Raw genomic sequence first — 72,089 nt, forward strand, 5'->3', positions numbered from 1 at the left:
ACTACGAGTAAGTATACTTCAATGAAAAGAGTCAAGTGTTAGGCGACGTATTTATGAATAAACATGGTAATTAGTCAGTCGCGTCGCTAACCCTTCGGTCACCCCTCTTGCGCCTAGATTTAAATGGCCCGAGTCTTCGCAAAACGCCTTGTGCGGCATAAACTAACGAGGAGGCTGCCTACTTAAACGAATTGAATGTAGGTACTGCGAAATGCTTGAGGTATTTAAAATCGTTTTATGACAACATTTTTCACCGATACACGGGCTAAGATTCTATAAAAGCCGGGCGATTATGCGGCCGCGCCACCTATGGAAGCTTGCTTGGGGTCTAATTATCTAAGCGCGCTTTGGAACTCAGATGTACGAAGCTCTATTACAACTCAATATTAATAATAGCCTGAGGTACGGGTAAGGTAAGGTGGTAATAGGCTGTTACTGAACTATTTAGTGAGATACACCTTCGGCCTCATCTGTACTTTTCATCAGGTGAGATAGGGGTTATTCACGGGTTAATTTTACGCAAAAAAAAAGGTAAATTCTGATTTCAAGCTCTAATTTTAGTACAAATGAAAACGGGTTCAATAGGTTCTAACTGGCGGGACCTTGAAGACGGCGTACAGTACAGAACAGTCAACAAGAATAAGAAACATTTATTTCATAACTAACATAATCAATTAGGAAGTAACAAATATTCCAATAACTATCTAAGTACGTTTGTTATGTGAAAGGAGTCCACTCAGCATTTGTCAGGTCACGGAAGGTGACTCGACGCTGATGTTATGTGGATCCTACTTGGCATGCGATACAGAACTGCCCTAAGCGCCGCGCAACGCAGCCCTACTAAAAATAAAAATAAAAAGTAAAAAAAGAAAACTCAGAGATAGAAATGCTGTTGTAACACCCGCTACTGCCGAACGTCCTCAAATAGCATCATACCTCAAAGTCTTATCACCTGCTATCAATCTCAGTGACGCATGGAAATTCCTAGTGCGAGCTTAGGACTATAGGATAGGACGTCATCAGCCCATAAAACACGTAGGGCTACTAGGAAATTCCAAAATCGAAGTTCGTATCGTCCCGCCGACGATTACATGACTTATTTACTTAATACGAGAGTGAGGGGCGGTACGATACGAACTTCGATTTTCGAATTTCCTAGTAGCCCTGCATGCAGTATCAGATTTTTATTTCCTTCGTATTGTTGTTGGACCTATCCACTGGGGAAAAATGATAATTGTAAACGTTTTATATTACTGTAAAAAGTAAGTTCCATGAAGGTCATTTTAACGCTCGTAGCTCATTGCATCAATAGTTAATCTAAGACAAGGTTGCGGACTGTCTGTCTGTTTCAGCTTACTCGAATAACGTAGAAAGAATAATCGTGAGAAAAAACCGGCCAAGTGCGAGTCAGACTCACGCACTGAGTGTTGCGTACAAGTGTAAAAAGCCAGCAAAAGTAATTTCAAATAATTTATAAAAACTATTTTTGCGGTCCCGCGATTTCCCTATTTTTACGTCTACTCTGGTTGTGATGGCTTCATCATCATCATCATATCTGCTACAGGACGTCCACTGTTGGACACATCAGACACATGCCTCCCCCATAGACTTCCATTTGCCTCGGATGGAAGCGGTTTGCATCCACCGTGAACCCGCGACTTTAACCAGGTCATCCGTCCATCTCGTTGGTGGACGTCCTACGATGCGCTTGCCGATCCGCAAATTACAAATTTACTCTACAAATAAAAAATGTTCTTAAACTGTTAACTGTTAAACGATACCTCACACTGTGGGTTTAAACAAGAATAGTAGATTACTGTCGTGGCCTGGAAGTAGGCAATTGCTGGCTGAGTATGAGTATTAAACGGACGAGCTTGCGAGTCCGTTTAGCTAATACGAAGCCAGCAATGGCTATTCCAGCCGAGACTAATATAAAGCTTTTCTCAAGAATGGCGAATAATTTAATTTTATTCCAATATTTTTCGTATGCTTTCCCGCCTTTTTTCATTAAAAATAAACTACAGGTGTATTTTTCCACCGAAAACACCACAAGCTATTTCAGACCCAATAGAAAAAGTCCGGAGTTCCAAGAAAATATCTGATACCGGCCATTAGACTTGGCTGTATACGACTTGTGCCATCATTTCCATGGCCTTTTTAACTTTTAAAAAAATGTGACTGATTGCAGGCGCGCTAATTCATTATTGTCAAGCTAGCGCGCCTGCAATCTTTTTAACTTTTTAATTTTTCGCTGACCATAAACTATGCACTTCACCTTCTGATATGTAAAGAATAATGTCAACTTTTACGGACATTTTTGAGAAAAAAAACTTCACGTGTAGGTGGATCGAGGGATAGGGAATAGGTACCTACCCTAGCTTTTATTTTAATTTTATCTATCACATTTTCCGCATGGTTAATTTATATATCTAAGCAAAATTACAGCTTTCTGGTACCTACTAACACTCTAAGCTAAGCCACGGACGGACGGACGGACATCATCGGACATGGCAAAACTATAAGGGTTCTTTCTTCCTTTTGAAGTACGGGAACCCTAAAAATATCCCAGATGTTATTACGGACAATGTTAATTAAATGTTAACGTCGAGTCCGCGGCATTTTTTACGTTCATGTATGTAGGTTGGAGTGCCGTGCGCACATCTTGCGTCTCGGATCTAACATGTCCGCCTTTCGACCTACGTTTTATACTGTAAGGAAAACATTGCGTCACCCTACGCACCAAAATGACTGTTTTGTACGAAGCTCTATGTTTTGCTCTGAACTTTCGCGAGTCAAAATCATATTCAGATGTAATGCGTAGTGATTTTCCATCAGGAAAACTCGGATCTGAATCGGAATATGACGGCACCCGAAGTAACAATCAATTATTGTATTAAATGAGTGACATTTTCATATCCGCTAATATGGAACTTTATTATTTAGTGCCAAATGTCTAAATGAAACATTGTAGGTGCGGCTGTATGATGGGTAGGTATTGAAACTACATAATTGAGAGAACACGATAAATACGAACTTTTACGATAAAATATGATGGAACACCATAACTTTGTATAGGTACCTACACCTACCAGATCAAAAGCAAAAACCAACTAGATTACCAAATAAGATCTAATGATTCAGATCAAATCGCCAACTGACAAACTGATATTGAAATATCTCGTTATTTGAAGGAGCTATATTATTAGCAATTTGGAAATGGGTAAGATGGTTTTATGTATTACGAGGTTTGCTATCTTAATGAAGCATTAATAAAAGAAAATTATTTATTTTTTAGACAACCATGATGGTGATGACGAAACTGACGATACTAACATAAGCGATAGTTTAGATATCTATAAGTACAGAAAGCGATCAGATAGGAATGAACTGTTCATGCTACCGCGGTTTAGCGGTACTACTACGCGTATTGAGATAGATGAAAAGCAGAATCAACCGAAAACGTATGCAATACTGCAAGAGAGTCGGTCAGAGTTTACAAGCAGCAAACTGAGAAACGCCTTACTTATATACACAAACTCAGCCTGGCATCTCCTTGTCCTTTCAGTTCTGTTCGTTGCTTACATCTTAGAGACATGGCTCTACACCTTCACCTTGCCTGATACTAGACTATTTTGGATTATAATCTCCATTATTTGCTTACACTTAATATTTATGTTTGACGTCGCCATCATTTTAGGATTGAAATTCTTTAAAAAATGGAGAAGAACGCTGAACTTGATGGAACCGGGATCGATTCATGTAGCGTTAAATGTCACTCTAGCTATGCCGTATGGGTTATTTTATCTATTTGATCTGCGAGTTTACAACTTCGATCTGTGCATCATTGCACCAATAATAGCTGCGTTACGAGTCTACAGAATTCTAGAATACTTTTACAGCAAATCTTCGCAAGCTGGGCGCAATCAATGGACAACATTTTTATTTCAATACCTAATTCTATTTTTGCTGTCAGTCCATACATTAACTTGCGTGTGGTATCAGTTTGCGAACAGAGAATTTAATTTACAAAAAATATCGTCTTCTTGGTCCGCGGAAACGGTGTATTTGTGTACTGAATCTGTTGATGATTGGTACCTTGTCTGTGCATACTGGTCTATTATGTTTTTGACTACCAATGCATTGGGCGACCTGTACCCGATTACGACGACTGAAAGAATTACTGCGATTGTAGCTATAGTACTAGGATTCTTGTTAACAACTATTGTTTTTGTGGGATCTCTCACATCACAGTTCATAACAATTACAACAAGACGTTCTAAATATGTAAGGCAACTAAAAAAGATAAAAAATCATTTGAAATTGATAAATATGAATGACGACACTACTGGACGCATTATAAGGTACAAAAGGTGCTCAAATACTTTATTTTAAACAACTCTACGTATTATTGACAATCCTTGAATATTTTCAGATATTATGAAGACCTGTGGTACCAGAAATCAGGGGTCTTTAAGCCGAAGCTAATGGAATTGTTGCCCCTGCCATTGCGTATGGAAATTTGTTACGATTTGAACGCAGTGCCACTATACAGTTCATTGATATTCAGGAAACTACCAGAACCATTTCTCAGAAGGTTGTCCTTGTCTATGTCACATCAATTTTATCTACCCGGAGACTTTGTTTATACTCATAACCAAACTAAGACAATAATGGTAATTACATTTATTTGCTACTTATCTATGCTGCATTGCTACCATAGCCGTAGTTATATTCTATAAATAGGTATAGTTGATTTGCATTAGAAATAGGTTCAGTCGAATGCAAAAATATATATACAGCCATAGCGTCAAAATATGTATACTTACATCGACCTTATGTTGAGCGGCATAAAGGTATATAGATACTTTTGACCGTACAATCACCAACACACTTTTTAGTTACCATTCGTGAACCTGGGCATATCTATCTATTTAAGTATATACAATTATCTACATATATAAATAACATGTTCAAAACAGTGAAAATACTTTACCTAATAACTGTTTTATGCTGACGATAAAGAAGCGACGAAACCGCCATCGCCTGGTGGTTGTTAGTTTGTCCTATTAGTTGTGACCAATTAATACTCATTGCTGAATACTTGATGTATCTGTTTATGAATTTATGAATCCGTTTATGTTTAATTACATCGGTTTATAACTAATTATTTCAATTGATAAAGATTTGCATCACGAGCGGAGTTTTAGAGATATTATCCGACGAAGACGACGAGAGTCCAATGATATCATTCGCTAAAGGAACGTGCTTTGGGGAAATATCTCTAGTGTACAATATACCAGGTAAATGGGAAATCCAATAATATTTATATATAAATTTTGCCATTACCGATACGAGCGATACTTTATGATAAAACTTACAAACATAGAGCACATATTCAAGGCGTCAGTACCTATATAGATAGCCCAGAGGCTAAGAACATTGATGTATCAGATGTAGCAGCTTGACATGGGAGAAAATATAATTAACTTAATAGGTTGCAACAAAATAAAAGATCGTCAAGACATTTAATTGGCCGTTAACAGCCGTATTACTGTATGTAACATTGGGATATGGTTCACAAATACTTAGTCAGTGCAGGTAGTGTGATGGTAAAAGTTCGATGATCTTATGGAAGACTTGAAGAGGTTAAAAATCCAAAATAAGCAAGTAAACCATAAGTAATTCATACATCTTATTTTAACAGCCAGATGCACAGTCAAAGCTGCTACGTACGTAGAATGTCAGGTCCTTCATAAAAAGGACTTTATTCAACTTATGATTACTTACCCGGATTTAGTTGATAAAATAAGGGCAGAAATTGAAGAAAGAATAATTCGGAGTAAACGTAGGAAACACACTCAGAGTAGAGAGATTCCTCTAACACTCAACATCTATGCTTCTAAGAATTTAAAGAAAAGCAGCATTAAATGTTTGAAAGACAAATTAAGATCTATTCAAGGAACACCAGGTAACTTTTTATATTGTTTACAAATGCCTAGGAAATGGTACCAAATGTTATTCGTCCCTCAAATTATCCTGACACTTTCAATGCATGTGTAGGTGTTACATACAACTATGAAAATGTACCTATTTATTCCTTTGTTTGTATGTACCTGAATGCCGTAACGGAGTAATCGTAAATGATTATTAGGAAATCACTTAAGATTAGCCAGTAGGTACTTACTGAGAATAAATACCGATCACCTAGGTACGGTCAAGGACTTTAATTCATGAGCCACCATAGAAACTTTTCAAAAGAAAAGTCATTACGATTTTCCTTAATAAGTAATGCGGTCATGTTAGCTCATGTCATAAATTAAAGTCCTTGACAGTACCTACTAGCGAAATAGTTGAATACTACGTAGGTCTAGTCATTGAAAAATATTAAAAATACTAGCTGTTACATTGAAACAGTACCTACTTAACGATTCATCATTAATATTTACAGGAAAAATGAGTACAGTCAATTTGTCAGAAGGATGTAATTTAGACCTGCACTGTCTTGATCTATACATTTTATCCGAACACATCAGAAAGAAAACAACATCGTTCACTTGTATAAACTCAAAAATACCCTGGATACTAGAGGCTGACTGCAATCTTGTCAGATTTTGGGAACTCTACATATTATGCATTGTATTTTATATTTGCTTAGTGTATCCCTACTACATTGGTTTCTTAAGAAGGTTTCCCGGAGGTGTTTTGTACTACATTGAAGTAGTTATAAACATATCACTCTTGTTCAATATCCTCATGAATTTCGTGACAGCGGTACGAACTAAAAAGAAATATATTAACACATTTTATGCTATAATATCATACAAGATGAATACATTAGGCTTCTATTTGGATTTGATTGCTAATATACCTTTAGAGCACCTTGTTTCGATACATACATACGCCATTTATCGAGACAATCACAGAAACCATTTGTTTTATATGAGCAAGGGTATAAAGCTATGCCTGGTGTGGAGACTTTCCAATTTCTTCGAAAATTTGGAGAAAAAATTGCTGTTGAATACTATAGTGGTTAAAGTAAGTAAAATATACCGGGTGTGGCCTGTAATGCGAGCAAATAATTTAAACATAGATCATACAACATAAAAAGAGTGAGTTTATTTTTATTACACTTTAAAGGTTATTCGAAGAAGCAACGTAAAGCAAAATGCTTGATGTTTGTAGCGTAACAGGTGACGTCAGTTGGGTTTAGGATGGCGTATATTGATAACTGTATTTAATTTGTATGAAAAAGGGAAAATCTAGACTACATTATTTTTAAAAGCCGCTGAACTAATGTTATTCAGTTTGACCGAGTATGATCTATGTTTTAATTGTTTGCTCGTATTACAGGTCACACCCGGTATACCTAGTGCCATCAACGAAGACGCGTGATTTTGTTAAAATTAGATATTAATATAATAACATTTGATTGTAATAAGAACCACGGCACGCGTCATCTTGAATAACTCTACCTAATACCTAATGTGTGTAATTTTGAACATGAAACTACCGTGAAACTCTCTCATTTTAAATGATAACATAACGGATAACTCACGTCTGAAATCGAGTTTAGCTCGACATGTTTCGGGCTAATCCGTAACCCTTCTTCTGGGAGCAACGCGACTTGGTAGCTGCATTAGTAGGTAATATTCTATTATTTATGTACCTGCATTCATTGCAGGTTGCAAAATATTGCGTCTACATTTGCTTGCTGTGTTACTGGTGCGGAGTTATTTTGTATATGGAGTCATGTTTCGTGAACCGGTGTTCAGAAGGGTCTTGGTATACGAAAGTTTTGAGTTGGGAGTATCAAACACCAGGACTCGCCGTGAACAGGTATGAACCTTATTATATTTTATATGAAAGATTTATACGGCACGTAATGTTTGCACCAGCAGATGTTCCTGCGCTTCGATTTCTGGTCGTTTGGAGTGGTATTCTGTTGTTTTAAGGAAGCGAAGATGAAATTATGAATTTCACACCGCGTTTGTATTAAAAGTATCTAATGCTGTAGTTTTTTAGTGATAAATAAAGTAAAAAATTATTTTCTTATTTTTTTCAGTCGAGGATTCCAGTTAATCACCTCCATATACTTTTCCACTGTTCTGATACTATCGGTCGGCTACGGTGACCTAAGCCCAGGAGATCATTTCGACATGGGTTTTGTGGCTTTCCTCAGTCTGTATGGCTTATTACTGATTGGCTATTGTGTAGCTGAATTCTCAGCGGTCGTCACTCATTGGTCGAGGTAAATAAAAACACAATATGTATTTTGTAACTTTGGAATTAAAGTTAAAAACAGTGCTATGTCAGAAACAGTTGATCCGGTTTTGATGATATGTGTATAAGATTCACTGTATGAATGATACCATTCTACAATAACCTATAAAGAAGAATCTATACTATCCACCCATAAATAAAATAGTAATGTGTCTTACAGATTTTAAGCCTTTACTCACCGCGTTTTTTAAAAGCGTCACGTTGAACGCGTTTTTCATTTCATATAGCAGACGCACAACTCGCGTGAGTATCGGGTTTGTATCGACACACACAACACACGAGTCCACGGCGCGTTTAAAACACGGTGTACAAAGGCCCTTACAGACTTGCAACAAATCTTAATGACACGCAGCCTAAACCTGAACTAGAGACTTGAAATTTAATGACATACAATACAGCTATTCCTTAAGGTTATGAGGTGCATCTTGAAGAGATATTTCAAAATCCCCACTAATTAGAGAGCTAGCAATTTTTTTTATTATCCCACGAGAGCGAAGCCGCGGGTTAAAAATATTTATAAAAATCTGATGTACGTACAGGACCAAGACTGCGTTTTTGGAAGTGATTCTGACAATAGACAAATTTATGATGGAAAACAACATGCACTCAGCTATCAAATCAAGAATAATGGCATTTTACGAATTACAATGGCAATACAACTCGGTAACGTAGCACTTGGTATATTGTAGCACTTGTAACTTTTATTAAATAGGGGCCAGTTTGTCACCTAATATGTATAATTTATCTTTTTTAACCCCCGACGCAAAAAGAGGGGTGTTATAAGTTTGACCGCTGTGTGTCTGTCTGTGCCACCGTAGCTCTTAAACGGGTGGACCGATTTGAATCCGGTTTTTTTATTTGCAAGCAGGTTTTCTAGCAATGGTTCTTAGACATTATTTCATTAAAATCGGTTCAGCCGTTTTTGAGATATTGAACTTTGAAGTGACAAAGTCGGGGGTTTCCAACTTTTTGTTGGTTAGGTTATGTTAAGCCCGGTTTGGACTTGCAAGAAAATTTGTGTAAGACGCTTTTCATTCCGAAGCCGTAAAGCCAACGAGTTTGTTGTGGACAATCGAGCGCCGCAATGTAATGCATTAGAACACACAATATTTACTTAGTCTGATTTTAGGGGGTGGAACTAACTGGTGAGAATTGGTTAGAGAAGACGGTGGTACCTTCAGAGTTACGGAAGAAAGTTTTGCACCAAGCACGTTTCAAAGCGCTCACTTCGATCAGATTCTTTCAAGTGAAAAACAAGGCTTTCATCCACACACTAACAGAAAGTAAGAATACAAACATACCTTATACATTTCTATGCAATTACTCTTTTAATATTTTAACCGGCTTTGAACGAAAAATTTGCGATTACACAATAAGTTCAAATACAGAAAAAGAAGACCTTAAAGATTTTTTTTTTAGCGGCAAGAGACGTTATACTACCTCCAGGTGAAATAGTGTACTACGGTGGTACGGTTTCAAGAGAACTTTACATTGTAGAAAGTGGTTATTGCTTGGTCACCTCGAAGGAGCTAAGAGAAACTAATAAAGAACGTGTTATCGGTCCCGGGAATCACTTAGGCCTTCTAGTTTTACTGTACGGAGTGCCTGCTGTGAGCACAGTGGTAACCCTGACACATTGCAAGGTACTGATTGTTAATTGGTAAATTAAAATGCTATTAGGTACTTTAACGCTACCTATTTCTAATTTTAGATAATAACAGACGAATTCGATTCGAACATGCTAGTTTTATTAAGAAATGAGTTCTACACTGTAGAGTTATTGGTATACCTAGTACTATCCACGAAGACGCGTGATTTTGTCAAAATTAGACATTTGCCATTGTAATAAGAATTGAATAAGAACCACGGCACGCGTCATCGTGAATGACTCTACCTATACTCAAAATTTCCATAGCTCCTTGTAGCATTTGTTTTAGTTACGAGCTAGCAGGTTACGTACCTATACTCCGTTTGTAGCCATAGTAAGAAAATGTTGTTGTCTTAAATATAACATAAGGTGCTATATTTGTCTAATTTTAGCTGGAATAAAAAGCACTAAGCGACCTTTTAAAAAATTTAAAGCTATAGCATAGTCATCAAGTTTTAGTTAAACTGAAGCTATAACTGAATATGATTATTTTCAAGTATTTGTTGCGATTCATTTGCTTCCTGAAGTGTGCATTGGACCTAACATTTAAAGAACCTTTTTTACAGTTAATCACTATTGGTCATTCTGCGTACACTTCGGCTCTAAGTCTTTTTCCTGACATGAGAGAGCATGACGATCTTTTAACGTCCGAAGAACTTGATTTAATAGAAGCACAAGCGAAGTCCCAAAATACGAAAGACTACTTGCAGCATTACAATGCCACCGACGATGAAAAGAAAATTAAAATAACTAGTATTTTTCAGAATTTCTTTGATGGTAATTGAAGATCTATATAGCGTCTATTTCATTCATTTCGTGTTACATGCTTAAACTTTATGATGCGCTATTTATATTCAAGGTTCTTTTATAAATGTTTACAACAATTACAACAATAAGAAGCAGTCTTACTTCAAGTCATACAAACAATTTATTATTTTCGAATATATTGCCCCATATATTCTCATTCCTATCACTATTAAACCGGACGGCACTTTTCTAAAGATATGGGCAATTTTGCGTGTTTTGGCTGCCTTCTTATTATGTTTACTGATACCGGTAAGTTTTTAAGGGTATGCTATTTCAGTTTAATATGATATCAAAACAGTAAATGAAATGTACCTATACCTACGTATACCAAGTAGTCAAGCCTTTTATTTTTTCCAGATTAACGTCTCTATGGCTCCTATGTGCAAAATATTTAATATACCTCTACTAATAATGGAGAGTATCTGCTACGTTGACCTATATTTGATGCTACACGTCGCTTTTTACGGGCCTAAAAATCAATTGATCAGCCATCCTTACTTAACTGCTAAGAACTATCTTCAGGTTTATCTTAATTTTATTAACTATAAGTTAGTACGGTTCTTCAGTGCAGGGCGACCTTACCACCTAACATTATTTCAGGGTGCATTTATTATAGATTTCCTGACGTGTTGCCCATGGTACGCATTGTGGCAGCTTTTCGTACCAAAACATAACGAAGGGCACTCTTCAGAAGATCACCGCATCAACGCCCATATGTTTCACTGCATTATAAGAATGGTCAATGTTTTACAGATTTATAAACTGTATTCCGCTTTCTGGACTGAATCAATAGGGGCATTGAAACGAGTAAGAATAAATATCCCGTGCATCGGCATGACAGCTTGTTTACTTACTGAATTCTGTTAATAATATAGTGAACTGTAACTTTTATACCTATACCTATTTATTTTTTCAGGCATATCTAATGAGTGTGGTACAGTTTACTCTGTTAATGTTATTCTTCTTAAATCTGTATACGTCTATATTAATAACTCTGTCCTGTCGTTATGTAGTGGCTTCTAGCTCTCATGACCTTAAAGCAAAAATTGCAAGTATTTCTCTAAAAGGGCCTTATATGGAATCTATGTATCTTCCAGGCGGAAATATGATATGCCAACAAGGTAACAATTATCTGCAGATATTTTGTATTGTACTTAAAATATTTGAACATAGCAGTTAACAAAACAAAGAGATGTACAAAGGCGAACTTATCCCTTAAATGGATCTCTTCCAGTTTACCTTTGAACAATTAAAAGGATATCAGAAACAAGAGTATACACTAAAGTGGAAAGATAAAAGGACCGAAAATATTTTGTTTATTTCCGTTGGTATAAAATTTTCGTTTAAGTTAATATTGCTGATCATTTATTGTTTTAGGATCTTGGATAGACATGGCAAAGATTGTTCAAGATAGGCAGGCAATAACTCCAACGAAAGCAGTTCTGCTCGGTTACTACTGGTCAGCATCGACTTTTAGCGGAGCTGGTTTTGGAGATATAACGGCACACGATACTACTCACATGATGTTATCTATTTGCATCACCATACATGGCGTTTTATTCTTTGGGTATGAAATAACGGTTACAAAAAAGAAGCCAATAATTGCATTGCATTGCATTGTAAGCCGTGGTGGCCTAGTGGTTTGACCTATCGCCTCTCAAGCAGAGGGTCGTGGGTTCAAACCCCGGCTCGCACCTCTTGAGTTTTTCGAAATTCATGTGCGGAATTACATTTGAAATTTACCACGAGCTAGACGGTGAAGGAAAACATCGTGAGGAAACCTGCACAAACCTGCGAAGCAATTCAATGGTGCGTGTGAAGTTCCCAATCCGCACTGGGCCCGCGTGGGAACTACGGCCCAAGCCCTCTCATTGTGAGAGGAGGCCTGTGCCCAGCAGTGGGACGTATATAGGCTGGGATGATGATGAACCATTGCATACCTATTTAAATTGTAGCTACATTATCTAATACCTTTAAACAAGCAATTCATGTATATCGCCTTGTATAATCAGAATCTCGGAAAGGGCTCCAACGATTTCGATGAAATTTAGTATGTAGGAGTTTTCGGGGATGACAAATCGATCTAGCTTGGTCTTATCTCTGGGAAAACGCTTATTGTCACTTATTGTTAGTCCGAGCGAAGCTCTGTCGCCCAGGTAGTGTAACTTACGGGTGTTTCATTTCAAAGTAGGTGCTTATTCATCACAGATATGTATATGCTCGAATAGCATCTCTCAAAGCTATGGCTGACCAGATGCTAACAAAGTTTCAAGAGAATCTTAAACATTTGGAGTTGTTCCTAAATAGAGAGAAAGTGCCTGGGATGCTGAGGCAAAACGTCATAGACTACTGGAAATATCAATGGAAGCGGACTGGTGGCTGGTCGGTTAGTAAAAATTAAACCTTATCTAAAATCAGGCACATCAGGCTATGTTTCTCTTTTCCTTATAAGTAAAAACATAAAAAGATCTTTATGACACCACCTAATCTCCATGTTATGGAGGTGAATCGAATTCCAAATGTGGAAACTAGAACTATAACTAGTCATAAGTAATAACTAAATACATCTTTCGTTTAAAAAACAGCACCAATCCATATTGGGAAAACTGCATGCAAACTTGAATGAAGACGCAGTATTATACATGTACGAACGGACATTGAAAGAGATCCCTTTATTTGAAGATGTTGAATACTCCTTTTTTAGGGCTTTTGCGAAAAAACTAAATGAGCTGTACTTCCAGAAGGGATATATGGTTATAAGAGCTAATGAAGTAGTCAGTAATATGTATATAATTTACAGGGGAAAGGTAACTATGCCAATTTTTTAATTAGGTATTACACAAATCGAAAATCTTACATTCAAAAGCAATGAAAACTGAACAAATCACTGAATCGAAAAATCGTCCTAACAAACCCCTAATGGATTAAAAGACCTAGATACCCCACACTATAGGGTTGGATGAGAAAAATAAAATCACCGCCACTTTACGTCTATGGGAGGGACCCTAAAAAAAACTTTTTTTTATTGTACCATTTTGTCGGCATAGTTTACATATATTTATATCCGTGCAAAATTACAGCTTTCTAGCATTGATAGTCACTGAGCAAAGCCGCGGACGGACAGACAGACAGACAGACAGACAGACATGGCGAAACTATAAGGATTCCGTTTTTGCTATTTTGGCTCCGGAACCCTAAAAACGATACAACATGGAGATAGTAAGAGATGGTGAATGCAAGCACGTTAGAGCTATCACGACAGTTGGTGCCAGCAGTAATTAGATACCTCTGTCGATACCTTTTACCACTGATTTTTAGATCGCCTCCCGGGATCAACAAAGATCTGTAAGTTCGCAAAGTCAAAACTTTAGTAAAAATCGATATTAGTAAGCAGGAGGTCTATCTAGAACCGAAAAACATGACTAGGGGCCTACGAGGAAAAAAGTTTGTTGTTTTGGGGATAATGGCTTCGGACGGGCCAGATTTCTTAGTCTACGTGTTCAATGGACTCTTTAATGGTTCTCGAGTTTATGGTATTCAGTGGTTGATGGAATCTTTGTATAACTAGGCCAATGAAGTTAGATAGGTAGTGAACTGAAAGTGGTCAGCATTTTAAATCTAAATATTATTTTAACCTCTAAATATACTTTTTTATTCTATCTTCGAAATAAATATAGAAGGACTATTTTCGTTTTAGGTGGACATTCTATCAGAATTCAATGAAGTAGAGACTTGCATGGGACCAGGGGGCATATTTGGAAACATACGCGGAGCCGCGATGTATCTCACCATGTCAAACATAGTCGCATCAAGGAATATTGATTTACTATGCATTGACGGCCCACAGTTTTACGCATTGCTGAAGGTACGCCACTTGCGATTTTTGTGTTTTTATGTATGGGATTGACCAATAATAGAACCGTAGTTGGGAACTGCCTAAGATCAATTTTGTTGTACGTTTATGATTAAAATGACATGTTAAATTTTCTGGACTACTATATTATAGAGCTACCCGTCGGTGTTGAGGAAAGTAAAGTTTTCAGTCGATAGCGCACCTAAGGACTACGTCTTACCAACAATGCTGTCCGAAAGACGAAGCGAGGTGAGTTCCCCTGTTTTAATTACAAACTATTAATAAATTATGTGAAAGCACTTATTAGTCGTGAAAAGTTCGTTCATTTTTTACCTACCTAATACACTTTTTTATTTAACAGTTTTGTCCTACGGCTTATAAGGAGGAGCAAGAAGATGAAGAAGGAGAAATAAATGTCGGTGAGGTAAGTAGTTGATTCAAGACATTCGTGCTAATGATAAGGAAAACTAAGGCATGCCATTCCGTACGAATAAAGATAACATTGTTGAGTTTTTTGCCGCATAAGAGAAAGCCTTTGCCGCTGTTGAGAAGACTCAACACAGATTTTGCGAACCGGTCGGGTGGTCGATTTTTTGACATTCATAAGTGCTTGTTATACGTAGCCTAAATTGAATAAGGATATTTTGACTTTGACTTTAAACATGGTCAAGGTGATTGAGTGATGGATGATTGAGGTGATAAATTGATAATTTTATGATTTAGATTCAGGTTTTGTTCCGCGTACCTTGACCCTCCGACCCTTGCGTCCGATGTATTTTTCTGACTGACAGTTATATGTACCAGCATACCCGCAATTCTTCAGTCGTCTCGTGAATATGGCGCATGCAACGGTGCCGAAATATCGAGCTTCTCTAAAATCAAGGTACGCGGAAAAAACCCAAATTTAAGTCATAAAATTTATAATGATAATTTATAAGCAGAGGAACAAAAACAATGGGTTTAAAAAAAGAAGGCACTATAGAGACAATTTGTGAATAAGTACGTATTCAACTGTATTCAAGGTTCAATTTTGTTGACATATTTATATTAGATTCGAGATTTTTACAAAGTACTGACGAGATACAAGCCTACAGCCATAAATTGCATATTTTGATTGCATCGCTTGAAAAGTAGTGATTACTAGAATTGCTTTTATCACAGGTTATCAATACCTAATACGAAATGCGTTAAAACTATTATCTTGTTTTTAGAGCCCTGAGAAGAGCATAGCAGAGTCCCACGGTTCGCGTTCCATTACCTCTACAGGGAATGCAGAATACGTAGCCGCTACACTTTTACTGTTCAAACCACACAGGTCTGATATTCAGAATCCTAGCTTTTCGTCTTAAATATTTTTCCCAGATTATTAATTTCCCAATTATGCAGGTAATATTTCATGGGTATCTTGTAGAACCCTGTAGGTTAGGTTAGTTTAATAACAATCCTGAAGTACCTACTTACAGTTTCAAAAGAGTGTTCGTCTTTATAATTTCACTTGTGAAATTAATCATTTGGGAAAAAAAAATTGGCAAAATGAAAGAACCCTGCTTTTCAGCTCTCGAAATGCTATCATTCAATTTCTTTATAAATATGACGGATTTCCGAGCAGTGCGGGCCTTCTCAAATGAAAGGACACAAAGGTTGATCTCGTAACAATATTATTGAAAATTGGATTTAAAGTGATTTTTTGAAAAATCTATATACCTGTCTCTTTCTCAAACGCTTTTCTCTAAGCAGCAAGTACGGCGGTACTGGCGTGTGACGTCACATGCCAGTATGTCTTTCCCTGTCTTATCTTGAATTTCAAACCTTTATAACTTTGTTATTTGTAAAGGTAGCTTAAAAATTGTTTTTCTATTCGATAACAGGTATTGTGTACTTTTAATTTATAAACCATATACAAAATAGTCAAAAACCGTATTGTATTTTTGGTTTATTATAACAAAATGAAACAAAGAGGTTGATGGAAATTCGAGCACGGCTTAAGTTAAAGTAAGTCCCACAGATATAGATCTAAAATCTAGAATATATCTGTGGTAAGTCCGCTAGCGCGTACAGACTGTTTTATAACCTCGTATACCACCGATGACTGGTTCCGAACGCTGACTTACATGTCGCAAGCCCACCCTCTTTGGTTTAGAGACTAATTTTAATATTTATTTAAATAAATCGATCGAAAAAACCAAATCGATATTTAAAATGCACATAAATCTAAACTCATTACAAAATTAACGATTACGTAAATTAAAGAATTCTCGCAAAACACTCGTGAAACATATATCTCTATGACCATGACGTATGGCTAGTCTAATGGTGATTTTCCACCGGCGAGGCGAGACGAGGCGAGACGAAAATTGAAATATGTATGCATTCTCGCGCGCCCGCCGCGAGCCGCCGCGGGCGCCGCCATACAATAGTACATTGTGTCTTAAGGGCGGTAAATAAGGAATTACGAACGAGAGTCTATTAGAAGCCCGAAGTCGAAGACTGAGGACTTTAATGAGTCGATGTTCGTAATTATAGTACCGCCCGTGCGACATACAATGTTTTTCATCACATTTGCAAGTAACATTTTATATTTGTAAAAGAAAAAATATAATTCTTCCAAATATGGGCGATATCTTAGGCTGTGCTCTTGGCAGCGTCGCCCTCTACCTCCCTCGGCATGCGCCGCAACGTGCGTGTGCATGTGGTCCATGTAGTGCTGCATGCAGCAGCGCGCGCAGCGCCATCAGTACGGGCCCTGACTCATTTACCGACCTTGGGCTTCATGGCATGAAAATGTGTACGCGCAATGACTCATTTACCGACCACGGGTTTAATGACAAGCACATTAAGGTCGAGGGTTTTATTTGGGAGGTTGCAACCAAGGTAGCCTGCATGTTACGACACTATTTACGAGCAAGTGTGATGAAAATTTCAATTCTCGTCACGCTTCGTCTCGTCTCGCCTCGCCGGTGGAAATCCACCTTAATGTCGACACTGTTACAGGGATTTAGTCTCTACGGAAGCCTAAGATTAAAAGTGGTTTATAATTAAAACTGAGTTTATAATAATTTATTATTACAGGTGGTTCCGCAGCAGTGTCATACCTGACTGCAAATGGATTCAATTCATGGGTAAGCGTATTAAACTTAATTATTATTTCGTACAAAAATTTAAATAGCCTATGACAAAATGTGGCGTAAAAAATAATATTGTTTTCAGAATACGTCATCAGCTTTCTCTGTTACGCAGACTTCATGATACTAGTATACCAATTGGCTTTCCTATCGGTACCATATTTCACATACATGTGCATTGTATCAGACCTGATTTTTCTATATAAATTATTTTTGGATATTCATACTGGTCATATGAATCGTTACGGAGATTACATATTAAATCCGAAGAAAGTAAGGAAGCTGTAAGTACCACATAAAATATTTTATCTTGAGTAATAGTATGAAATATGATTGAAAGTTTATCTACGTCATCGAGTATCACCTGGAGACAATTATAGACGCTTAACCTAACCACTCCAAAAGCTACGTAAAAAAACCGGCCAAGTGCGATTCGGACTCGCGCACGAAGGGTTCCGTACCATTATCTATACAACATTAGACATTATCAAAAAAACGGCAAAAAAAATCAAGTTTGCTGTATGGAAGCCCCCCTTAAATAGGTACATATTTTATTTTAATTTAACTATTTATTTTTAAAGTAATTATAATATTTCAAGTGTCTACCTGTTGCCGTTATTAATATCAAGCAAAAAAAACGGCAAAAGAATCACGTTTGTTGTATGGGAGCCCCCCTTAAATATTTATTTTATTCTGTTTTTAGTATTTGTTGTTATAGCGGCCACAGTAATACATAATCTGTGAAAATTTCAAGTGGCACCCTTTGGGTACGGAACCCTAAAAAACTAATTCTACTTTAGTCGCAGTCGCATAGTACCAACCCTAACGAGAATGGGACCAGCAGTTGACCACTGGTTTAACATGGCGTTTGTCCTATTCTTCCGGTATTCCATAAAGTAAATAATGAGGTTGAAAGACCATCTCCAACGATGTCTGCCGAGCACTTCTGGCCAGGTGAGAAATGGCAGACTATTTTTTACAAGGTTTTATTTAGTTTCGCCTGTCCTATTGTCTGTCTGTCTGTGGTCAAATCTTACAAGTTAGGTAAATTTGACCAACTTCCAGTAGTCAGATTGACTTTAAATTGCGTGACAGTCTGGTAGTGACATCGTGGTAATCAGGCCAGGATCGTCTCCGCAGGACGGAACTTTTCAGTGACTTGAAGTTTGGTATGCAAATTTAGTTTGGGTGACAATGCAAGTAAAGTCGACAAAAAGTACAGACAGCAAAAAAAGCTTGTATTAAAAATGATTTTTTTTTTACCAAAAACTCGTTTTTATTTACGCTATTGCCCAGTGGTACCCTAGTCTATCACGTACGAGTAATTTTGACCAAAAAAATCCCCGGATGGCTTTACTAATCAAACCGGCCACTGGAATTAAGGCAGACTTTGTTTTTTACGTCATTTTGGGGTGGATAAAGAGGCCCTTAAAAGATTACATAACAGTTAACTATAGGCATAAATGTCCCCATGTTGTACTCTATGACAATAGGTAAACTTGCAAATCGTGCTACCGGTAAGTTTTATATAAATAAGAACAACACTTGTTTTTTGATTTTTAGTTTCTTCTCAAGAACGCTGCTGAGAAGAAGGGATTTTTTAGCCAACCTACCTATATCTTACTTAGCCTTTGCATTGAATCATTTAAAACCAAATTTAAGTACGATATTGTTTTGTTATTTGAGATCCCCTCAGCTTGCAAGGATTTCCTACTTGTTTACAAACAGAACCCATCGGAAAATCAACATGGGGTCAGCAAATTTGTTCTTTAAGCTATTGTAAGTATATTAAGAAACAGTTTTAATACTGTTATTTATCATCCACGGCCTCAAATAATCATTTATCTTATATTTTAGAACAATTGGTATTTGGGCATCTATACTGTCACATGTAAATGCGTGTTTGTTTTTCAAACTTTCATGCCTCACTCCAGAGCAATGCGTTTCATCAAACTGGATGTCTAAACCGGAGATTAACTTACGCGCTAAGTATTTGCAGGTAATTTTGGCAGTTATTCATTTTACGATATCCCTGTAGCAGTATCAAAACCTCATTATATATTACTCAATGAGTTATCATTGCAATTATCATCTAATTTAGTGGTTAATGTGATTTTTAATGGTACTTAGACTCTTCTGGAAACCGCAAAAAAGACAAGTTATATAGGTAATGCCACGAGAGTTGAAGTGAATGATTACACACACAGCTACAAAAAGAACTGATTTCACAAAAGGAGAATGAATGAAATGAATGAGTAAATGTCAAAATCTGTCATTACACATGTTCTTGCGTGCGTGACCTCAACTTAGGTGGCACTACCTGTACTTACTAGAAATAAGTTTTAAGGTTTCCCTTTACCTCCCTAAGGGTGAAGATGAATTGACTCATTTTGATTTGCCGTGTGACACAAATTGGACTTTTGTATAAAACCGAATGCAGCAGAAATTACGCGACCGAAAATACGCGGCTCGCGACTTAAAAAAATACACTCGTCTGGCTTCACCCTAAAGCACAAGTTGCATCCACACCGATTTTATTTTACAAGATAATATGTAGTGTGAACCACGGCAAGTAAAAACTAATCATTACTATTTAATACATGTTACAGAAAGATTTTTTCTCCATCTACATAGCAGCTTTATGGTACATGATTAATTTGCTCACCATTACCGGAACAGGAGATGTATCTTCGCAAAATGACTTCGAAGTGATCGAGACGATAATCATCATAGTCATTATAAAATTTTGTACAGGTGTGTTTTAAAAGTAGCTCTCTGAATTGCAAACTATCCATAGAAGAAATATAAGAATATTAGCACAAAATGTTCATATGGCCGTAATTTACATTGGGTCGATTCCAGTGTACCTAGGTGGTTGGTAGTTTACACCGCAGGCAGTGCACCACCAGCAAGAGCTTTATCTACTCTGCTGCCTACTCAATGCACGCCATAAGCTGCAAATGAGGGCTATCGTTTTTTGTCTCACTAGATGGCGCACTGTTGCGTGAGGTTTTTAAGTATGGCTTTCAAAGTCTGTTATAAATATATATACTGTTTGTTTATATTCAGTGATTGAGAACAACGCCATCTACCAATCAAGAGCTAAACTTATAACTACAAGACATAGGCTAGCGAGTGTTAAAAACCAGCGCAGCAAACACGACTCAGATAACAAGACCATCTCGATAGTACGACCACTCGCCACTAGAGGGCGCAAAAACAATTATGACTCCTACTATAAAATGTTTAGCTTGCGTTAAAGCAGTCGATAAACTGGAACAGCTTTATTGCACACAGTGCAATGGTTGTTACCACTATCAATGTGTGAACATTACGTCAGCATTCTATAGAGAAAACCAACCAAAATTAAAAACAAATTGGTTGTGTCCTTCTTGCGGTATAGTCACACGCCGTCGTCGGCGGAACGATAACACCCCGCGTCCCCAGCGGGTATGAAACAGTCCGAGCATGAATCAAATGATCAGAATGTCTCAAGTGATGTGGACATATCTAATCTGCTGGGCGACACGTGCCTTATGTCAACGCCACCTAAAAATGATTCACGTGCTGCAGTACGTGTGGATTATGATGAAGACTCTACAAACGCACCAAACTCTTCAGCGTTCTGCGGTCAAAGGACTATCACAGTAACCTTAGATGACTTCAAATCTATACTTCACGAAAAACTGGAAATGAACAAAGAAGAGATGTTATTTGAATTTAAATCTATAATACAAAGAGAAATTAAAGTAGCCATTGAAAACCTGAAAACGGAAATGACTCAACGTACAACCGCATTGTCAAACGAACAGAAGGTTATTAAAAAAGATCTTACTGACCTTGGCCAAAAAATAAAAATACTGGAGTCAGAAAATATTAAGCTTCAAGATGAAATTAAAAGAATACAATCTCAACTCAAAAACCCAATAAATAATGAAAATCAAAACAACGATAGCGCTCGCAAAAAAATTGTCCTGCATGGCTTTCAAGAACTGTACGGAGAATCAGAATATGATCTCCTAGAACGTCTGTCTTATATGTTCAGAGATATAATGAATGTAAATTTGGACGGGTATGTTGAGGAGCTACGTCGTATTGGTAAAAGAGGCAACCAGAGACCATTAATCATAGAGCTCGTAAATAAACAAATTACCCGTTACCTACTAGACAACCGTAACTTTTTCCTGAACACTGGTTTGTCAATTACTGAGTACTTGGACGAGAAATCACTGAAAACAAGAAGAAATCTGATTAATATACTCCGGGAAGCCAGACGTGATGGAAAGCATGCTGTTTTAAGAGATAACAGATTAATAATAAACGGAGTAGAATATACGGACCCATCTTCAAACCTGACTTCAAACCCAACTCCAAACACAGCTCCAAACACAGATCCAGAGTCAACTCCAACGACAGTAAAAACGAAAAACTTGAATGAGTGTCGCATGTTTCGAAACTGACTTCCATGTACTTATTCAAAATACACAAAGCCTTAAAAATAAAATAGACATATTAGATAGCATACTGTGCGATAAAAAATACCAAGCCATATGTCTGTTAGAAACATGGATCTCAGACCAACAAGCTGATGTAATGCAAATTAGAGACTATACGTTTGCCGCGACATACAATCGTCACGAGCGCCGCGGCGGAGGTGTCGCTATAGTAACGAGAGATGGCGTGCCGTACACAGAGAGGCCAGACATCGCGGCTCTATCAGTAGAGTGTGTAGTAGAATGCTGTGCAATAGAATTAAAACCAAATGTAATATTAGTAGCAATATATAGGCCAGACCGAGAAATAGAAACATTTTTTGAGATATTAAACAAACTTTTAAACAAATTTAAATCGAAAAACCAAAAACATATTATAATAGCAGGAGACTTCAACATAAATAAATTTCAAAACACAAATAACTATCAAAGACTAATAAATACAATGCTTGAGTTCAACCTTCGCCAAATAATAGATAAACCGACTAGAGAAACTGATGTAAGCTCATCTTGTATTGATTTTATTTTCACAAACAACAAACAGTATAATGTTAATGTGAAAGATTTGGGAATTTCTGACCATAAAAGCTTGCTGTACACTTTTGAGCAAAACTCAACCGCAAATCAAAATGTTTATATGTATAGAAGAATTTACAACCAGTCAAACATAAAGTCTTTCAAGGCTGCATTGCAAAAAGTTAAATGGGAAACCATTTTACTACATAAAAATGATATAAATTCAAATTACAAAGTCTTTGAAAACTACATATCAGAATTAATTAATCTGAACATACCACAAAAACATATTAAAGTAAAAACAAAAACACTAAACATTGGCTAACTACAGGTCTCAAAAAATCATGTACACACAAAAGATTGTTAAAAATCTTTACTAATCAAAGTAAAAATAATGTTTTAAAGCAACATACTGCAAAATACACAAAAATTCTCAAAAAATGTATAAAAAAATCCAAACAAAATAACTTTATTATACAAATGAATCATTCTAAGAATAAAAATAAAACAATGTGGCAAATAGTTAAACAAATAACAAAGAAAAATTTTACAAAAAAACATAAAAACATTTCATTAAAATCACAAAACAAAACAGAAAATAATCCCGAAAAAATAGCTAATTTGTTTAATAACTATTACGTGTCAGTTGGCAAGTCTCCTTTGCCCGGTGGCGCGCCCCCGGCCGGCCGGCCTGCTGCACGCCCTGCCGTAAACTCAATGTATCTGCAACCTGTTACTGAAAAAGAAATACGTGCTATAATCCAACACTTACCTAATAAATCTAGCTGTGGCGTAGATGACATTCCCTCATTCTTACTGAAAGCCTGTGTTGATGAGTTCACTCCACCTATTACACAATTAATAAACCAATCCTTTGATCAATCTTGTTTTCCGGACAATCTGAAAATAGCTAAGTTAAAGCCTATTCCAAAAAAAAAGGGAAGATTAGATGATCCAAGCACATATAGACCAATCGCATTGCTTCCAGTTATTTCAAAAATATTCGAAAAATGTATGGCAAATCGTATCTACAGCTTTCTAGAAAAATATAAACTGCTTGACGAAAACCAACATGGATTCCGAAAAAGACACTCGACAACTCTTGCTATATACAACTACATACAAGAAGCTTTAGAATACATAAAGGACAAAAATATGCTATAGGACTCCTGTTAGATATGTCGAAAGCGTATGACAGAGTTTCACATGCCATTCTGCTCAATAAACTAAACTCAATAGGTATTCGGGGCAAAGCACTAGGCTGGATGAAATCATATCTTAGTCAACGAAAACAGTACGTTGAAATTGAACACCTTAACGAAGTAACTGGTCATATAAAAACATTTACATCTGATATTCTCACAGCTGACAGTTCAATCCCACAGGGCAGCGTTTTAGGATGTGTGCTTTTCCTCATTTACATAAATGACCTACCTCAGATCACTGAACACAAATGTGTTCTGTTTGCTGACGATATATCAATCCTATTTAAATGCAACAATGAACAAGATAGTAACACTTTAATCCCAAATACTTACCATACCATAGCTCATTGGCTTCAAGACCACAATCTTATAATTAATAATAGCAAAACAAAAATCATCCAGTTCAGACCAAGACAAAAACAACAAATTAATTTAAACTCAATTTTAAAGATTATTAACGTAGAAGAAGTTGGCGAATGCACATTGTTAGGGGTTACTATTGATAACCATTTAAATTGGAAAAAACACATCGAAAACTGTAAAGCTAAAATGTCACAATTCATATATGCGCTGAGCGTTCTCAAGGCAAATACCAGTACGGCTTGTGCGTTGGCAACGTACCATGCGCACGCGGCCGCCTGGCTGCGCTACGGGCTGCTGCTGTGGGGGCATAGCTCCGACGCGCACCAGCTCTTTGTAATGCAGAAAAAATGTCTGAGGATTCTAGCCAATATCCACCTACCAAGCAGTTGCAAACCACATTTCAAAAATTTAAATATATTAACCCTACCATCACTATATATATTAGAAACAGCAATCTTTGTCAGGAAAAACCTACATTTGTACCAATTTTCAAAAAGTGCCCGTCGAACCCATAAATTAGTCCTTCCTGAACCCATACTAGAAATCTACAAGAACAGCCCGTATTATAGATCAATTAACATTTACAATAAATTACCTTTAAATACAAAAAATATCAAAAATAATACTTTATTTATAGCTAAGTTAAAAACAGACCTTTTACAAAAATGTTATTATTCTATCACAGACTTTTTAAATGAATAAAAATATAGATATTTTATTTGTATGTTTAGAAATAAATTTGTTGTGATATTATATTAAATTAATAAACATTTAGGTAGAAACAAATTATTATCGTGCCATACCTAATACATAATTTAACTTTGTGCAATTTCAATAATAGAAATATATTTTTTTTTAAGTCTAGTATTTTTTAAGTAGTTTTTAGGCAGGGCTTTTAGTTGTGTATTAGATTTTAATTTCATACACAATAATTGTGGCTATACCTACCAGGGTGCATAATTTCTGTAAGTACTAGTATTTATAAGTCTTATGTTTTTGCCAAATAAATGAATACTGAATACTGAATATAACGGGCGTGAAAACAAAGTTTAGATTAAAATCATATTTAATACACCTTAAAACCGTACCATAAAAATATCGAGCATGCCACAGTGTTGCATAGTCCCCGTTTTGTTCGGAAAAAAGGGAGGACAAAGGTTTCCGAAAGACAAAACTGTCTCAAAACACAGACATTCATTGCCCCGGAACGCATATTTGCCATAATTAATTTCAGATATTGCAAAATATTCACAAAATTATTCTTATTATAAATAAACCCGCGTAGCTCACCCAAAAACTATGAGATTTGACATTTCGGAGACCTCACGCTACACTAGCGCCTCTAGTGGCGAATTCATTCGCGATAGCCCTCATTCAGCTTACGTTTCTATAACTAATCTAACCATACTGGTAGTTATTGTCACTACTAAAAACCAGTTTTCTATCCACAGGTCTCCTAATATCCGAAATGTCGGCAATGATAACAGCTCACTCGTCATCTCGCATTGCCTACGACTACGGTATAAACGAACTTCGAGATGGACTTCGAGACATGGATCTGAGTGACCACCAAATGAACAAGATGTGGGACTATGTACGCGAGCTGTGGAACAGGCAGCAAGGACGACAGGTATTTCGAAATAAAATCGACTCTAATAAATTTAAATGATTAAATACAACACAAAGATGCAGGTACTGTGGTTATGGTTATACATCCATCGCGATTTTGAAAAAGTCTTAAAAGTACAGTAAAGTATTTGTTTTTATTACCCACGCCAAGTCAGAATGGAATGCGTTTAATTTTAGTTATAAATGCAGAGAGTCTGTTACCATATTTCTCAAAACTACTTGAATGATTTGAATGAGATTTTTGCTTTATATTGGTATTAAACTACTGAACAGATTTCAAAGCGGCTATTTGCATAACGTTTTATAAAGTCCGGCTTTTGTTGTATCTTGTATTTTGTAATGGATTAAAAAAAATAGATGTAGAGCTGATCTCAGTCTCCTGCATGGTTAACAAGTAAGTACCTAAGTCAGAAATTTAATAACGTAATTTACCGACCCAAATTTAATTTGATCGTTTTTCAGATGCCCGAACTTGTCTATGAGTTGCCCTTCCGCCTTCGGTGCCAAGTCATGCAAGCAGTGTACGGTTCTCACATAAGCGATTCTGTTGTATTTAGCAGAACCGGTGCCGATTTCAGAAGAATGCTAGCAATGTGGATGAAACACTGTGTGTTCTTCCCTGGAAACTACATAGTACAATGCGGGGATGCTGACCAGTGCATTTATTTTATACACAGAGGAGAAGTGAGTATAACTGTTGTTACAGTGTTGTACCTTACCTACCTACTCTTTACTATCTATCGTACTTTATATTATTACTAAATCATGTCTTGTGTAGCCTAAGTTTGCGATAAACCCACCTTTCTTGGGACTCGCAAACACACAAGATTATTTCTGCTATTTTTTTGTTTCTCAAAGGTGGAAGTTTTGACTGTTCATCCAAATTTGACGGAATCCATTTATGACATCTTGGGACCAGAAGATTGTTTTGGATTAGCTCAGGTAAGTGTCTGTCTACTAAAATCTCACAAGTACAGTCACTCCACTAGCACCAATATCTGACACAACAAATCGTGCGCAACAAATCTGATACGACTTTATTTTTAGGGCCGCCAGTGTAACTAGTAGGACGTGCCAATCATTTTTTCATGCTCTGCTGTGGCAGGTATTAATGCAGGTGACTGTACTAATTAAAAAGCAGTGTTCTAATCCACATTGCATATAAACTAACCCACTTAAGCCGAGTTTAGACTTGCAAGAAAAATCGTGCAAGTTGAATTGCGGCGCTCGATTGACCACTACAAACTCGTTAGCTTTACGGCCTTGAAGTCCCCGACATTTTAATTTCAAAGTTCAATATCTTAAAAACGGCAGAACCGATTTTAACGAAACATAGCTAAGAACCCCCACAAGCTTTGACGTAAAAAAAAACCGCATCAAAATCGGCCTAAAGTGTGTACACGATAAAATCCGGGCGTGCCTGATCTGGTGTATCTTTGTAATGAATGCTAATTTTCAAGCAGCATTTTTTTAAGTACTTAGTGGTTATGAAACTACATAATAAAAGTACAATCATAATAAAAAGTTAGGACGTCTGTGAGTTTTTGCTTTATATATTAGACTGTGCTTAAATTATTATGTACGTAGTATGTAGAAATTTAGGCACAGTGAAATACATAAAGCTTAAACTCACAGACGCTCTAACATTTTATTGTGATTGTATTTTTGTTATGTAGTTGTCATAATCATTGACTATTACAAAAAAGTGCTGCTTGAAAATTTGCATTAAGTACAAAGATACACCAGATCAGGCATGCCCGGATTTTATCGTGGACAGTCTTATTCCGTTTGAGAGCTTCGATGCTACAGAGACTGACATACACTGGCATCAAACTTATAACAATCGTCTGTGTCAGTGGTTAAAAATGAAAAGTATGGTATCTGTAACATTTGTATTTCACAAGCTTTTGTTAAACTTTTAGTGCATTGCATGTTGAGCACGTTTGTATAGTGAAGATCCTTCAAGTCAAATCTCATCTTTATCTAAAACTTGTTTTTTATCTCTAGGGTCTATTTGTTGGGGTGTCACACCACTTCTCATTCCGAGCTCGAACTGTCGTGGACATCGTTTACCTCAAACTTGAGCAATGGAAGTATTTGCTAGACTTCTATCCAAAATCGGCCAAAATGGTCCAAAAGAAGGTTCAGAATGTATATTTAGCTATTTGAACTAAGAATAGTTAGTACTTATTTTAGTTGTTAGTAAATAATATAATATTTTATGAATGTTTAAAAATTGTTTTATTTATCATTTTGGGTAAAAAGCAATAACAATACCGTAACATAGGGTTGTAATAAACTTAAAAATATATTTTTTGTACTTACGGAAATCACTTCGAATATGTAACAGTAAAAATTTAAAATGTGCCTAAAAGACCGAAAAGCCTAAGTAATTGGAAAATTAAACCATCGGACATTAGACACTAATTATTAAATAGAAAAAGTACCGGATTCTTTAGTTCCTCTTCCGTTTCCTGGTGACTCTTTGAGAAACCTCTGGTATCTCCTCTTGGGACAACTCCTGCAGCATTTCCTGGGATATCTCTGGCATGAGGTCAGAAGTTATTTCTGGGAACAGATCCTGTGTCATTTCCACATCTTGGGACAAGTCTTGAGTGTTTCCCACAATGGTGTTGTACTCGGCAGATTGTTGGCTTGTTTCATCCAAAACTTGTGTTTGAGTTATCCTGGAACTGAAGAAAAAAAAAACATGAATAAGTAATTATGAAAAAATAGAAAAAGTGAGTTTTAGGATAATGAAGATTAACGAATTTGGCTGTACTATTATAAATTACACTTAGGGCCTACACTAGTTGGCGTGGGTGCACGAAACGGGCGCACGCCTGTGGGTGCGGGTGTAGGTAAAATCCGTCGCACACGAGACGTGCAGTCAGCGCTGCTGATACTATTTTTCAATAGGTATCCACCCGCTTCGTGCAAACCCCGTCAGCTAGCGTAGGCCCTTAGTGATTTTTGTCGTTAATGATTCCTTGCAAGCTGACGATATACACCAAACCGAGCATTGGTTGGTATGTATGGTAAAATTTCTCAATGCGTTCTCGAAACATGTAGTTATGTTTCATGCTTAGCGACTTATTTGTCGCCAAACGCCAACTATGCCCAAATGCATGTCTGTACGACATGGATGCACATTTCCATGGAAATAGTAGATTGATAAACAAGGGTTGTAATTGATCATTTTTTTTTAATGGCCTCGCGCTCTTTGGCTTTGGCGCATTCAGCCAGTAGTGGCCAGCAGCATTTTGCCAGCATGGAGGTTTGGAGGTAACTATTACACATTACAATCTCCTTGTTTACCAATTCGTGAATGCAAAGAAGCACCATTCGATTTTTAAATTTACTTACATCCCTAAAGATGTAAAGCGAATTTACAACACGGATTTCAAGTTAAATGCAACCTACTTTCAGAGCTGAGTGATGAAAATAAATAGACTGCTCACCCGGGATAAGATATGGCTCTGGTTTCAATAAATAAATCACTAAACTCTGAAATTAACCTAAACTATACTATACTTTCTGTTTTTTTTTTCAATGCATCCTAGTTTCGATATAATTTAGAAAGAATAATGTGTAACGGCAAAACAGCAAAATGAGTAAACAATCAGGAAGTTAATAGTATGAAAATAATCTGTTCAAACGACGTCGCCGCCGAGTAGACAGCTTCATACCTAAAATGCGGAGCATGCTCATCCAGCTTTTCTAAATTCAGATAAAATCTTACTTAAAAGGGTGGTAGATTGGGTCAAAAGTGGCTAAAATCAACATCATCATCTTTTCTGTGCTAAATGGCATGGCCTGCCCATTTCAACAAGCTAATTCGTTTGGCAATGTTGGTGACCCTCGTTCTTCTGTGTATCTCCTCATTTCTGACTCGATCTCGTAAAATCGCCCTTACATAATTAATAATTGCCCCCTAAATGGAAATATCAACTCAGCTAACCTCTCAGCGTTTAACCTTTCCAGTTGGGACTCGCTGAAGTCAGCCTTGCAACAGGGCCACTTCTGTACCTTATCCAGGTACCGGTTGAGACATCTTGTGTGCACCGCTTTGGCACAGGACGGACAGTTGTAGCCCTGAAACATGATTGAATAACCACTATGCATTTGTTGAAATTAGTGTAAACAAAATGTACCAACATCATGTACAATTATGTAGCTATATGTAACAGTTGTGGCTACAAAATTCACAAATTTCGATTTATCACAACTTTTTTATACTAGCTTTTGCCCATAACTTCATCTGCAAAGAACTTTTTAATCGCTATCCCGCGGCCCTCGGGAACTATGCAATTCTCCAGGATAAAAACTATGCTATTTTCTTCCCTAGGTCTCAAATTATCTCCATACAACATTTCAGATGCCAGAATCAGATCCGAAATTACAAAGAATCAGTGTCAAAATTACACCTATATAGCTGTAAGGTGCAGTGTTGTAAAAAAGCTGGTTGGGTAAATTCATTGATACCACAATTTTTTATAAGTCAAATTAACACATTCATGACCACATATCGCTACGCGCCACGCCAGTAATCAGTAGCAGCGTTTGCCGCTTTGCAGCAAAAAGTGCCTACGAACAGAAAACGTGAGTCACGTTCATGGCAATGAATGTGTTAAGATATTAAAATGTTTTTCTAAATTTTAATCATTTGTATTAAAATGGTTGCTCAATTCAATGCTATACATTGGGTGCGTGGGTATGGAACAATCCCAGGGTGAGTAGCTGCTAGCTTGCACCTACGGCTGCATGTGCCCCCCACAGCAGGGCAAACAGGACCAGTGCTGCCTACCCTCAATAAAAGTCGAGCAAGTCGTAAAATTTCTGCTTGTTTACTAAAAACAAGTTTACGTGTCTAGAACTTTGTTAAATCACCTAAAGTAACAACAGTCGAGACCCATTACTGGGAATTTTTGAGCTAGTTACGATTTTGAATGGGTGCTGTAAAATTGTGTGCCCAAAGTTAGTGCTGATAGTTGAAGTTTTAGTTAAGTACTTAACAGAGTTCGAGGTTTTTTTTTTTAATTTTTTATATGTTTGTGTTATTTATTTGGGTCTCAAATACATATTTTTCTGTCTATTTACGCTTAAAATTAAATAAAAGCTTTTAAAACATTTTTTTCCAGTGTGCAGACGGCTCATTAGCAAATGGCGGCCTGCAGACAGGTAGTGGCCGCGCTGCAATTTGTATCTGTTGTCTCGAACGTTCGAGAAAACTCGCAGTGCATATCGAGGATAATATTTCATAAGGTTTGGCCCAATGGCCCCTGATTTGATTATATACACTTCTGTAAGCTAGTAGTTTATTTTTTTTAATTTAGGCTGGACTTGGGCTTTTAGTGTTGTCTTTACCCTTTTCCAAATTAACACCCAGGAGTAGTTTACTGAATGAGTGAATGAATTGATTTCATTTAAACTTATTTGTTTTATATTTGGTACTGACATAATTTCTTACACTTCTATAGTTAGTAGCAGTTAAAAATTTAAATTATAATTAATAGTCGAGCCACAGATTAAAAAAACCGGCCAAGAGCGTGTCGGACACGCCCGAAATAGGGTTCCGTAACCATTACGAAAAAAATAAGTAATATTTTTCTAAGGATTTCGTATTTTGTACAGAATATTCCAAGTTTAGGTATATTTTATACCTTAGGCTGCTATTTACTTTTAAACTACTAATAGTTCTCAAGAAAACTTAACCATTATAGTTTTTCTTGTAAGTTTGATATACTTACTACCATCCTGATTTTTTTTTTCCACCTGGTTTAGATTTTAGAGGGGGGGGGGATGCTTCGATTTTAATGAAAATTTGCACTTTAAAGTTGAATATTTTGCAAACAAATCACTGAATCGAAAAATCGTTTTAGCAACCCCCTAATAGTTTTAAAAGACCTATCCAATGATACCCCACACTACAAGGTTGGAAGAGAAAAAAAAATCACCCACACTACATCTATGGGATGTACTCTAAAAAAATTTTTGTTTTAATTTTTTATTGTACCATTTTGTCGGCATAGTTAACATATTATATTCGTGCAAAATACAGCTTTCTAGCATTGATAGTCCTTGAGCAGTGCCGCGGACGGACAGACAGACATGGCGAAACTATAAGGGTTCCGTTTTTCCATTTTGGCTACGGATCCCTAATAAAAGAGATGCATATTTAGCAAAATCTATAGATGCTACATATTTAGCAAAATCTTTGATCTGTTTTCTAAGTTTGGATAGCATGCCAAACTTGTCAGCATCATCATCCATCACATCAACCATAGGATGTCCACTTGGATTTAGGTCTCCCCCATTGACCTCCATTTGCTTTGGTTGGAAACGGCCTGCATCCACCATGAACCCGGTTTTAACCATGTCATCTGTCCATCTTTCTGGTGGACTTAAGACTAAAACTCAAATGTTTAAAAATTGCTAACAAATCACACATACTCTGAAGACTATCTCCTTGCATAGGAAGCATTCTTCAATGGTATCCGGCATGTTCTGGCGCAGGTATGTCTGGAACTCATGTATGGCCCGCATGCCCAGAGCATAGTTGTTTTCATCCTTATCCAGGTAGCGCATTCGGCACCATGTGTCAAGCAGTTTCTGGAAACAGGAAAAACAAAGTCATAGGTTTGACAGTCAAATGCTTGATGGTAAGTGAAGATGTGGACTAAGATAGAGCATGCTTGCCCAATAAATTCCCAATTCAGCATAGATTTGGAGAAACCCAAATTGTAGTAATCAGGGAACAGTGAATTGGTGAACTTTATTCAACTTCTATCCATCCATCCCAGCCTATATATGTCCCATTGCTGGGCACAGGCCTCCTCTCAGAACAAGAGGGCTTGGGCTATAGTTCCCACGCGGGCCCAGTGCGGATTGGGTACTTCACACGCACCATTGAATTGCTTCGCAGGTTTGTGCAGGTTTCCTCACTATGTTTTCCTTCACTGCAAAGCTCGTGGTAAATTTCAAGTGTAATTCCGCACATGAATTTCGAAAAACTCAGAGGTGCGAGCCGGTGTTTGAACCCACGACCCTCTGTTTGAGAGGCGATAGGTCAAACCACTAGGCCACCACAGCTTCTTATTTGTATTATATGCAGGTAGATAAGTTAATGGTCCCAAAACTAACAAGGCTAGCATCACCTAATTCAAATAATCAAGCTGAATAAATGACAATCTAAGTAAGTGTATTTGTAAAATGATGTTTTATAATGATTTTTGTTAACAAAATCTTCCACATTCTTTTTTATTATCCTCAGTGTTTATCTGGAAGCAAAGATCAGTGCAGGAGACAGAGGCTCAATGGGCAGGCATTTGAATTTGGGGTGCGGTTATTGTATGACCCAAAATATATAACCTAGTAAAGCAAGCCCCAATAAAGTTATTAGTTTAGTGAAGGTTAATTTAATATAATTTAATTGAAATATAATTTAATTGTATTTGTTTTGTTTTGCATTTTGTCATAATGGGATCATTGCCTAAATAATTAAATTTATTATTATTATTATTAATACCATCTGTACTGTATATATCAGTCAATCTCCACTCCATAACCAATAAAGTAAGAGAAATGCAAGTGTACATGAATTAAGAAGACATGATAATTATACATTCCTTCACTAATCACCTCCAGAGCCAGAGTAAGCCAGCACCGGGCCTGTAGCAAATTTTATCATGGGGCCCTTGATTTGCTTCAAGTTTATACTATAAGTAAAATATTATAATTTATTGAATCAGGCGTTACTTTGCTGAGGTCCATATCAATGAACCTCTTGCGGGTGAGCAAGGAAATTCTTTTAGTTCATTTAAAATATTATAGCAGTATTGTGGCAGTATTGTACTTACATTGATTTAGAAAAAAAACATACCTATTTCAATTTATGTCTTTTTACAATCAGAAAGCATTGGTCCGCGGGACCCCTAGACGCGTGAGGCCCGTAAGCATTTGCTACTCTTGCTATATGGCTAACCTGTCACTGATCACCTCCCTAATTCAGTTGCTTATGTACAGAACTACTACTTTGTAAGTCCGAATAAGGTATAACATTACTCATCAACTCACCTGACCATGAGTTTTAGTAAAAGAAGAAGTCTTTAACCTGTTCACCAAATTCATAGCAAGTATACCAGTGATCTGTCTAGTCTCTATACTCATTATTTCTTCGAGTAGTAATCTGAAGTACTCTAACTCCATTGCAGAGAACACATTCTGCGACTTTGTTGCTTCATCGTGGCCTAGGCAAATGAAGACTACGACTTGCTCATCTGTGAGTTCATCATTACTTATTTTAATTTGTTGATGGAGTGGTTTTATTTTTTCGTTTATTTCCTTGACCAGGTTGTCGATAGATATTTCATTGTTGTCTGAAATGTTAGCAAGAAAATTGGATTTATTACACAGTAGAAAAGTTCATACTAATATTAAAAATGCAGTGAACACACACCAGAAAACTTTTGCACGGCTTCTTCGGTTTCAACCATTGACAAAACACCGCGGCTTGCAATAGTTCTGAGTAGAAACCTGTGCACTTTACCGTAGTTCATTGTTGCTAGTTTTATTAAGCGGTATTCGTGTCAAGAACTCCAATAGTTTTATTACTATAGCATTTATGAACAAATTTAAAGTAATCAATCCTAGAAGCGCGCCAGAACCAACCAACAATAATCATACTTTTGTTCGTTTCTTCGTATCGTTATCGTATCGTATGATGCGCGTCAGTCAGAATGACAAGACAATGAGTCAAAGTCAATGACATTGACATTTTACCACCAAGTTTTTTTTTTATTCTATTACATTAATGTTACCAAATTACCAAAATTAAAAAAAGGACAAATAATCTATCATAAAAAAAAACTGTTCATTAAGCAAAACGGTGTCCACATATTTAAATATTTTTAAAGCAAAAAGTACATAAAGTACTCTATTATTAAATAAAAAAATTAAAGATGAAAGGAAAAATAAAATACCCATAGTTTTTACCACAAAAATACTCTTACACAACCACTTCTCCTTTTACTAAAACTCATGGTCAGGTGAGTTGCTCCCACCCTAAAAATAATATTTTTACTTTTATATTGTACCACTTTGTCGACGTGACTGATATTTATATGCATGCCAAATTACAGCTTTCTAGTACTAATGGTCTCTGAGCTTACCCGCGGACAGACAGACAGACGGACAGACATGGCGAAACTATAAGGGTTCCTAGTTGACTACGGAACAAGACAAATTTAAGAAGAAGGCAATAAAAATTCAGCAGCCAACAGAGTTAAAGCTTGGAGTTGTGGCACGCGACCGGGTCCTGGCATTCCGTTGATTGGCAAGCGACCGGCTCTCGGACACCTGTCAAAAACCGGGGAGTGGCAAGCTACCGCTAACCCCGCTCCCGGACTTTAGATTCTGACGTATTTTACATCTAAATAATAGCTGATAGAACTATTTCAGCTTGCTCATTCTTGCAAAATGCGTTCGAAAATGGACAAGGATGCCATTCATTAACGGCCGCGACAACATTATGGAAGAAATTTCGTTCTAGTGTTTACTCAAGTTTCATTGTGTGGCCGCTGCCTTGCGCTAATATTTTTGAAAATCTCGTATTATATTATTATTAATTTTGATAGTGAACGACTATAAAAGGTGTTTTGTTGTTTCGTAAATAAATTAATATTTTACGTAATAAATCAGTTTTCAACAAGCATTTGTCTTGTTTTGTAATTATAGCTAGTTTAATATTATATGACTGAGAAAAATATCGTCCCTCTCGCTTTCGTATTTAATATTAAGTGTCAGAGGGACCGCACGACACGAACTTCGAGTTTAGAGTATCGTAGTAGCCCTGCAGTATTCCTTAAACTGAGGAGTTTTTTTTTATTTCATTTGTTTGGCGCTGTCGGCAGTTAGGTACGTCCAAAGCTGAGTACTCCGATAATCACATTATTTCGAAAACACAACCAACACACGGTACATACGCACAAATAAACTCATAAACTTTCGCATGTATAATATTTTATTAGCTTTTTTAAATGAATCAAGACGGCTAAGTTTCATTTGGTTTAGGTCGAGATTTTTTTTAAGTGGGTAAAGTTAACTTTTCGAAATATTTTTTGGTGGTTTTAATAGAAAATCAACAGTTTAAGTGCCCGTTCAAAGAAAGAGTAAAATATTGTATTGCAAGGGCTATTTTCCTTTGTCTTTTACTGTGGGATGAACCTTGAAAAAATCAAAATTAAAATGTGTTGCCATGTTAGTGAGTTTAGCTAAAAAGGCTATTTTAGGTTAACTTTTTTGCTTCTGAATTTTATTACCTTCTTATATTCGTATTTTATTTTTTATTTTGTGGGGCTGTATTTTGCTTATTTTTGGGATAAAAATTATATAGTAGTTGACTGTTTTTTTTTTCATATTACCCTATTTTATTTCCTTTTGATCTTTCGTTTTTTACTTATTTTATGTATATATATTTTATTTTATGTTATTCATAGTCACTTCTTCTTACTACTTTAAGAATATTAAATTTTGTGGACACCGTTCTTATTTCCGTTAAAACAAAGTAAAAGGCGCAATGAGTTGTTTTTTTTTTGAGGTTATTGTCTCTTTTTAGTTTGGGTGATTTGGTAAATCACTAAAATAAAATAAAAACTTGATTAGTCAATGTTATTGTAATTTATTTGTACTTATTTTTTTCTGTATCGCCATAGAATAGAATAGAAAATAGGTATCTCTTAATCAGGGTGTACCTACAAAAAAGAGTCATTTCATTGTAAGTATTTGTATTGCAATGTTAGTTTTGATTATCTTTTCCACTTATGATTGATTTTTTTGAGTCTTTTTGTATTTTTTTATTTTAACTCAAAATTTGTTACTTTTACGGGTATCCCGTGAAACCACGATATGGTTTCACGTTTCTCTGCGTAGCAACTAATCGAACATAATAAATATTATTCTCATCGATATTATGTGATGTTAATATTGATGAGAAATGATAGTATGAGAAAAAATATATATGCGAAAAGTAATTCGGTGATATTATGATGATTCTGCTAAAGGTTGTTATGAGAAACGAAATTATGAGATTTGATTTTATGCAACATATTAGTGAACCGATTAATATACTAGATAAGCGACTAAGAAGAAACTAAGTTAATGATTCTTTCGAACTGATCTGATGCTGAAGCCGGAAGATAGGCAACGGAACTCTGTTATAAAACAACGTAACTAAACCGTGTTTGGCTACGAATCACTAAAAAGTGAGAAGTAAAGAAACAATTTAACAAATAAGTCAAACATACTCCAAAAAAAAATACCTAACAAAAATGGAACCGACTACAAAACCCTTGAAAATATTTTTCTAGGTACCTACTAGCTCGAAGTCGGTGACAGCACGACCCAGCATGAGGGATTGAAACTTATAGTATGTAGGTGAGGTAGACGACTATTGTTCCACTCCTGCTGGGTCGTGCTGAGTCAACGACTTCGAGCTAGTAGGTACCTAGAAAAATATTTTCAAGGGTTTTGTAGTCGGTTCCATTTTTTGTTTTTTTTTTAGCTATAAAAATTGCTATAATCAAATTAGGTGGAAATAGCTATAATAAAATGGAATGGACAGCCAAGCGCAGCGTGACGTCCACCAACGAGATGGACGGTTGACCTATGATTCACGCACTTAGGCCTCTAGGTTGGCAACACATCTGCAATCCCCCTGGTGTTGCAGGTGTCAATGGGCGGTGGTGATCTCTTACCATCAGGAGAGGCACTTGCTCGTTTGCCATCCAGTCAAATAAAAAATAAAAAATTGCGTGACAATAATAATCTCGTAGTGACATTCTGGTAGTCCGGCCAGAATCGTCTCCGTAGGACGGAACTCTTCAACGGTTAATGGCATCGAGTTGAAATTTGGTATTGCAAACGTAGTTTGGGTGACAATGCAAGTACAGTCAGCAAAAAGCTTTTATTAAAAATGAAATTTTTACCAAGAACTTTTTTCTTCCAATTCAGAACAACTCTACACCAGGAATCGGTTTTTCGGGCAATATGTCCCGCCCATTGCCATCTGAGCTTCGCTATCCTTCTACCAATGTCGGCGACCTTACTTTGTTTCCTGACCTACATAATTATTGCAACTGAACAGGGCTGGACACCTTTTTTTTTTTTTACTTTTCAGGTATCTAGTTTTCCTTATATAATAAATTTTACCACAAAGTTGTCAAGAGTTCAAAAAATCTGCAGAGCGACCAGTAAAACCAAGCAGCTATAAAAGGAGAGCAAACGTAAACGGCGGATAACTACCTATTCCAGCCGCGAGCATCGCAGTTCTATTAAAGTCTTAATTGCTTTTCGCTCCCCTAATTACCTACTCGTGTCGTGTTTCGAGCTCTCTTATCAATTATGTCTCCGTACCACCGACTGACCACGTCACGCCACGTTTCTAGCGAAAACTTTGGTAGGTACACGACACAAATTTGTACAGCCAATTATTCGGGTACAGCGAAGAGTAGGTAGGTAGTAGTGGCAAAGTGGGAAAGTAGAAGGAGACGCTTGAGCTAGCTTTGTACTTAGAGCGCTTTGTTTTATGAACTTTGGTCAAAAACATGTTGCTATAACTTGGAATAACATGTACCTTCTCTTGCACCAACTATTTCAGTACATTGCCGAGTCAATTTGTATGCGTTTTTTGCAACTGCACGTTGTATCTAACTGACCCAATGCTTAGGTCTAATATATACTTGAAGGGTTCAGGTAAAATTAACTATATGAAAACAAACTTCAGCTGCCAGATCTGGCACGTTCAAGGATTTTTGACATTTTACTTATCTATCATTGTAATCATTATGTGTATTATAATTTTTGGGGGAGGGGACGCTCGATTTTAATGAAAATTTGCACTTTAAAGTTGAATATTTCGCAAACAAGTCACTGAATCGATCGAGTCGAGTCACTGATACGAAAATCGTCTGAGCAAACCCCAATGGTTTTAAAAGACCTATCCAACGATACCCCACACTATAGGGTTGGATGAGAAAAAAAAAACACCCCCACTTTACGCCTATGGGAGGTACCCTAAAAAAATATACATATTATATAACCGTGCAAAATTATAGCTTTCTAGCATTGATAGTCCCTGAGCAAAGCCGCGTACGGATAGACAGACAGACAGACAGACATGGGCGAAAGTATAAGGGTTCTGTTTTGCCATTTGGGTTCCCTTTGGAACCCTAAAAATGACGTTTAAAAGTGCCCATTGCGGCCTATTTGTACATATTTAGTTCATTACGTAAACCTTTAAAGTACATAGAGTGAACAAGAGATCTCGGAATCGGCTCTAAGGATTTCGACGAAATTTGCTAAGGTGGGGTGAATTTGGGGGCGAACTATCGATCTAGCATGATACTTAGGTACTATTATCTCTGCGAATAGGCGTGTTTTGAGTTGTCGTGTATTTTTCTTTAGTTTATTTTCACCCGCAATAATAGGCAGTAGGTATTAATAAATTTAGCAAGTCTCGTTAAGTCATTGACGAAACTTATATTACCATACTTTAGTTACTTCACTGGTATTTAAAACTTTCGTCTCATAGGTGCTCCAAACTTTCTCTTCTTAAATGATGGGACCGCGAACATAAACAGAAACATAAATTCATTAGTTTTCATTTACCACACCTTTATTTGAAAGCATAACTCTCTCCGTAAATTATCTAAACTACGAGCGCTTTCAAAACTTTTAATGGAGTCAATTTTGCCTCGCATTCAAAACACCTAATGTGTGTAGGCAGGTAGGTTTAAATGCGATTTATACAAACATTATTGTCAGGCTTCACTGCTCTTTGCTTAAAACGTTCTACAGTAACGTAGGTATACTCGTATGTCCTCTCTTCTCAATTCTAATTCTACAAACCCAGAAAAAAACGCAGTTAAGGAAAATTTTACAAGAGCAAATTTGTTCAATGATCTCACAATCAAAATTTGAGAAACGACGGATTGTCAAAATTTTAAATACTTATAATTAATTACCAAACTAACACTTTAAACTAATCTATTTTAAACAAAAACGCTGTGTGCGTAGTAAGTATAATCAAAAAGGAAAATCATTACTCTCGTAAGGCGAGGGGGCGAGGGGGTTGTAATTGAAATTTTAATTTAAAATAGGGAATAGAAAAATAGAATACAGGTGAATACTAAAATATTGACTGCCAGAAACGAAGTAATTTTTCAAAGTTCACATATCAGTTTTATTCATACAATGGAGTTATTTGAGAAATATTTGTTAAAAATCTAGTGCAGCGCATACACGAACGTAACGGAAATAGCGAGTGCATGTTTTAATCGAACTACAAAAGGGAAAATAGACACAGGTCATGGCAAGCTATGAAAGTTTGAAAGTGTGCCAAATAGCAGGCTGTTAAACTTTACCGTTTTGGATGATTACACCGGTTTCTTGTAAAAGTATCATGTTTGTACAAAACGTTTACAAGTTCCGTGCTTATATAGGGTTTCGTAGTCCTAACAAGAAACTCTTTTAGTTTCAACCTGTCCTTCTGTCTGTACGTTCGTCCGTCCGTAGTTTATAGTCTAAAGGCTTCATCATCCATCATCCCATCCTATATACGTCCCACTACTGGGCACAGGCCTCCTCTCAGAATGAGAGGGCTTGGACCGTAGTTCCCACGCGGGCCCAGTGCGGATTGGAAACTTCACACACACCATTGAATTGCTTCGCAGGTTTGTGCAGGCTTACTCAAGATGTTTTCCTTCACCGAAAAACTTAGAGGTGCGAGCCGGGGTTTGAACCCACGATCCTCTGCTTGAGAGGCCATAGGTCAAACCACTCGGCCACCACGTCCTTTCTAAAGTCCGTCCACGTCTAAAGGCTTATTACTAGAGAACTATATTTTGCATGGGTATATTTTAATAACTTTAACCCGCGGCTTTACTCACGTGAGGACTACTTTCACAAAAATCATTTGCAATCTTAGACATTGACCTGACCCGGTCACTTTATATGTCGCCGTTACATGGAACAAAAATTTTCTTTTCATTAAGTAATTATTTATTTTCAAAACATTTCTTATTTCAAATTGTTTGTTACTTGCTCGTTTGCCATCCAGTCGAATAAAAAAAAAGATTTTTAAAAGCTTACAACCTCTTTTGAAAGCTTTGAATCTACTTATGAGTATGTTGTTGACATTTTCAAATGCATAACAGAGCCGTGAATAAATAAATATCATGGGATACTTGACACCAATTTACCTAGTCCCAAACTAAGCAAATCTTTGTACTATGAATGCTAGGCAACGTATAAACGTACTTGTATACCATATAAAACATCCAAGACCCGAGAGCAAACATTCGTATTATTCATAAAAAATCTCCTGATCACCGATTAAAAATCATTGTGTAGAATTTAGCTCTAGGCATAGCAGTGCAACAGTTGAGCCATATGACAGTAAGGATTAAGTGCGACACCATCATAAACTCGTAGAAAATAAAACTGTAATTAGAATTGCGTAAGAAAGCAATCAATGCTACTCTTGCCCCATCTTAATACTTTGAAGCCGACATTGTACGAGATTGTAATCCTTTGAGTTTGTAACTCAAGTACTCAACCAAGTTACACAAAGTTTAACCACTCACAAATAAATAGCAAGCTCTCGAGACAATTTAGGCTGATTACGAAGAAAATCTTACAATTTGCTAGCTTTCCGGTGTATACTTACTGTAAGGCCGTTTTCTGTGCTTTAAAGTCACAAACTTCTGAAAATTTAAATAAATTGGCAAAGATAAATTAATCTTCATTATCAGTGACTGAATTAAGTGGTAAAAGAATGTTTGAGGAATAGAGACATTGCAGTTTTCGTACGGCGTCTCTGCAGCAAAGATACAGCAGTAAGTACCTAATTGCAACGGAATTAATCTTTCCTTCGCTTTCTCTAAAATTGTTCATTATTACAAGCTAAGTAGCTCAACATTGTATGGTATGTAAAGAAGTCTGAATCTGCGCTATTTACAGCGAATGCATCTGGCTCCTCGTGAGCTATCATTATCTGTTTCAGTAGCCGTTATTTTCTAACAAGCTGTGGGAAATAATAGAGAACTCCGTGCGATTCCTGTCATTGTTCGATATTGTGCATTCGATGCGGAGCGCTAACGATTCGGGCTGAAGGAAGTTTGCGAAGTTTTAATGGACCAATTTAGAGGTGTATTGAAAACAGGCGTTGGAAGCGACAGAGTGAACTACGGCTCCACCCCATCCGATTAAGAAAGCAATTCGAAAACGGCTCTGTTTTGTACTTTGATATGTAGAGATAGTTTCTGCGCTGTCAATACTGCCTGCTTCAAGGTATTTAGATTAGGGATAGGATTAATATACTGTTAGTAACAAGAAAGTGTAGGTAACTTAGAGAGTTCCAAATTGAAACAGCAAATTTACACACAAACATCACGCCTGTATTCCCAAATAGGGTAGGCAGAGCACACGAAACATACAAGACCTGCCTTACGAGTATTAACTGCAGTTGCTGCCTTCGCGATCTTTTTCCACCGATCTATATTGGAGAATCCAGGCTTTTCGCAGAAACTATTTTCTATCTTGTAGAACTTTAGAGGTTAAGTAAGGTTTGTTTTATAACAATCCTGACGTGCTTAGGTACAGTTTAAAATAAAAAGCGTTCGTCCATATGTAACAATTGGGAAATAAACCATTTGGGATACATGTTTTCGGTAAAAATTAGAGAATATTTATTTGTGGCCGCTTGGCGTCTGCATTTTTATTCTGCTACAGGGATCTTGATGACAGATAATTTAATGGAGTCTGCTGTTCATCGGGTTGATGATCAACAAGGGATTGACTCTGCTCTGAAACACCATAACACTCCTCTACCATAAATATAACCATATTATCGACGTTATTGTTGTAGTAACGTGGTGCAACTTACGGTAACGATAGATATAGGTATATAGGTAACGTATAAACATAATATAAACATAACATTGTTCTCTGCAATCTCATCAAACTAAAGTCATGCCGCTAAATAAGTTCTCACTTAACAACAACCATATTAAACGATTTAAACTAACTTCCCAGATTATAACATTTCAGAATTTCCACGCACAACTCCCCACAGGATAGACGTGAATGTTATGTCAAGATTTAATATAATAATAGCGCGAGGCCGATTCGGCAAAGCAAACTGAATGCAGTCCATTAAAAGTTTAGGCAACATTCATAACTTAGCTAACAGTTTAAAACTACAGTTTTGAATGCAAAACTGTCTTTATTCATATCATTATTTTATACGATTTTACCCTAACGCTCTGCATGATGTTAGATTACTTATATTTAGAAATATTTATAGTTAACAGTAACTCTAGTAAGTTTTAACATTAATTTACGAATACAATTAGCTTTCTTTGTTTCCCCCTTTGCTTAAAATAAGACAGTAAAAAAAACTATTTTACTAACTATTTTACTTGTCGTATCAATTAGGTTGTATATAATTATAATGTATTTACAGTTCTTATAACTCACAAATTCTAGTACTCAGTGATTTCAAGTTATCTACAAAGGGGAAAATAGAGCAAAAATGCCTTATACGTATTTAACAAACTTTCATCCAATTGCAACAAGTTTAAATGTTTCCTCTAGAACAATGCATATTTGATGCTCTTGCAATGGGACATAAAGGTGTTTCATTGAAACTTTCAGTGGATAATAATAATAAAACTCTTTATTGCCATAATGGGTGCCGGTCTCAGCAAATGCTGGCTTTAGTTTCCGGCGCTGGTTTTCAGCCCGGACCCTTTGGCAGGGGTGGCCGTAACTAATACTAACATATTAAAAAGAAAAAAAAATCAACAATAATAAAACACTGTGCACTGTGCATTTTAAATATGTGTGCGTGCGTGCTTGCGTGCTTGCGTGCGTGCGTGCGTGTGTGTGTGTGTGTGTGTGTGTGTGTGTGTGTGTGTGTGTGTGTGTGTGTGTGTGTGTGTGTGTGTGTATGTGTCTGTAAGCATGCTTTGAGTGGGTAAATTGTAATGATCCCGTTGAGTTCTACGTTCTTATCTACATAAAATCTTAAATGCTTAATCAAGAGGGGGTCATCCTTGCCTTTGCTTCTCCAAAGTTACAAAGTTTGATAAGTTGTTCTTTGCTTGACCGTTTTCCAATGTAACGATTTTAAGCGTTCTTTTGTTTACGTGTTGATTACATTTTATCTCCATATGGATTATTGTTATTATTATCTACGATTTATTATTACTTGCTTATAAATGTAAATTAAGTTGCTTTTTGATTAAGTTTTCTCAGGTTGATTCGATTGTAGTCAAGATAAAAGAAAATAGGGACGCAATGCTTTATTGGTTACAAGAAAAAAAAAATAGTGTCGCAGACTGGTCTAATAGGGATGATAATAATCGTATCATATTATTATCATTTTTACTTGCCTGTAGTATCCTATGAAAACAAGTGTGATGAAATTTCTTTTCGATGATGAATTATGATTTATGATAATGCTCACGCCTGTGATTATGAAGAACAAAAATCTGTCAAGGTCAAATAATTGATAATAAGAAAAATATATTTGTTACCAGTGTCTCCTTCCAGAATGAACGCTGTACTTAATTTTACCGCCTTCGCTATTAATGTGCACACGTCATAGGTTTTAATAAACTGTCGTATTCGCGATCCGTTTTTATTAGGGTTCCGTAGTGAACTAGGAACCTTTATAGTTTCGCTATGTCTGTCCGTCTGTCTGTCTGTCTGTCCGCGGGTAAGCTCAGAGACCGTTAGTATCAGAAAGCTGTAATTTGGCATGAATATACATATCAGTCACGACGACAAAGAGGTAAAAAAAAATAGTTTTATAGGTAGGGATCCCATAGACATAAAGTGGGGATGATTTTTTTTTCTCGACCGACCCTATATCGGGTATTGTTGGATAAGTCTTTTTAAATCATTGGGGGGTTGCCAAAACGATTTTTCGATTCAGTGATCCATTTGCAAAATATTCAACTGTGTGCAAATTTGCATTAAAATCGAGCGTCCCCCCCTCTAAAATCTAAACTGCTGGGTGGAGAATTTAGAAACAAATCAGGATGGTAGTAAGTATATCAAATTTACAAGGAAAATTACAACGGCTAAGATTACTTGAGAATTATTAGTAGTTTAAGAGTAAATAGCAGCCTAAGGTATAAAATAAACCTAATCCTTAGAAAAATATTACTTGATTTTTCGTAATGGCTACGGAACCCTATCTTGGGCGTGTCCGACATGCTCATGGCCAGTTTTTTTATCAATAATCCCTGCAACAACCTTTTTTTACAAACTAATTTGAGAAAATATTTAGGGACCCGTATAGCTTTTTAATGATATAAACACCTTCTACTTTTTTACTCGTGTGTCATTTCTAATCCTCTAATAAAATTAACTCAGAGATAAAAGCATTTTTCTCTATTACCTGCCAAAAACAAAAGTAAATGACTTAGCTAACACTAGTTCGTTCATAAACCCCTATTTAGCTCTGTGCCCGACTGCTCGACTCTCCTTGTCGCCCGAACCCCGTGCTAGGCTCAGTACCGTTTACTAGACGCGATTTATCATGTGACTCCGGTTTCCATACGATTTAATTTTCTCTCAAACGTTTGTGTACAGACTTTGGAGTCGAGTACAGAATAATTTCATGGCTGCTTTGCCCCGTGCGCAGGGACACAGTTGAAATTTTTCATAAAATATTTGTTAGCTTTGCTGGGAAACAAAATTTCTATTTTAGGGCGAGGCTTTTGTATCGCGTTGTTTGAACAAAGAGCTTATTAGCACTTGAAATATGTTTTAAGGGCAATAAGTAAGAATGACAAAAATCTTAACGGCAAGCGAAAAGTCGTGCTTTTGCTGTTTTTTTTTTTCATTCATTATGTGTTGTCAAATTATCGTCAGATGTAGGGTAAACGAATGAAAGGATAGGTAAATAATTTCCAGGGTTGTATTTTTTTATTTGCGTCGACATTTGATTAACCTTTTCTATTTATTTATTTTTGTTATTTTTTTTAATATCGCATATTATACGTGAAATATTTAACTTATAATTATTCGACTTACTTAAATGAAAGTGGAACCTAACTTAATATGAGTCGAAATATATATTAATAGTGTTGTGTTTTAACAACAAAATAAGTTTAACTTTGTTTAACCCTGGACAATCCGTGTGAGACCTACTTTTGGTCACGTTATTTATTTAGGGATTTCCTTTTTTATATTTTCCATGAACATCTCAGAGACAGATGTCTGAAAACTTCAACAAGGTTCCTCACAGTTTAAAGTATAGAGCTCTCTAAAAGAAGGCGAGACAGATGGACGAACAGACAAACGGCAAAAGTTGGCATGTAATAAGCTGGACATACGTGTACCGAACCCTAACAACAATTCGCTAAAATTGAATTGGACTTAGTACAATAAGTACAAACCGTTGCCGTTGGTTGTGGAGCTAAACCGTTTAAGTCCAGTGAACAATGGAACAGATTTACCGGAAGCTTAGAAAAAAATCTTAACAAAAACACGAAGTAGAGAAAACTTAGCGAGTATGTGAAGAACTCAAACAAAATTAGAGGGAAAACCCGACTGAGTTAATATCCCCGAAGCAACGGCCAGCGATAAAACAACTGTGGGTAAAGATAGCTATCTCAACAAACGGGTATTCATTTCTTTCAATAGTAAGGATAAAAAATAAAATGAATTTTATAGTTCTAACCATGCTAAATGATTTTGAATATTGTTTTGTATAATTTTAAAGTTTTTTTTGTTACGAAGTACAATTACTTACACATTAATGCGATAAATGATTAATTGTATTTTTTTATATTAATTAATAAATAAATAAATATTAATCATACTAGAAATCGGATATACCTATATAAAGTCTTGCTTGCGATTGGATAATTAGTTATTTAACCATGTACCTATTTATACAAGCAATTATATGCAATATAATCAGCTTAGAATTACATGTGCATAGGAATGTGTTGTAAAGATAAATATTATAAACGGGAAATGATAAAAAGAAGACTTGAAATGTTAAAAGAGAAGATTTGACAGTGTGTTTGTTTGTTTGTAAATGTACATGGAATTTCCTTACCTGACTTTTAAAATTCTTTCACCCATGGAATATGAAATATAGCTTTCCAGTTATATATTAGCAAGTAGCATAGGCTATGTTTTTTCCTCCGGGAACGTGTAAAGACCACACGAGACGCATGAATAATAATAATCAGTACTTAATAAGTGAATATTAAGTGAATAAAGCACAATAGTTATTTTTTTACAAACAAACAGATACCCTTTCGACGGACATTACCATAAACGGAAAATAAAGACTGCAAAATTAGTAATTTAATTTAATTTCCTCTAATTTTGATACCTTCGTGTTAAAAATGCTAACTATTAAGGATCAATACACACACACACACAAACATCACGCCTGTATTCCCAAATGGGGTAGGCGGAGCACACGAAACGTTAACGCTTCGGAGCCACTTTTAGCAATTTTAGGTTTTAACTTTGACAAAAACGGTACAATAGTGACAGGTTGCTAGCCTGTCGCCTACGGCATACCCTCAGTCACCTCTTACGACATCCACGGAAGAAATGGAGAGGTGTAATTCTAACACCACACGGGTAATTGAGCCACTAGATCTATCAAAAAAACATCAACGCAAATGTACGCAGGTAAAAACCGTTCGTTGAGTAACGAGTTATCGATGGCAGTAAAACCTAGCTCCAGCCTAAATTCCTAGCAAAATCAATGTGCGGTATTGATTTTAGCTTAGTGAGGAATAGTTTTTGTTTATTCATCGATTTTTTTGTTCTTATTATTGACAGGATTAATAACAAAAAGGTATAATTCAAAAGTTATTATAAGGGATGAATTTAGGTATCTAAATAATGTATAATAAAGTTTTTCGCTTATCGTCTTACTGAAAGAAATAATTGCATCGACATTGCGCAAATTTTAAATGCTACGTTTTTCCTTATTCCTCGTTTTAGATTCATAACAGATTTAGATTCTTAAGACACGTTTTAAATTCATAAGAGATTCATGACATAATTTAGTGGGAAACAGTCATTATAGGAATATGGTCAATTTGGGAAGTGGGAAGAATTGGTTGTTTTGGAAAATAGCCCTTCTGGGAAATAGTCAATCTGGGAATCAGTCTTTATAGGAATGGTAATTATGGGAAGTGGTCTTCCAGACATGTGATCGTTTTGGGAAGTGGTCATTACGTGACGAAACCGTTTATTAGACTAATTCAAGATTAGAGGCGTTTAAATTATTTATGTGTGCTAACGCTCCGTTAAACCTAGTCCAAGTTTCTCTCCCAAAGCAACGCCTAAGTCCAGTACTTAATAGCCGGCTAGATTAGTTAATGGAGTAGTATTTAATGTTTAAAGCATGGGAACGCTCACAAGGAATCAGCTGAACTAAAGATAGTGTTTATTAAGCGAACACTAATAAATCTACACCATACTAAATAGTGCGAAATAGTTCAATTAGTGTAGAATTTATATTCTTTTGACCGGTGGCAAGGTCTTATTGTATGTTTCACAGATTGTTGTTATTGAAATTAAACTACTAAATCAATGAATTCAAAAATAATAAATAACAAAGTCCTTGGGGATGTTGGCGAAAAATATTGGGATTATACTCTCATATTTCCTCATAAAAACTTTTATTACGAGAGTAATTAATTTCGAAGAATGCTAATTTTTCTTTTAATCGCTTCCTTAGCGCCGCAACTTTTATCTACTTTGTTTGAATTACTTTCGCCCGAGCAGTTTGCGCCAACTTTAGGAAACATTTTTTACCACGTTTATAACACTTTGATTTAAGCCCACTTTTCAATCTTTTTAAGCGGTCAATAAATTTCAATTGTCAAAGTTATAAATTTTCTTAAAAATTATACAGCTGCTTGTAAATAGTAAAACGTATATGTACTAGAAGTCTAAGCGATAATCACTCAGGTGATTGAGTTATCCTTAGTTAGTTTTGTGGAAAAAAAAAACAGGTCAAATTTAATGGCTTTTTCTCTAAGTAAGACTCGCTCATACTGTAGTATTTTTAATAGATATCTCACAATAAAATTAGTATTTTGTATGTATTCCGTCCTCTTCTTTAAGCCTTTTTTATGTTTTTGAACATATTCCCGTTGTTTGGTTCATCGCAAGGGGCTCATTCTGTATATTTTTAACCGACTTCAAAAAAAAGGAGGAGGTTATCAATTCGGTTGTATTTTTTTTTAATGTTTGTTACCTCAGAACTCCGTCATTTATGAACCGATTTGAAAAATTTTTTTTGAGTTCGTCTAGGAATGCTTTCAATTAGGTCCCATAAGCAGCAAATTAGGATCTGATGATCGGATCTTAAGGAAATCGAGGGAACTCTTCAAATATTGTAGGGACACCTATGGTAATTTAGATATATTTAGCAGTAACTCGTGCATTTGCTCTTGCAAATCATAATTTGGTGAAGTGGAACTGATGATGAAGACCAGATTTGACCAACGGAACTACTACTATCAATAACAAGTATTTCACGGGTTAAATTTAAATTATCATGATTAATATACTTACCTAGATAAGCGACTAAGAAGAAGCTTTAAGTTAATGATTCTTTCGAACTGATCTGATGCTGAAGCCAGAAGGTAGGCAACGGAACTCTGTTATAAAACAACGTAACTAAGTCGTGTTTGGGCTTAATGGAATCGTTGTGAGATGTTCTATGGCTACGAATCACTAAAAAGTGAGAAATAAAGAAAATTTTTAACAAAAAAGTAAAACCGACTCCAAAAAAATAACAAAAAATGGAACCGACTACAAAACCCTTGAAAATATTTTTCTAGGTTAGTAGGTACGTACTAGCTCGAAGTCGGTGACTCAGCACGACCCAGCAGGAGGGATTGAAACCCATAGGATGTAGGTGAGGTAGACGACTATTGTGAATTGTTCCACTCCTGCTGGCTCGTGCTGAGTCACCGACTTCGAGCTAGTACGTACCTACTTACCTAGAAAAATATTTTCAAGGGTTTTGTAGTCGGTTCCATTTTTTGTTATTTTTTTATTTTTTTGAGTCGGTTTTACTTTTTTGTTAAAAATTTTCTTTATTATACTTGACTAAATCCAAACAAAATCCATTTTCTATGCTGAATATGAAACAATAGAACTGATTTTAGCGTCCAACAAATATAAATATTGAGACTAAAAAACTTGGAAACTTCGCTTCTACAGTATTAACCCACAGGGATCAGCTACACGGCACGAATTGTTTCTCAGCGAGCAAATATATTCGCAGAAAACAGAATCTGTAATGTTGTCGTTCGGTATCGTGACTATTCAATGCAGATCAAATATGAGCAGAATTGAATCCGTTCACTGTATGAGAGAAAAGAGCGAAATTTTCTTTCAATCTTTACCAGTTGAATTTAAACAATGGTGGGAGGCGGGCTGTAGTCGTAATAAAACATGGTAGGCAGTGGGCAAATGGCGTCTTTTTCAATAGTCTGACTAGAAATCCATTAACAGCTAGTGATATATGGTCAGTTGTTGACGAAAAGAGTGCAGTGCTTAGTGCTCTGAGCTTAGTTCATAAAAAAAGGCTAGGCTACTACAGCAGCCGGGACTTACAGAAAAACGAGTATATAGTAATTAATTCGACGTTTCAGCCACATTGCAGTGGCCGTGGTCACGCACGATCGTAAACTGAAGTTGGTTGAGTTGAAGTTGGTGGTTGGTTTGTTAGTTATGAGTGAAAATCACGACAGCTTAAATCATTATAAAAAGTTTACAGTTAAAACATTATGTATAGTTCGGTATTTTAGACTATTTTCTTCTTGCTATCAACCTGACAACGGTGAAGTAGCATTTAATGGCCACTGAAAATTTTCAGCCAGTAACTTTATTTATAAATACAATATCTTAGACTATCGCGGTCATTATTCATTTTATGAATTAAATTCGGGGTTGTTCCGCGTACCTTCTAAAATCGCTGCTCGAAAATCAAGGTAGGTACGCGGAAAAAACCCGACGAATTTATTTATAAACTTTGAAGCCAGCGTCATAAGTTATTGCAGTGCTTTTCCATTAGTCAATCACTCTTCTTCGAGTTTGACAGGGCATGTCACGCCGCGGCCGAGGCGTGAGCACCAATACGTTATACAGCGCAGACGCGGGCATAAGCTTGCTATGTGAACTAACGAATTGTCTTCGATATAGAATAGAGCGATAGTAAGTGAGTTGCACCAAGTTACTATAATGATAACCAATGTCGAACCAGCAGTCAAATCTCCGGTTTAGTAAATATTTGCAATGAACTATAAACAATTACTTTGCTCACCCGCGATCTTACAATAGCTCTACGTCTAGGTATAGGTACAATAGAATAGATAGGTATGTGTTCATGCAGCTCCTCCGCCTCCACGTTGTAAGAACACACACACGTCACACAAACCCAACTATCACCACCACCATAGCTGACGCGTTTCGAACTCAATCAGAGTTCATTGTCAGAGCAACACAACCCATCATTATGCTACCAGATGTTAGAATAGCGAACCAAAACAATAATTTAAATTTGTCATTGAAAATCCCCAAGTATAGCTGGAATAAACCGCAGGAATAAGAAACTTCAAATTTGATAGATCTTGTGTATCAAGAAAGTATTTAAAATTTTCCACCACCATTTTACTAGCTGCAGTGTATTTTTTACGCTTGCCCTGTTCGAAGTTGTTATTTTTTTGGGTCAAACCTTGCAAGTTCATTTTGAACCAATTTGAATTCTCAGATTGACTTGATATTTGATGTACATAATGGAAATTGGACGATAATGCAAGTACAGCCAACAAAAAAACAATCAGCAAAAAAAATTTTAGGTATTAAGAATTAAATTTTGAACAGAAACGTTTTTCAACTAACTATATACAAGGAAACATTTCGTTTCTTGCTTGATTATAAATATTTATCTCTTCAAATCCATGACAAGGAGCTATCAGTGCTTAGTAAGAATTACTCTACTAATTTTGTGCTACAAGTATACACACAATCCAATCTAAAAGCAAATTCCAGATGAATTTGGGTTTTGAATAGGCACCTCTAATTAAAAATCCTAGAAAGAGTCGTATATAGACTAAACATTAGTTGCTCTTTAATTAAGTCATCACAGTTAAAGTACATCTATTTTTTTTAAAAAAAACACTTGCTATTTTTTAGTTAAAGAAAATTAAAAAAAATGGTTTATATTATTAAAGTACCTACCCTACATGCTACATCCCACTAATATTATACTCGTAAATGCGAAAGTTTGTAAGTCTGTTTGTTTGTTTTTTTTTGGACCGGTTTAGATGAACTGGTACGCAGATAGATAAATAGTTTGAATCCCGGAGCCTTGGATAGTTTTATCCCGGATAAAGTTGCATAGTTCCCTCGGGATACCGGTTAACCGATTCTACACGGACGGAGTCCCGGGCAACAGCTAGTACTAAATATACCAATACGATAAACAAACATTTATCAAATTTGCACGACAATAGCTGCATATTTGAAGCAAAATGTCTGCATAACCCCAATAGTTTGCCCCGTTAATTGAAACTGAGTAAACCCACAGAAGCAATATATGACATCTAATATAAATGGCTTAGAATGGAGCTCGCCCTATAAAGTGTGTATTTTGCTGTATAATGGATCCGAAGGCGGTTGTGCCAACAAAAAATGATTGTTCAAGTTAACGCAGTGACGACAGCTGGTTAATGTAACGGAATTTGAGATTTACCAATTTTGTCATCAATAATAATATACTTAACTAAACTTGTTTTATTGTGTATCGTTTTACAAAATACTAGATGTTGCCCGCAACTTCGTCTGTGTCCCGCGGGAACTTTGGATTTTCCTGGTATAAAAAGTAGTCTATGTGACTCGATGAACGTAGCGAATTAGCGGCTGCATAAATTTATGAGTAGAGAGCCGATTTGATGTAGCGATTACAAGTTTAATATGGATATGACTAGTGCGATTGGTTAGATAGATAGATAGATTAATTTATTAGATATCACGTTGTTTATTGATCTTACACTTATTACTTACTTGTATTATTGTATGTATATTGTATGTATTACGATAATTAAATTCAATAAATGTTATTCTTGCACCAAACTATATGTAAAGAAACATATGTTATTCTAATTAAAGAAGTTCTATACAGCTCAAACATAATAGATCCTATTTATTACGCACCTTTTTGATAAAAATAAATACTTAGCATGTACTAGTCTTATCCATATAAAACTTGTAATCGCTACTTCAAATCCGCTCTCTATTTATGAGTTACTCGGTTAAAGATTTTTTATTGTTATATAACATGTAGTTAAGTAGTAGAGTTATTGTAATATAAAATAGTAGTTAGCTAAGGGAATAATCATCATAATTATTAGACTTTTGTCGACCCAGTTCCCTACCAACTGTTTTTCATAGTGGAAGGACAATGAAAATTCCTTTAATTTTTAAAGAATTTTGTCGTCATAAGGTTGCCCCACCTTTGTACCACCTTAATAATAATAATCACACTGGCCGTCTGGTAGTGACAAAAAATATTTAAGAGTAGGGTAGGACAAACATTGGCGTTCTGCCATTCCGTTTAAAACCTGTGGAAAACGGCTTTCCCATTATTTAATTCAACAACCATTGTATTTGCGCCAACGCCAAAACATATCGAGCGAATTCAATAAAAGTTTGTTAAAGCGCTATTAAAACCAACTTACTGGTTGCATTTTACAGTGCGGTATATAAATAAATGCGCAGTTCGTATTTGTGTGTTAACGTTGAAAAGCTAATAATGTTTCATAAAATATTTTATGGTTTCAGTAGTGCATCGTAATGTTTTTTAACCCGGAGCATAAAATATACCTACTCTAAAGTGACGAGTGAGGAAAGGGCGCAAAAGGGCAGAAGCATGAGTTAGTTTTCTTCGAGTCTTCGAAAGTCAGGTCAGGTTAGTTCCAAAGCTAGTGTGCACGTGAATCACCCTTGCCATGACGTCTCGTAAACTGTTATAGCGTGTGGCAAAAGTAACAGGCAGACCAACGTAGGTGTCCACCAACGAGATGGATGGATGAGCCGCGGGTTCATGGTGGATACAGGCCGCTTCCAATCGAAGCAACTGGAGGTTTATGGGAGGCCTATATATATCCTACAGTGGACGTCCTACGGCTGATATGATGAAAAAGCAGAGTTGTTAGGTACGGCCCATGCCACTGCTACCTACTGAAATAAATATAAATAGGTAAGTGAATGTCGTAGTCTCTGGGTGCCTCGATCGGAGAGGAACTCGGATTAGTAAAACCACTACTATTCGCTCGCATTTATTGGGAGACTGGTTGTTTCTTACTACCTTACAACATGTTGTTCGGCTAGACTTCGCAGATACAAACGAAAAAATATCGAGCATATATATAATATAGTGGAAATGCATGTAACTTAAATAAACTGCCAAACCACTGCGGTATTGTCGACACGATTGGCCGAGTCAAGGCCTGATTCTGGAATTAGTTATTTGTTAATATTGATATCGGTAGGTAGTAGTTATTTTGTCATCGCATTCGCATAACCACTCGGTCGTCCCAAAATGGCCGTCGGTCGGTCGTAGGCCGCTTGGTTGTCCCAGGTACCACTGGAGGGACGAGGTCGTAAAAGATTTTTTGGACCTCGGGGTCGAAGGCTGGCAAGAGCCGGCTTAAGGTCGCAAAGCGTGGCGTAATCTGGTGTTGGAGGCCAAGACCCACTTTGGGTCACTGCGCTCTGATAGTAAATAATAGTATTCGAATGGCACAGTGATTAAAACTCAATAGTTTTCCATTATGACAAAAAATCTCGAATTCTTGAAAGTTTTATTTATGTAGGTAGAGGATAAAAGGAAATGTATAGTTAAAGACAAACAAATCTTTAAAGAGTTGTATAGCTATTAAAATGTCTAGTATAACTTTTTTTTGTTTTAATTGTGGATGTCGAAAAACCAAATGTCTACTATACTCTCTCGCCTCTGTCTAGAGTTGAATTCCTTTTGAACAAGACACCGTCAATAATTCACGCCTACATTGCCGTGGCTTAAAGATAATTCACATAGTCTGAATATCGCGCTAACGTTGTCATCTTAGGTTGCGGTCACGAGGCAGAATCCGCCCGGGGCTATGCTGGCAACTATGCCGACCCCGTACCTTGTGACAGACAACTCAGAGCGTTTACACTACGTACCAACGGGGAGCGTTTGAATTTATAATTCGGAATAATTCGTTGACTGCACTGCACTTCCAGCCAGAGTTGTTGAGCAAACTTTAGAATATATTTGCAGGTTTGTCTCTGGTTGAAAACATAAATAAACTTAGTTGAATGCTTATGTTTTTACAAGATTTTGAATCGAGCTACTATAAATTGATGGCAGACGAAATTTTACATTTAGCACTTTTGTATGGTTAGAAAATCTTCGTCAAAAACATATTTTCATCAAAATTTTTGGCTGTTATTTTTATTTATTTTTTTAAATTTTGATTAACGCAGACGTTACTTTGGGTAGGTCCATAGCAAGGTTATAGTTTATTTAATTTAATTTCAGTGTTAAAATTATTTCCTGTAGGTATGTAAATAACAAAAATGCGAAACCAACAAACTTAACCGTTTATCCCGACCCTTGACAAAAGGAAAACTAAACCGAACCGGGTAGCATCAACAAATTCGTGGGTCTTGATCGATTCCCACACAAACATGTACAGCCCGAATCCAAACAGACAAAATAGACTTTTGACAAATTGTTCCCGCTACACTCTCCATTGATTCTTCGAGAAAAAATATTGCGCAGGAAAATAATCAGTAAGTCCGCAATGGGCGGAAATATCTTAGAGTCGAAATCGTTTATTCTCTGCCACTGTTTGTCGGACCATTTAACACAAGATTTGATTAACGACTTCCGGAAATATTCGGACATGCCTGACACGAACCTATTTGAGATAAATTTTGATCGATTAGAACAAATTGTTTTGGTAAAGTTGATGCCATAATTATCAAGATAATATATTATATATATATATCCTTTGGGGTAGATTGTTAAAAAAGTTGTTACAAACTAATTTAATCACAGGATTTCCTCGGACAATAGTAATTATGAAACATCTATCCGGGTTGTAAGTTTCTTTGTAAACAACTTTCCGCTGGCGTTCGTTTTGTCCCAGTGTGTGTATGTTTTTGTGTTTAGTTTTTCACTGAATCCCACTGAAAAAAAGCGTTGCGGCTTGATATAACGCTGGGGCCTTTTTCATATTATATCATCTCTTTCTCTTGCTTTACAGTTTGGAAATGCTCTCACTGTTGAAATAGTTATAAATTTGACTGGTGATGACTGCAGCGCAGCTGCTCAGCCTTAGAGGTCGAATAGATTATGCCAGACTTACCAACAATTCAGTCGTTTATAATCTTAACCTGGTAACCTACGATTTTACCTGTAAAAAAAACAACGACAGACAGGTTGAAATTCGAAAGGTTTTCATAAACTAATTATAGGGACGGAGTAAAAAGGTACGCCATTCCCGTGACTTCATTTCCGGATTTTTCACCCCATCGCACTGGGCATAACGTACAAATATTGAAAAGGCTCTAAAATAATTCTACATTTCTGTAAATACTCTTATCAGACGAATCTGAATAGTTTAAATTTTAAACTTTAAAACGTAATAACTTTAGGAAAAAAAATTGAGTGACCAGTATTTCGGTTTTTTTTTTTGTGATAATGACTTCAACCTATACAACAGGTCACGTTTCTTTCTTTCACAATATAATTGTCGTAAATTACGTACCTTATAGTATGTACTTATTATTTGTCATATTTCCGGCAATCCTATTAAATAACATGGCTATATAAATATCTACACGTTTTTAAAAAATATGTGTCTCCTCTCAGAATGAGGAATCTATCATTTTGCATATAACTTCCGAAAAACTCAGAAGTGTGAGTCCGGGTTCGATACCGCGGCGACTCTGTTTGAGAGGCCATAGGTCAAACCACTAGTCTACCACGGGTTTTTACAAGCCCAAATTATTGCTTATAATGATATGTATTTTGAAATCTTGCTCTGGATTTTGCTGGCTTAAATCGAAGTTATTTACATCGTGTGGTGCATTCAAGCGCAACGTAGTTTCTTTACAGACGAGATATTACTACTTCCGTATGCAATATTCTCTGAATGAACGTACGACTCTAAATGAAAGGCAGCATGTTTTACATATTATACATAATATTTACGTATACTTTTAACCTTAACTTTGAAAGTTTTTCAACGTCTTCTTGAATCATTAAAAATGTTTTAACCATTAATATGCGGACAGCAACTGAAAAAAAATGCGACAATTCACACCAATTGACCTAGTCCAAAAATAAACATAGTTTGTACTATGATGCAACTTTTAAGTTGTTTTATACCATAAACATACTTATGTACTTGTAGACCATTTTTTTTATTCGACTGTATGGAAAACGAGCGAGTGGCTCTCCTGATGGTAAGAGATCACCACCGCCCATAGACACCTACAACACTAGGGGGAATGCAGATGCGTTTCCAACCTAGAGGCCTAAGATGGGATACCTCAAGTGCAAGTAATTTCACCGGCTGTCTTACTTTCCACGCTGCAACACAACAGTGCTAGCACTGCTGCTTCACGGTAGGATTAGCGAGCAAGATGGTGGTAGCAATCCTGGCGGACCTTGCACAAGATCCTACCACCTGCAAATTTATTTCTTACTAGCAAATCTTTTTAAAATCATAAATCCTCATCGATTACGAAATTCATTTAATATGTAGGTATAGGGGAAACAAAGAAGTCTAAAGTCTGCATTTAGGTTGGTTAAAGTTGAATAATTTATTTATTTATTAATGTATTTGGGCACAAACGGTACAATAAAACTTACATTGTAAACAATGACATCAAACATTAACCAACAAAGTTGCCACAGGTTATTAATTCCCAATAATACTTTAATAAGCAAATACTTTTTTACACTCATATACTAGTGTTTGTCTAAACTAAATTATGTTCATATATTATCTTGCACGCCAGCATGGTTCTAGTATTGCAAATCCCTAGCTTTAGAATGAAAAATGTCCAACACCCCCATTATGCGCAAGCAGTTTACACAATAACTGTTTCAACATATTATTATAATACGCATTTTCATAGTGTGGGCTCCGAAAGTGCATAAATTGGCGTTCGGCCATCGTGCGGTACAAAAACGGCTGTAATTGGCGCTACCATAATTTAATTCCGCTAACGTAGTGTTTGAGCTGATGCCAGCGAGCTCAAATTCAATAAAAATCGAGCCAACTCGGCCGGGATCACAACCATCAATTTCGATCCGATATGTACGTAATGCCTGTACCTGAGTCCATAATAAATACACGGTAGCTTTTTATAAAACGGTTACAAGTTATCGTTTACTTTTATTTTGAGTACAGTGTTCTTAGTCAGCCAGACTCAATTGGCAAAAATAGATGACAGCGTGTCGTAAAGAACAAAGTTAGGAAAGCACCACGAATTTATCCCATCACCTTACTTGGAAAAATCTAGTTAGGGCCAATCAATCAAAATCTGAAGTCTATTTTACAATTAGGCTGCTTTGTTTTATTTACTAACGCTTTTGATAAGATGATCATTACCAAGAAGTTTGCACTGCAAGAAATTTGCAAGGGAGCATATTTTCTAAAAACAAGTAGGAGCTCACCTAATAATATTCACATAAATTTTATAAACTCATCGTAGCTGTAGACTAAATGGTCAAACATATCGTACTCAAGGTAACTTAGGCTACGAGCAAAAATGTATAAAAAACATAACAGAGCAAAAGCTGGTATAATTTAACTGATCAGGTGATCCAGAGTAATAATAATAATAAGACAACCAACACTACGAGCCGGTTGTTTGAAGATCCGAAGAGAAGAATCAAGTACAATTGTTCTTTTCGGCCTCAAAATAACAAATTCGTCTGCGTGAGTAAGGTTGTGTTTTAGTTTCCTCCTAGTGGGAGTCAATAATAACTTTTGGGATCAAACATCATATTGGGGTCATACTTTATACTTACGTACACTCTAAAATCTAGATTTTGAATGAATTTTACCGGTGGGACTTTTTAAATAGATATAGGTACTAAACTAAAACATAGTTTTGTCGTATTTGTCAGCTAAAATCAATATAGTCCAGTTTAGTTCATTGCCAATTTACCCTAAGAATTATTTTGCAACACTTTATTTTTCCATTTTGTCGGCGTGGTTAATACATATACTAGTGCAAAATTTCAGTTTTCTAACACTAGCAGTCTCTAAGCCAAACCGCGGACGACGGACAGACATGACGAAACTATATAAAAGGAACCCTCTTTTAAGACTATCCATCATCATTCCAGCCTATATACGACTACTTACCACTGCTGGGCACTCCTTTCAGAATGAGAGGCTTTAAGGCTACGGAACCCAACAAAACATATCTTTGAAAACCTTAACAAAATTTTCGCTATAAAACTTTTATCCCTTTAGTATGAAACGATCCCACAATTCTTTCCTCATCTCGCGACTGATCCCTGCGCGGTCGCCAGCCTGGGAACAGGTAATTTATTTCACTTAAACGCCTTGCAACAAATACCAATTTGGCGACCGAAGAGGAATTTCTAGTTCCAGTTAAGTTGTGTTTCGTTACACGATTAAAACGCATCGTTAACGTTAACATTTACGTTTAGAGCCCTAGTTTTAATTGTTTTCTAGGTAGTTGGCCAGTACATGGGTTTTAGTATCATTCATGCTTGTTAAACGGAAATGCTTATAGAATGTGATAGGTTTAAACACTGTATAATTACGATGGCATTAATCTAGTTTGGTTACAGTTACAGTAGGTAGTATTGGACAAGAAACGGATTGGTAATTATTTATACTTTAGGCACCTTTAGGTGATCCTGTAACCTTCTGATTAAGTACCGTTTAGCCCTTAAACGATTTGCTTATACGAGTAATAAGGATCATTCTCGATTATGGTGTTGCGTAACAGACTTGATGATTCATAATTTGACATATTTTTGAATTTCGAGTATTCTGCATTATTAGCCAAATAAGGGTGTGTACCTACATAATTATCTATTATTTCTTAGCCAGAAAAATACTTATTTTGGTTTTCACTCTATTTTGCCCGCGGTAAAACACATATACCTATTCCATTAGTCAGACTTTACTTTCAGTTTATTTTTGTCATCCTCATATGAATACCAGTTTCTTGTTTGGCCCAGTTTGTTTTGCTTGCATTAACAGACCAGGCACCGAGACTAATTTCACACTAGCTTTGAAAGAGCTAAAATAAAAAAAAATCGGGAGCACTAAAACCCAGGGAAACATTTTTTGCCGGCATTTTACGTATACCGGCAACCGTGAAATAGCATTCGTTTCGATTTGAAGATAAACCTAATTTTGCGAGGCATCGTGTGTTGAGTCTGAAGGTGGATGAGCAAAATAAAAAGTTATTGGCATACCTGTGTGAATTGGGAGTGATCAAAGGCGTGTGAAATATTCAATCAGGAATTAAATCAACATCATTCATGTTCGTAAAAAATATGTACGAAGATATCATGCGGCGACACATCTTTGTTACTTATTGTTTTTATCCAAGTATTGTATTGTATTGTATTGTATCTCTTTATTGTTAATAAAATATGAAGTAGAGTAGAACTACGTGGAGTAGAAGACGACGTAGAGAAGATGGCCGGCACGAATTGGATCCGGAGGGTTCAGTGTCACGAACAGTGGAAATTAATGAGAGAAACCTACACCAAGAGGGTCCGAAAATGCTAAAAAAGCAGAGAAGAGCAACAAATTGTGTGTGATAGATGGACAGACAGACAGATACAATAGTGATCCTATAAAGTTTCCGTTTTTCTTTTTGAGGCACGAAACCCTAAAATAAACAAATAACAACGCTATATGTTTTTGAAATAATCATGTATGTTAAGAAGAACATACATGTGATTTTCCAACTAACGTCGATAAGCCAAAGGCTACTAGAAATACAGAGAAGCTTAAAGTTTCATCTTACAGACTGGCTAAAACCAAAAAGTCTTTTCTGGGAAATTGCATACGTTTTTATAATAAAATTCCAGAAAATATTATAAATGATACGGACACAAAATTCAGATCTATTGTCAAGAAGACATTAATATCAAAGGCGTATTATAAAGTTAATGATCATATCACGGACAGGGAAATTTGGAAATAATTCCGATCCGCATTAGCGATCCCTTCAAATAGCGAACCTACTGTGTTAAAAATAAAGTTGTGTTAAATACTTGTGATGTATACATATCATTTAATAATATTGTAAATATGTTTAAAAAATATATACCTCGTTGAGTTTCTTGCCGGATTCTTCTCAGCAGAGGTTTTTCCGAACCGGTGGTAGATTTTTTTTGACATTCATAAGTGCTTGTTGTAGCCTAAATTTAATAAAGATATTTTGACTTTGACCTTGATATCCTGCCAAGATTCATGTTAACTCTAAGAGCTATTGTAACATATAGATATTCAATAATAAATGCAATACAATACAAAAAATATATTCCATTTCATTTTCGTCGCAATTTTCCAGTGGATTTACTCATATACGCTCGTAAAATGAAGGTTTCAATTAAGTACAAAATTTTCCACCACAAAAAACTTTGAGTTGTTTCCATAAAAGTTTAGTACAGAAAGTTTTCTTGCGCAACTTATGTATAAAAAACAAAGACTTCCATTTTCTTTCTTTAAATGCGTCCATGTTGTCCTTTTTCTAATTTAATTACACGGATTTGTGTCCTGTTGTTTGTTTATTGCCCCCCTTTGCCAGTTATTGTCTAAAGGATGTTTTTAATTGAGGTATCTGGTAGCAAAGTAAATCAATTAGTGCCCGCTATGGTGGTGGTTTCCACAAATTGATTTACTATGCCCTGCTCGTATATATTTTGTTACTAGGTGCTACTTTGAGGCCGGGACATAGGAAGCTTGCTTTATAATTGTATTTTGATACTCACTGCTTTCGGATTGCCTGGTTAAAACAGTAGATAGATACCTTAAGACTTACAATAATGGCTTATGGTAGCTTTTATTGTGTCTTAAGAAGCAGCCAGTAACTTAACAAACAGATAAACAGGCGTAAATAATGTACCTTCATTGGTTAAATACAATAACATTTTAATTAAAAAAATAATGCAACGTAGACACTTGTAGTTTAGTTTACTTATTAATTCAATGTAATATTACATTATAATTTATTAAGATAGGCGGTCTTATCGCTTAAAACCGTTCTCTTCCAGACGGCCATTTAGATATACAGGATGATTCGGGAGATGTAAGCAGGACAAATCCTACCGGATTCAATTAGATAAGGCTAGTTTATCGTACTAGTATTAGTGAGATTAACGTTACATTTTTTTTTAAATGTTGAATACCAAAAGTATTAAATTATTTACTAAGTGCATGGTCTCTCTGTAATTAAAGGTGTGGGAGTGTTATTATATATGATTGTAAACTATCCATTATCAATTACTGAGGGTGTAAGTAAGGTTGGTTCTGCTCACGTTTCCTGAATCACCCAGTAGAAGTTAATACATCAAAGTAGATGACGGAAATGAATTTAAATATTTAGTTGGTTGCAAAGATCTTAAATTGAAACTCTCCGGCCTTTGCCAAGCCACCATTCACAATTGATAAATGTATTTTATGTCTAATACAAAAACGTTGTCATCATCAAATCAACAGATGAGAGTAACCGTACGCAATCTCCTGCTCGGAAGTACAATGACGAAATTCTGTTTAAGTTCACTTTCATATCACGAAACTTCAAGCCCCATGTAAAAATAAAATCAACTTGCCTCTAATTATTTCGTGACATTTTGTTTTTCCTTATTGCCTTTCCGATTCAAGTAACATCTCGAACAATCACGGAACAATTTCGTTTTCGGTCTCCCAGGTACTCTAACTCCATCTTCAATTTTCTTTGTATGCCTTCGGAGAATACTGTGGAGGCAGGATTCCATGCGACGTGAGCAAACATTATGCAGATCGGTTTGAAAAAATATAATTTTTAATTTGCTCTAGCTAGTTCAGTACCTAGAGCAACTGAATCGTGGTACAGCCAAGGGCAAAGATCGACACGGCCAAAGTTGCAAAAATGTTTACACGGCCTTTAAGTTAAGTGCATAAAGTCGTGCATTGGTATATATTTTTTTAACTTTGACCGTGGAACCTTTTTTACTTACTGAATGTCATAGTGACAAAGGATGGATTGGCAATAATGAATATATGAAACTTTACTTACCTGTTCTGAAAATGTACTACGGTGGGTCACAGATGAAATGGTCCGAAGATATCAATCAATTTATATGTTTTGACCAAGTGGGATCATTTACATTAAAAAATTAAAAATAGTAAAATGTAAATGATTGTACATGTCAAAAAATTATAAATAATAAAACATTTAAGGATAGCATTTATTTTAGGGATAAGTACGCTTTTGTACTTCTTCATCATCATCATCATCAGCCGGAAGACGTCCACTGCTGAACAAAGGCCTCCCCCTTAGAACGCCACATAACATGTAGTTAAGTAGTAGAGTTATTGTTATATAAAATGGTAGTTAGCTTAGGGAATAATCGCCACTAATAAACTCGCCACTTGCATCCACCGGTTTCCCGCCACTCTCACTCTACTGTACTTCTTATTATTATTTTATTTGTTAATTTCATGTGTTTTTATGTACAATAAAGAGTTTACAATGCAATACAATGCAATATATTTTATTTTAAACTGTCGTTCTGTTCTGTTTAGCAATCAATGAATTATGAGGCTACTAGCTATTGCCTGCGACTTCATCCGGGAAGAATTTATCTCGCAGGAATGGATCCTTCAAAGGTAAAAAAACGTTAATCTAGGTTAACTATCTACAATCCAACTTTCATCAAAATCCGTCCAGCCCTTTTAGCTTTTAAAAGTAGAGAACAAATACACAGAGAGTCTATAAAAAATTAGTTCTAGTAAAAAGCTTCGTTAATTTTGTTGTTGACAAGACATACAAACATACAGTCACAAGTTTCTGTATTTTAAGCAAATTATTTTGTTACGGTTATATGATTTAGCAAAAAGAAAGAAATATGCTACCAAATCTTTTCTCTTTATAATATTAGTATAGTTAAGAAATGTTTTTGTCTGGATAGCTGACACTATTTTGAGTCGAGTTGGCTTACTTGCTCTTCTATCTAGACGACATTGTGCATACTTAGTTTCTCTGCTGATTCAGCAAGATGGAGTTGATCTTAGCTATACATACATAGTAACGCCGTACCAGTGCCAGTTTTGAGCAAACCCTAGCTACTTTTCTCTGTCCCTTAACTTACGCATCTCATCTTTTACGATGTTTAGGCATCTTCTTCATCTTCCTGCAACGTACGACAATCTTTAAGCCATCCAACAGTAACGATCTTCATATCGTCGGCATATAGCAAACCAGAAGATGATTTGAAATACAAAGTCACGTCATTAATGAAGACATTCAAAAGCTTTATTAGTTTTGTAGTTAGTTTCTTATTTTAATTGTTTTCATTCACATAATGACATGCTTAAAATTTTATTTTTTATAATTATTACTAATCTTATTACCTTTGACGATTTCAATACAAATTCTTATAACTGACATTTATGTAAATTATAATGTAATGATGTATTGAATGAATAAATAAACTAAACTAAACTAGCAGACATACACAAGGTGCTACCAGAGACATGTCGGGTCTCCTGATCCGGGTGTCCTGTTTTTTCAATGTGTTCTACTATTTTCGTGTAACAATATGTCGGTTTTGCAGGGCCTCCATGAGTTCAAGAGGCGTATGGCAAAGACAGCCTTGTCTGATATCCACGCAAGCTCACACACAACTTACCTTTCAATGAAATGTGTTTGTTTGAACCGCAATCAGAACAGTTTTAAAGCTAGTTAAGTAGGTTCGTAATAGTTCAGTTTCGCCCATCGACCCAACCCATCAATTTCGCAACACTGCGGTCCTTTAATAAATTAATCAGTGAATGCATTAACGCACGAGTGCTATAAATTGCACAATAATGATTTTCGTTGCAGCTGCAGCGCGTTGGAAATAATTTCCACTTACAATACTTACCGCTTGCTCGCGGCTCTAAAACATAATTAGGAATCTAGTTGTCTTTATTTTAGTCCGTGTTATTTGACAAGTACTTGCACTAACCATTTATTAGAATACACTCAATCATTTTTATAATTATATAAAGTTTTGTAAAAAATCGTCTGGACATTATAATTTGACACAATGTTTTACTAGATAAGACTATCGCGGTCATTACTAATGATTTAAATTCAGGTTCAAGGTAAGGCAAAGGCAAATATAAAATTATATTTTGATTCATATTTGAAGTCAGATATTTAAAAAACAGTTGTTTAGACATATGAGTTTAACCGTAAGCTATCCTATTTTAAGAAAGACACTAAAACTTATGTCCTACAACGGAAATCGTAAAAACACAGTGGACCGCACTCATTAAGCAATTAAAGAGATGCTCTCTGTTTTTCCATTCTTTACTTTGCTTCTTAAAACGTGCTTTCACAAGTTTACGTAAGAATAATTTTGTTATCTGGCTATTCAATTTGGAAGGGTATTAGTATATTTTTTGTCTGTGTCGAGCTTCCGATGCCAGTCGTTACGTCAGACAGTGGAGGTCGTATCGTTAGTTTGATAATGGTTGTTTGATGTCTCCTGCCGGTTTATTTTCACATTACGCTTCGGGTATTTGCTGTATTCAAACGTATTGGTGGTGTATTTAGTTTGAGGTTTCAAGTGCTTGCTTGCCAAATTGGAATGGACTTTAGTAATGTAACGCCGCGCTCTGTTTCTATTAGATGAAACCAAAAAGAAGTTCTTGTCTTATTTACCCTTCTTTACCGTGATACCTTCAGATAGTACCATTGATTTATTTATGAGTAGCTGTTGCCTGCGACTCCAGCTGCGTAGAATTCGCTTTCCCGCGGGAACTATACAATTTTGCAGGATAAAAACTATCCTATGTATGTCCTTCCCTGGGACTCAAACTATGTGTATACCGAATTTCATCTAAATCGGTGCAGCGGTTTAGACATGAGGAAACAGACTTACAAACTTTCGCATTTATAATATTACTTCGATACTACCACTACCACTGTAGCGTATGAATGGTCCTTTATTTCATCAACTACTTCATAAAGTTCAGCGTTTTTTTGTCGTGTTTATGAAAGAAATTTATATATGGCTTCAAGAAGTCAAGAGATTTAATAGAATCTCTATGTTGGGCTCATTTTTAAGCTATATTACGTCATATTAATCTTAATCGAGACTTATTCAATTAAAAAATCCTCATTTATAAAAATGAGACTTTACAAAATAAACTTTAGTGTAACTTCTGCTAACTCTACGTTCGTTTATTTTTATTTGTCACTTTTACTATTGCCTATGCGGTATGGTATGCCAGACACAAGAAAAACATATTTTAAAAAACCTAACTTTGTAACTTTTTATGAAAGGGGTGTTAATTTACAATAAAAAATTAACCATATCCGTCCGTGTACCTGAAACGTAGCGTAATATTGAATTCAGCTGTTAGGCCAAACAATATTATCTATCACAGTTAACTATTGTTGACGGCAATTTTCGATAAAAGAGTCACACAATACGAGGAAAAGAATTACCTACCGTGCAAGTGTAATGACGGCTAGTTAATGGGCAGTTGGGCACGTACAGGGTGACAGACAATGCTGGTTATTATGGGCCTGTCATAAGTCACAATAGCAACATATCCGCCCTTTATGAGCCCGATATTTTAAATATAAGAGGATAGAGATAACTGATTAATGTCTATATTTACAGCAAACGTTACAAGGTCCATTAGGAATGTAGGTACCTATTTATGTTATTTTTTATTGTGCTTGTTGTGATGCGCCAAAGAAAACTTTCCAAAAATGAGAAATTTTTGAAATAGGAAAATTTCGTATTCTACTCCGAATTTTGTATGGGGATTGAAACTTAAATTTAAATTTCCTATATTCTTGTGAAAATTTTCAGAAATTTCCGAGAGCATTCTTAACTTTCTGGAAACTTTCTGCAACTTGCACATTTTTTGTTGTAATTAAAAGGGTCTACTTTTACTTATCCATTTTTCCCTGCTGGTAGTTTTACTTTGGAAAAATCACCTTTGCGAAGAAGAACGCTACACAAAAAACTTGGTTTAGTTTATAATAGTGAAATAATAATGTATAATTGCGTTAGGTACTGATCTTAGTCGCTCTCCAAAAATATACGCTTTTAACTAGGTATTCAGCGAATTAATGAATGGGGTGTCCTTCCGCCAAGTAGATGACCAAAATGTCCACGTTTCGAATTTATTTTTGCCAGCATAACTTAACTTTCAATTTTAATTTAGAAAAAAATATATTTGAAGTCGCATCCATGTTTTAATAATGTTTTTACAGCTCTTTAAAGTAGGTTTACATAGTTTGGTTAGCGGTATCCGCAGGGCTGTACCCAGCCGCTGTTAATCAATAAAATATTCCCATATCCATTAGTACGAATGCTTACGCTCCAAATAATATGCGTGAAGAGTAAATAAGCGGGTGCGCGGGGCAGATAGCGATAGGGTGTCCAAACAAGGGTGTATTGCTTGGAGATAATCCTCCGAGTCTGTTCACTGCCGCGTCTCACTGTCGACGGAGATCAGATAATCGCCAATAAAAGAGACACCCTATTGACGTTTGCTTAAGTTTTTGTGTGCGGAAGCGGCCATTTTGATAATTGCATTTCATTGTTTACGTTTGTAAGAGCTATAATATAGTTATGGGCAAGTTTTTTGATAATTGTCATAAAACTCTGCACCGTCTGTACCGTGCCTGGTTTTAGGGTAGGATGGACTTATATCGTCCCATGGGGGTCGTCAAAGGCGATTATGAAACGACCAACGATACCCCACACTATAGGGTTGGATGAGAAAAAAAAATCACCCCCACTTTACGTCTATGGGAAACCCTACAAAACTGCTACCCTAAATTTTTTTTTGTTTTTATTGTACCATTTTGTCGGCATAGTTTACATATATATATCTGTGCAAAATTACAGCTTTCTGGCATTGATAGTCCCTGAGCAAAGCCGCGGACGGACGGACGGACAGACAGACAGACATGGCGAAACTATAAGGGTTCCGTTTTTGCCATTTTGGCTCTGGAACCCTAAAAACTATGTTTTACCTAGAAAAAATTCAGATTTTTGCTCAAACATGTATCCAGCGATTAAAACAATCGGAAGCGACTCCGTGCATTGGAGTGGCACTGATAGTGATCTATTTGTTTAGCCCGAGACGCAGGCAATCGAGAAATGTTGTTCAGTCACGGCACCTCCTGACGTTTGACTGATGATGACTCGCGTCGCTGCCTCCGCTTCCCACGCTCACATACATAATGTGCCTACTTTGAGCAACATTGGTACGAATAAACCACGGATTTATTATCCTCAGTACGTATTAAACGAACGGTACTTGTGCGAGTTAGAGTTTGGAAAATTTTAGGCGAAAGTTTCGGGTTGCTGGGTTGTAAAGTGGATTAAGTGATGTGGATGTGGTTCAGAAAACCTATAATTCGTTCAGGTGAAAACAAAATATCGACCTCGGTTTAGTTTAGTCTCACATAGACTTATTGTTAGTGGCTCATTCTTGTCTGTACCACCACTGTTTTTCAGTATTTTCTTAGCATAAGATCTTGTTTAGTTTCACGAAAGAAAAATGTATCTCATAAAACTCTTTATTATACAAAAAGAAAATACAGAAAAATACAAAGTACAAAGGTGGACTTATCCCTGAAGGGACCTCCGCCAGTCAACCTTTTGAATTCTTTTGAGTTTTGAGCTCAAATACGTAAATAAATCGAAAAAAAGTTAATATTACGGTCTATTTTATATCTGGAACGTATAAAAGTAACCACTATATTTACAGTTTGCACACAGGAATCGGTAAACCAATAATTCTTTCGTCCACGATCAAAATTGGAACCGCATCACAGAGCACATGGCGGTCACATTTGTATGAGTTTTCCGGTTGCCCTTTGCGAGATGCACTGGGACGAGTATTGCTTGCTCGATAGGCATCGCGAAGCAATATCGGATGCACTGGTATGCGAACGATTCTCCACTTAGTCTGGTTTTCATTAAGCCAAAATCTGAAAGATATTTTTTACAACACATGGTTTCATTCAACACGTTTTTATTATTATATACTAGCTTTTGCCCGCGCAGCTTCGCCCGCGTGGAATTCGGTTATCGCGCGCTGTTCCCTTGGGAACTGTGCATTTGTCCGGGATAAAAAGTAGCCTGTATCATTCTCTGGCCCATAAACAATCTCTATGACAAAAATCACGTCGATCCGTCGCTCCGTTTCGACGTGAAAGACGGACAAAAATACAAACACACATACACACACTTTCGCATTTATAATATACATTTATGGATTACAAGTTTTTAGGGTTCCGTAGCCAAAATGGCAAAAACGGAACCCTTATAGTTTCGCCATGTTTGTCTGTCTGTCTGTCCGTCCGTCCGCGGCTTTCCTCAGGGACTATCAATGCTAGAAACCTGTAATTTTGCACGAATATATATGTAGACTATGCTGACAAAATGGTATAAGTAATAAAAAAATAAAAAAAAAATGTTTTTTAGAGTACTTCCCACGTCTCTCCACGTTACGTCTATACGTAAAGTGGCGATGATTTTTTTTTCTCATCCAACCCTATAGTGTGGGGTATCGTTGGATAGGTCTTTTAAGACCATTAGGGGGCTGCCAAAACGATTTTTTCGATTTAGTGATTTGTTTGCAAAATATTCAACTTTAAAGTGCAAATTTTCATTAAAATCGAGCGCCCCCCGCCCTCTAAAAATAGTAAGTATATCAAACTTACAAGAAAAACTATAACGGTTAAGTTTTCTTGAGAATTATTAGTAGTTTAAAAGTAAATAGCAGCCTAAGGTATAAAATATACCTAAACTTGGAATATTCCGTACAAAATACGAAATATTGCTTAATTTTTTCGTAATGGCTACGGAACCCTGTTTAGGAGGTGTCCGACACGCTCTTGGCCGGTTTTATTGAGTCTCATCTCTGCCATAGAAACTATTTATGTTAAACCCAAACAAATACAACAACAATTTAATAAGTATGAGAACCTTCGATGATTCCGTTGATATTGAATTTGAAGAAGACTCACTATTTTCTGTATAATCAAAGTTGTAATTTTCTTACTTTATTTGTAGGTAATCTTTTAATTTTTTTATCTCTCTGGGTATCTGTTTTCTGTATCGCTTACTATTTCTGGTGTACAATAAAGAGGCATTGTATTGTATTGTATATAAAATTCTCGTGTCACAGTGTTTGTGACCAAACTCCTCCGAAACAGCTTGACCGATTTTTGTCATTTTTTGTGTACCTATTATAGTCGGTAGTTCTGAGAATAGGACGTAAACTATTTTTCATATTTTTACGTGGACAGAGTGGCGGGCAACAGCTAGTTTAATATAAACAGCCTTACTCTTTAATCCAATAATGAATTTAAAAATAATAATAATTTCATGTACTAATATAATATCTTTAAAATGTAACATAATAATATAATTTACAACGTACTCAATTCCAAGGATTATCTGACGAGAAATCAAACCACCTTTAACCTCCGACCCCTTACGTCAAACGATAGGTAATTTTACCGTAGTATGGGTGGCTATAGTAAATAATCAGAGCTGCAAATAGGTTTTATTTCGGTCCAGCGTCTGATAGCGTTGTTGAGCGCCCCTTAACTAGTTCAACAAGTTCCGGGCTAAAACCAATTTAACGTCGTAAAGACGGACGGCTCGTTTTCTACAAGCGGATCATTTTCTGCTCCATCATCTTGGAGCATCAAAGGAGCTCTCAAATTATGCTAGCTAAGACCATAAGTGGCTGTTTCAGGACCAAGGTAATATTAATATTTCAACAGGTTTAACTGCATCTTCGCCAAAAACTTGTTCAAATTTGACCATGATTTCGAATGACTTTCGGAAAATTCAAAATATTTCATTAGCATAATCACCAATATCAGTGTGAAGATACAGTTAAATATATAGGTTCTTTTTAGGATTAGTCGTGTCAAAGAAATCATTAAAGGTGATACTTTAAAAACAACATTCAATTAGGTAAGTAGGTACATAATGTAAAAATGTTTAGATAAAATTCCTGTAGTATTTTTTTCTGGGAAACCCGCCATAAGTAATTTTTCTAGATGATGGTTATTAAAATCTTTTACTCGATTACCCGTTTAAAAAGATAAAGCCCCACTTGATAAAAATATTTTTTGAAATAATTGAATGAGGCTCCATTAATTTATCAGGTTCTTCCTCGTGTACCGGAACAGGCTAGCGGTAGAAAAGGAAAAACAAATTTTGCCGGGCGCAAGAGTGATGGACAAATTTCCTGGTAAACGGCCTCTTCCGCGCAGGGACTATTTGTCTGAATTTGAATCGCATTTGTTACCAACGAAATTTGTCTCCTAAGCCTCAGGGGTGTATCCTGGGTACACTCGCGTACATCGTCTCCGTTAATTGAATAAAGACCGCGTGATTTCCTCATCATGTGTGTGTGCATGAATATCCCAATAAATAAACTTGTGACCGAAGGAAAAACCGCCTATGATATTTATTTTCCCTGTTCTATCTCATGCAGAGATCGCGAAGTGTTTTCTTTCTAATTTTCCGCCTGTCTTCGCGAGTTCAGAAGTCAGACGGGAGCGATGTCTCGAGGAGTCGATGTGCAACGATTTTGCAAATTCTCAATACAATGTGTGCCCTGTTTTATTTAAGCGCTTTTGTTTAGATCCTTCCCGTCATTCTACTGCCATGCTATTACTTTTTGTAGAATAATAGTATTATAAGTTTAGTATTCAGAATTAATTATTAATAAACTTATTACAAATCATTTGTAAAAATATTTTTCGGTTAGATATTGGTGAACCACTTAACTTATGTAA

The 72,089-nt window shown here is 36.1% G+C and overlaps 2 protein-coding genes across 4 annotated transcripts; one reads left to right on the forward strand and one right to left on the reverse strand.

Moving 5' to 3' along the window:
- The first annotated feature begins 3,158 nt into the window (after nucleotides 1-3,158).
- On the forward strand, nucleotides 3,159-28,085 carry LOC141434009 (uncharacterized). Of its 2 annotated transcripts, XM_074096212.1 has the most exons (32): nucleotides 3,159-3,220; nucleotides 3,296-4,361; nucleotides 4,433-4,673; nucleotides 5,183-5,300; nucleotides 5,705-5,968; nucleotides 6,449-7,035; nucleotides 7,682-7,836; nucleotides 8,063-8,248; nucleotides 8,820-8,943; nucleotides 9,410-9,563; nucleotides 9,700-9,923; nucleotides 10,495-10,705; nucleotides 10,788-10,984; nucleotides 11,093-11,257; nucleotides 11,336-11,542; nucleotides 11,652-11,856; nucleotides 12,113-12,302; nucleotides 12,944-13,121; nucleotides 13,321-13,542; nucleotides 14,433-14,600; nucleotides 14,742-14,837; nucleotides 14,950-15,012; nucleotides 15,800-15,903; nucleotides 17,658-17,707; nucleotides 17,796-17,994; nucleotides 19,274-19,489; nucleotides 19,568-19,709; nucleotides 20,320-20,464; nucleotides 25,739-25,917; nucleotides 26,379-26,600; nucleotides 26,775-26,858; nucleotides 27,924-28,085. In XM_074096212.1, the coding sequence occupies exons 1-32, from the start codon at nucleotides 3,217-3,219 to the stop codon at nucleotides 28,083-28,085; spliced, it is 6,528 nt and encodes a 2,175-aa protein (XP_073952313.1). In that variant the 5' UTR covers nucleotides 3,159-3,216. The 2 variants fall into 2 exon arrangements, with proteins under 2 accessions (XP_073952313.1, XP_073952314.1); XM_074096213.1 differs by lacking the exon at nucleotides 11,336-11,542.
- Nucleotides 28,086-28,142: 57 nt separating this feature from the next.
- Nucleotides 28,143-34,657, reverse strand: Nse1 (SMC5-SMC6 complex component Non-SMC element 1). 2 transcript variants are annotated; one of them, XM_074096780.1, is made up of 5 exons: nucleotides 34,465-34,657; nucleotides 33,993-34,294; nucleotides 32,370-32,528; nucleotides 29,878-30,011; nucleotides 28,143-28,609 (listed from the first exon to the last, which is right to left on the reverse strand). In XM_074096780.1, exons 1-5 carry the CDS (start codon nucleotides 34,472-34,474, stop codon nucleotides 28,372-28,374), a joined length of 843 nt encoding a protein of 280 aa, XP_073952881.1. In that variant the 5' UTR covers nucleotides 34,475-34,657; the 3' UTR covers nucleotides 28,143-28,371. The 2 variants fall into 2 exon arrangements, with proteins under 2 accessions (XP_073952881.1, XP_073952880.1); XM_074096779.1 differs by having other exon boundaries at nucleotides 34,375-34,656.
- Between the last annotated feature and the right edge of the window lie 37,432 nt (nucleotides 34,658-72,089).

The sequence above is a fragment of the Choristoneura fumiferana genome, chromosome 13 (genome assembly GCF_025370935.1).
Source record: "Choristoneura fumiferana chromosome 13, NRCan_CFum_1, whole genome shotgun sequence".
Classification (NCBI taxonomy): Eukaryota; Metazoa; Arthropoda; class Insecta; order Lepidoptera; family Tortricidae; genus Choristoneura; species Choristoneura fumiferana.

Bases quoted from the DNA above. Each gene is read 5' to 3' on its own strand.
- Nse1 (XM_074096779.1), bottom strand. From the start codon at position 34,474: ATGAACTACGGTAAAGTGCACAGGTTTCTACTCAGAACTATTGCAAGC. The intron at 34,295-34,374 runs GTGTGTGTTCAC...CTAACATTTCAG, and splicing joins AGCCGTGCAAAAGTTTTCTG to ACAACAATGAAATATCTATC. The intron at 32,529-33,992 runs GTGAGTTGATGA...TCCTGTTTCCAG, and splicing joins TTACTAAAACTCATGGTCAG to AAACTGCTTGACACATGGTG.
- LOC141434009 (XM_074096212.1), top strand. The intron at 10,985-11,092 runs GTAAGTTTTTAA...TATTTTTTCCAG, and splicing joins TATTATGTTTACTGATACCG to ATTAACGTCTCTATGGCTCC. The intron at 17,995-19,273 runs GTAAGTACCACA...TTTGATTTTTAG, and splicing joins CCGAAGAAAGTAAGGAAGCT to TTTCTTCTCAAGAACGCTGC.